The sequence below is a fragment of the Trachurus trachurus genome (genome assembly GCF_905171665.1).
Source record: "Trachurus trachurus genome assembly, chromosome: 11".
Taxonomy (NCBI): Eukaryota; Metazoa; Chordata; class Actinopteri; order Carangiformes; family Carangidae; genus Trachurus; species Trachurus trachurus.
In genome coordinates this window covers 21,794,900-21,866,988 of record NC_139904.1, presented here as the reverse complement: position 1 = coordinate 21,866,988, position 72,089 = coordinate 21,794,900, and the positions used below count along the sequence as shown (strand labels likewise).

General features: G+C 41.0%; 4 protein-coding genes across 4 annotated transcripts; 2 read left to right on the top strand and 2 right to left on the bottom strand.

Moving 5' to 3' along the window:
• Positions 1-1,803: 1,803 nt before the first annotated feature.
• LOC310993293 (neurensin-1-like) lies at positions 1,804-4,280 on the top strand (the record flags this gene model as incomplete). Its single annotated transcript, XM_083981610.1, has 3 exons — positions 1,804-1,881; positions 2,693-2,845; positions 3,867-4,280. The coding sequence occupies exons 1-3, from the start codon at positions 1,822-1,824 to the stop codon at positions 4,278-4,280; spliced, it is 627 nt and encodes a 208-aa protein (XP_083837736.1). The 5' UTR covers positions 1,804-1,821.
• Positions 4,281-22,501: 18,221 nt separating this feature from the next.
• lpcat1 (lysophosphatidylcholine acyltransferase 1) lies at positions 22,502-43,682 on the bottom strand (the record flags this gene model as incomplete). Its single annotated transcript, XM_083982541.1, has 14 exons — positions 22,502-22,635; positions 23,402-23,543; positions 23,620-23,718; positions 25,004-25,154; positions 25,879-26,004; positions 26,096-26,178; positions 26,330-26,384; positions 26,671-26,705; positions 28,577-28,635; positions 34,373-34,433; positions 34,608-34,741; positions 35,590-35,804; positions 35,886-36,025; positions 43,596-43,682. The coding sequence occupies 14 exons, from the start codon at positions 43,680-43,682 to the stop codon at positions 22,502-22,504; spliced, it is 1,521 nt and encodes a 506-aa protein (XP_083838667.1).
• Positions 43,683-49,473: 5,791 nt separating this feature from the next.
• Positions 49,474-51,782, top strand: ndufs6 (NADH:ubiquinone oxidoreductase subunit S6). Its single transcript, XM_083981474.1, has 4 exons — positions 49,474-49,643; positions 50,004-50,057; positions 50,300-50,422; positions 51,644-51,782. Exons 1-4 carry the CDS (start codon positions 49,500-49,502, stop codon positions 51,710-51,712), a joined length of 390 nt encoding a protein of 129 aa, XP_083837600.1. The 5' UTR covers positions 49,474-49,499; the 3' UTR covers positions 51,713-51,782.
• A 6,302-nt stretch (positions 51,783-58,084) lies between these two features.
• On the bottom strand, positions 58,085-60,658 carry irx4b (iroquois homeobox 4b; the record flags this gene model as incomplete). The annotated part of the gene is made up of 6 exons (XM_083981802.1): positions 58,085-58,668; positions 58,764-58,917; positions 59,162-59,318; positions 59,697-59,809; positions 60,119-60,307; positions 60,614-60,658. The coding sequence occupies 6 exons, from the start codon at positions 60,656-60,658 to the stop codon at positions 58,085-58,087; spliced, it is 1,242 nt and encodes a 413-aa protein (XP_083837928.1).
• Between the last annotated feature and the right edge of the window lie 11,431 nt (positions 60,659-72,089).

Below are 72,089 nucleotides of genomic sequence, written 5' to 3'. Positions count from 1 at the left end.
TTATCAGCTGAACCAGGATCCAAAGTAAAAGTAGATGGTGTACTGAGTGCTGCCAGTTTATTATTGTCAATGACTGATGCATCATATAAACACTCATAAATTATCATAAGGCTTTATAACAATAAGCATACCACATTATAGAGCATTACAACTCTATTACTTGACCTTATAAGCCATTATAAAATGCTCTATGATGTGTTGTGCTTATTGTTATAAAGTCTTATAATAATTTATGAGTGTTTATCATGATAGTTATACAGTGCTATAACTGCATTATAACTCATTATAAGTATGGTTATAATGTGTTATAGATTATTTAATGTTTATAATTCATAATAACCAATACTCTGGCACATTAATGTGTTTGCAGCACTTTAATTAAATTACAGAGACTATTTAGATTTAACCTCTCACCTGCAGTTTAAAATAGCATGGAATGGAAATAATGTACAAATGCTTTAAAGCTTCATTACAACATTTCATTAATTGTGTCTGGAGACTCTAATCAATGCTCCACATGTTTACTTTAAAGCAATATGAAGTTTTCCATTGCAATTATGTCAGTTATGGACGACGGCCATACCTCATTTTCTTGTGAAGTCAAACTTCTAATGGGCTTTATGCACAGCTCCAGTACTTCCTGAAATAAACCAGCTTGTTTATTTCCTGTTTTACATTATTGGACCAACTGATTAATCCAGGTGTGTCTGACCTCACAACAATGGTCAGACACACCTGGATTAATCAGTTGGTCCAATAATGTAAGACAGGAAATAAAGGAGCTGGCTTATTTCAGGAAGTACTGGAGCTGTGCATAAAGCCCATTGTGTTACATTCATCATGAATGAAACTACTAAAGGTCAGATCATTTCCCTTGCAAGGAAAAAAAACGAACAGAGAGGAAAGTAAATGGGATGTCAATACTATATAAAAAGAAATCTGATGCTTTTAGTTAATGAAGTCTGGCTTTATTCAGTTTTCTATCTCCAGGATTGTGTGATTTGTGCAGTTTCTGAGAGACTTATGCAAGAAGGTAAAAGTACAAACTGCAGAAGGTAATTCATGTCTAATTTGTAGCACAAAGAGTTCTGTTAATCTACTTTACTTGTATACTGTAATCTTTCTTCAACTTCCTTTCATTTCATTGGCATTAAAAGTTTACAAATTTTTTAGTTCATCCTCAATGTTCAACACAAAAAGGCTGTTTGTTGAACAGTTCAGTGAGAACTCAGTCTGTCAGGTTCAAGCTTCCAGCACTGGAGGAGAGTAAATACCTAACATCATCTGAGCTGGATGTTCTCCTCCAGTGATTGCTGATCTAGTTTTCAGGATTATGTTTGAAACCCGCAGTCGGGTTGATCTCACTGTACGGTGGAGATGGAGACCAGGCGTGTGTGGCCGCTTAGAGAAACTGTTTGAAGGCGAAGAATGAAAGAAATCAATCAAACCGCCTCGGGAGGATAACAGCGGAGGGACATGTGTGCATATGAGGAAGAATACAGTGTGCACACACTTGCATATGTGTGATTCATCCGTGGGTGGTGATGGAGCTACCTCAGGGCCACGGCAGCCGCCAATTGTTCACATGCAGCAACAATAACTGGGGCGACCTGACGACACTGGCCAAGATTTATGAGGGATCTCTGGAGGGAGGGAGGCTTTTATTGAGGGAAATCCATATTCAGCAGATGAACAGTGTTTGTGTTACAGCAGCCGGCCGGCCGACACGTATACATATCAATGTCTTTAGGAGTCTCAACATGCTCCAGTTAACTATGTATGTGGATGTTTACCGCAGGTGTACAAGGTGTGTACGGTGTGATGGCGCTGTGCTCCGAGCCCTGTGTCTCTGGCTCAGGAGGAGAATCCTCTGGGAGCGAGGTGAGCTTGGCTTTTATTTGATTTTCTTTCAGCTACAAGAGTCTTATGATCAGCACTGACTTGTGTAGAGAGGATATTTGATATAGTTTGATCATATTTGAGGTAAGAGCCCAGACATTACAGGGTATACATTCTACACACGGGGTATCAGAGCTGGCTGCTTTATTTTACAGCCCACATTCTCCAAACTTACTCTATAATAAGGGTGCTTTCTCCTACATAGTGCTTTATCCTCGTGGTAATGTATCCTCTCAGAATCATCCATTATCTCAGACAGGACATAAAAGCTGTTATAGGTTTTTTCTACAACGTGAGTTTTTTCATTGGAAGTAAGCCCCCAAAAATATCTCTCCTGATCAATTGGAAGAAAACAGTCAGCCAATCAAAGGAGAGTCTCTGAGCTTCTCTTCTGATAGGCTGACAGTTTTCTGGGTGAGGAAATAAATAGAAATATGCCAGATTTCAGGTAAAAACTCAGTGAAACCAAGTCCTGCAAGATTAAACAGTAGGTCTCAGTGGGCGGGGCTTAGTGAGAGCAAATACTGCTTTGTTGTGACATCACAATGTTACAGAAGTCATAACTGCTTGTTTTAAGGCTCTGTTTCTGAATTACAGGCAGTGTGTATTTCTCTGTGGACTGAGGTTTTCATACCAAAAAATGTGAAACATGAACATGAAAAATCACCATGAAAATCTCACTTTATTCAACATGGGACCTTCAACTACTCTCCAAATGAGACAGAGCTACAGTGCAGGTCAAAGGTCATCATGGAGGACTGGATGTAATTTCTTTGGCCTCTCTGTCCTCCAGGCAGGTTCTAGCTGTCTGCATTTTGGGGTTCGTTCCTATCTGCACCACTTCTACGAGGAGTGCTCATCCTCCATGTGGGAGAGAGACCCAGAGGATCATGGGTTCGTCCAGAGCCAGAGGTCAGCCCTGTGGTGGAACTCAGCAGTCTGGAAGGTGAAGCTTTGTTTTGTTTTTTTGTTTTTTAGATTGATTAATTGCCCATAAATTAGATTTCCTTTTTGCCCCCCTGTTGAATGTTTAATAAAAAATTATCAGGAAAGTCACATAAAATAGCTATGTTTTGGTTGAGCTTTGGACCAACTGAGTTAATCTTACTTTCCAAAACAGTTCTGGCAGTTTGAAAACAGTGAAGAGTTTTTTGTCAGAGCAGATTCAATCATGGTCTTAGCTACAGTGAGCTCAGCATGTAAACAACCCTCTATGAAACATATTCCAGGCATATTGAGACGTTTTAGACACATTGAGAAGTTTTTCAAATGAATGTTTTCCTGTTGTACATGACAACCTTGTAAAACGGCCTCTCTTGAACTTTTAAGTATCATAATGTTTCTCTGACACTAACTCCATTATCAGCACTTCTTCAGTGGCTACAGGTTAATTCAGTGAAGAGCTCTCCTCAGGCTTACTGTGAATTCAAAAACCTTGAGTGTCGCTGCTCTTCAACAATACCTGAAGAATCAATTGTTGGAAATTTCTTCTGTTGTGCCTACTTTTAAAAAAATCCAGAATATGAAGCATTTTGCCATGTTTTCTCTAAATTTGGACTCTCACTTCCATGCATCACTGTCCTTGTCACAGTCGACCCCATTGTTGCTCCGGGGAGGGGGTCAGGCAGAGATGTGCCAACTCTGTGACACATGTTATTGCTTGTTTTCTCTGCCACTGATGAGCTTCACCACTGAAATTTAAAAAAAGAATCTCTTTCTGGTGTGCTGATGTGCTTACAGTGCATTTCAAACCATTGTCTCTGTATGATGAACTGCAGGCAGTGGTGTAGTGGTATTTGTAAAGGTGAAGCATTACATGTGAGGCCCCTGCTCATTTGGCAATTTGGATTTTTCTGCATCACAAACAACAAACTGACCTTTCCTAACAAGAAGGGAAGAGCACTGAGCACACAGTGCCACGGGACTGAACAAATTACCACCTCAGGTTTGTCTCTCCCTCCCTGCAGGTGTCCTTGGCCCTGGGTCTCCTGATCCTGACTGCAGGCATCGCCAGCCTCTCTGTCGGTTACTCCACTCCGCCTAAAATCGAGTCGTTCGGAGAGGGAGACCTGTTCTTCGTGGACACCCACGCGGTCAGCTTCAACAGGGGCCTGCACCTCAGCGCCGCGGCCGGGATCTGGCTCTCCTGCCTGGGCTCGGCCCTGGCGGCGATGGGGGTCGTTGTTTGGATCCTCCCCAGGACCAACTTGAAAGAGAGGCTGTTCCACGGTGCGGAGGAAAGGGAGCGAAAAGGAGAGATGCAGTCCAAGTGGAGGGGATCCAGGGATCCGGGGGATGTGGTCACTAATCCACCAGGTGTTGAGGAAGAGAAGATACCTGTCACGCTGTCCAAAGTGGAAAATGTGCAGCCCACTTCTTAAAAAGATCCAGACTAAGCTACTTGGTGTACAGGCTTGTGTCATAGTCCAGGGGCCTCATTTACAAGGTTTAACGATTTTTTGTTCATGCAACAGGAGGTTGTGCCACAATCTTGAATATTACAGGGAGACATAAATGAACTTTAAACACCTGTCAGGTTTGTAAAGTACATAATAATATAATTTTTTTTTAGATATAAATCTATATTAAAACCTACAAATGCGGCCCCAAGACTTCAACATCTCGCACTACATGTAAGGAATATAGCTGTTGACCATAGACTGTGTTTGTGCAGTGCACTAGTCTTATATTTTAAAGATATAGTGAGTAAAACCCAACCCGACACTGAGAGAGCATGAATCTTAATGACCGATAGAAAATTATATTTTTACTCCATACTTGACAGCATTTGTTGTATTTTTTAGTATTTAATGTTTTCAGTCATTATTTTTTTAAATGGTAATTATGTCAGCTTTCCACATTGTTGAACATATTGCATGAGTATACACACACACTCACAGGACATCCAGAAAGGTGCTCACATGAAAAGAATCATTAACAATTCTGTATCTACATTTTCACATATTCACACTAATGTTCAGCCTGCTGTGTTCAACACATGTACAGTCACATGCACTCGCAGTCACCCGCTCACCCAGACTCCCACACACTCACACAAATTCGTGCTTCATTGACAATATCACCTATTTTCTCCCCACTGTAATCTGGCTCTGTAATTGCCTGCAATCTGTGTCTCCAGGCAACAGTTGGGCTTCAAGTGCTCTATTTTCAACTCCGAACAAAGACCTTTTCCTGATTGGTCCCTCACACCCCCTCTCTTTAATTTGACACCAATCAGATTTTTTGTTTATAGGCATACATGGTAGTAGTGAGTAAGTGGTGAAGAGCTGAGGTGAGGGCATTTGCACTGGCACCTTAGAGGCCATCTGTTTTGATTGGGTCCTCCTGTTTAGTCAAATTAGTTATAATAACAGAGCGTACACATTAGAATAAAATGTAAAAAAAAAAAAAAAAAAAAAAAAAAAAAAGTCAACAACAACAACAAAAAAACACACAAAGAAAGAAAAAAGAATAGAAAAAAAATAATTTCCTGTTTTTACTGCACAAATTCCCTGTTATTGTTGTTTCATTTTTGAATTGTGTTATTGGCTGTGATGAGGATTATGGAGTAAAATAAAGGTGAAGTGTCTCTGGGGCAAATCAAAAATAAACTTGTGATCTGCATACATAACTTCCATAAGTCTGTAGTTCCATTTCATCGAATTGTCACAGTGTGAAAATGGCCTGCAGTCAGTAATATTTAGTGTTGCATGCAGCTCTGACACCACAGAGGAAAAACACACAAAGTCTACACAGCAGCATTCAGCATGAATCGAGTTGAAGCACTTTAGGAGAGAAGTTTGTGTAAAATCTTCAACCGCTAATTGCTTCGATACTTTTCTCAGTAGTTGCTAGATAAAAAAACATTAAACAACATAAGAGAGGAGACAAGTTAGCCATTTACAAACAGTAGGGGAGAGCCGGGTCGATTGATACACTTTTCATTTAAACGTCTTTTTCAAAGATGACGTTATGTACACAAACATTTTTATCATGTGATCAACAACTCACATGTGTATTCTCTTAGTTACAAGTGTAATTTAACACATATGTTGGATGATCGCGCTGTTTTATAACTTTGAACGTAAGTTGACATTTGTCTCAAACGCCCCACCTATGCGGGTCGTTTGAGACACAGAGGAGGGACGGTTGAAACAGCATGTTTTAAACAGAAACTACTGAACTTACTCTCGTTTTTATGCAGCATATCAGACAACATACTAGTGTACTAGTTATTGCCAAAATGTCACATCATTTCTCACAATATAAATAGGTCAAATAAATATTTTTGTCCCGTGCGTAATTGTCAAGATCCGCATTTCGATTAAACTCGCCTTTCTTCTTTTGTATGAGTTACTGCATTTTCATTTCATTTACTTATTTCCCTGTCCTAAGTCATGTTTATGGATACACAGTTGAACATATTGTCATTTTACCCTCGGCATTTTCCCCTCACTTTGCTGAATATCTGTTGATTCATGTCATAAACACGAACATTAAAAATGTGTGGTGTTTATTAAAAATACATGTTGTTCATTCAAATCGGTTGTTGTTCATTGCAAAACAGTTAGGCTATTAATTTGGTGATTTATATACAGATATTGATCGCGCAGTGTGACCACAATCACTACGCACGGTGGCATGAGGGACATTTGAAACAGCTGTATCAATCGTCCCTCCAGCGACTACTGACAATAAAACCTGTTTTGCCTCTAAACTTCAAAACTATGACATTTCATAATTTAGGACCTGTTAATGTACGAATTCATCTGTTGTTAGGTCATATTATTATTGCATGAAACACACAATACAACTTTTGATCACAAAAAAACTACCGCACCTAACATTTTACTTTCCGTAGTAAAAAACAGGTTCGCGCTAATAACTTTTGAATGGCGTGACGTAATTTCACAAGCTTTCCCAGGATTGGTCGGTGTTGAGTGCTGAACATAGTGACAAAATCTGACGGCTCAAGCTTGTGTGGTTTTCGAGGAAATCGCTGTGTATCAATCGTCCCGTGTATCAATCGACCCGGCTCTCCCCTATCATATTATAATGAGCCCTGGTTCCTATGACAACTAAGCAAGTCCATCCACTTAGGAAGACTTTAAACCAATTCAAAGTTTCCGAAAAAGCTGAAAAGTTTACCTATATCACATGTTACCATCATCTGCTCACTTTTACTAACAGGTAGTTATTTCTTCACTGCACAAAGTAACCACTGAGTGCAGTATGGTCACTTTAGAAATGAATATTGAATGATGCAGAGCCTTTACATCACTCTTTGGTGTTGCCACCCAAGTTTGAGTCTTTAGTTTTCAGATCTGGACATACTACAGCTGTTACGTTAGCAGTAGGTGACACTTAACTGTAGAACAAAGCAAAAAATAAAACCTATTACTATGATGTGCCTCATTAGATGTTTCTCAACTCCTAAAAGATGATCATCTAGAGCCATAAGCTTTTTTTTTTAATCATGGAAAGATATTAAACTCCATTGTGTGTGTGCAGAACAATCAGTAACACACAGTAAATCAAACAATAATGAACAATGATTGCTTGGGGAAAAAAATAACTACAAGTACAAGTCATATATATAGTCAGGGGAGTATGTTTGCAAAACTGAATACAACATGCAAACTTCAAAATGTATTCGTATAATTTGACTGTGTAATGTGGAGTGTAGCTGAGGGCAGGCACACGAGTGTGTGTACGTGAGAGAGAACGAGTGAGTGAGTGAGTGAGTGAGTGAGAGAGAGGAAGAGAGGTGTATTTATGTCTGAATGAGTACATCATGTTTCTTTGGTGAGATGAGTCACAGCTTTGAGTGTGACTCATCTCATCTTGTCTCCCAACTCGCCAACCAACAGGAGGGACACCTAACACTGGCTAATCGAAACACTGTGTCTGCACACACACAAACACACACACTATTCTAGGTCACAACACAGAATCGTATTTGTTTTGCAGCACATTTGACTTTGCTTTCACCCTCTGTAATGTCCGTTTCACTGGTTTCAAAGCACGTTATCACTGGAGTGACACAATGACGTCATCCTACTGTATATCAATCTGATTATTATGACCTTTTATGAAACATCACATTCTGGTTATGTTATTGTGTTATATAAAAGATACTCTCTGACCACTTTTGAAAAAAAAAAAAACATTTTTATCATAAATTATAAAAAAAATACTATTATTATGTATGGTTGCCCTTATGTTTTGTATATCATGTTTGACCCCTTTTCTTAATTTTTCCAGTGGTAAAATAATCAACACATTAGTCCTGCATATGAACTAGTGTCAGTACCATCACAGGAACTATTCTCCTCATTGTCAACATGCCCCTCGCAAACTCTGAGCGGCGTGTTTGCATGGATGATTTGAGCATGCTCGGTTTATTAGCAAGTGTATGTAAGTGCATAATGAGATAGAAAAGTGGAAGCGGTGGCAGCGTTTCCTGTGAAGATGGAGGCTGATACGCTCCACTGACTGCAAAGCTCCGAGTGTGAGTCACACTGTTGTGGGAGAGAACCACACAGCCGAGGATTGGGCTGCAGTCTGCTCGGCTGATTGGCAGACCCATCCATCCCAGTGTGTGTGTGTGTGGGGGTGTTGTATTGCTGGGTGCCTGAGAGTCTGCTGCACTGATATGATACTGTAACATCTCATCTGCTGTGGAAAGCAGATAGAAAGCTGGAATGTGTCTCAGTTCGTGTGTGGGGTTGGGTACAAAAACATGTCTTTGACAGTCTGAAGAAAAAAAAATAAGACAGTTGCATGGTACATGTTTTCATTATTGTGTGGAGTCAATAATTATTTTAACAGGAAAGCTGCTCTTATGGAGAGACCTGGATAGAACACAAAAACAAAAAGTAAACATGTGCATAATGGTTATACACCAAGGTCATGGGGTACAGTTTATAAAGAAAAATAAGCTTAAACCTCTATAATTAACATCTGTATTGGTTGATTTGTCCTGTTTCAACATGCAGATGTGACATCAGGCTGATGACAGCTTCGATGCTAGCTGTGACAGTGGAGGCACTCTGGACACTGAATTTGAACTGGAAGAATTGAATTTCAGACAAAACACATTTTGATCATTATGGTTTGTTGGTTCATTAGTTTCTTCATTAAGAACATTATTATCTATGTTGTGGAAATTTGTTCTTGGTTTCACATTAGGATCTCTCTCTGTTTCCTCCGCTGCCGACAACGGTTTCTCGCTGGGAGCAGGTGGTGGTGATTGTCGCTACTTCAACCATCGCTGTCTGTATAATATTAGAGATTATAATAGACCATCTTATAGCAGCACTACATCTTCAGGGAAGATTGGTGCCCACAGTGAGTGGCTATCAGAAAGTGACAAGACAGGCCAAGACTAGCTGCTTGGGAGAAAAGGATGCAGTGGAGTGCTTTTAACTATGACTCAAGGAAGTTGATATTATAATTACACAGCTGTGTATGCTAATGCTAATGTTAGTTGGTAATGTAGCAGTAGCAAAACTTACAGCTGCTGCTATATATATCATGGCAGTATCTCTGATAGTAAGTGAGGTATTATTAGTTTGGTTATCATCATAAACCTGTCCAGATATTTCTAACTAAAATCAGTTAATTGTTCACCTTCTGTTTGCAGAGCCTTCGTAGGGTAAACATGATGTCATCGACTGATGAAACACAATTTCCTATTCTCACTTTCTCCTGCACTGTTTTTCATTGAGGTGACAGTGGCTACAGAAGTCACACATTATATTTTTGGAGTTCCCTGTTGCTGTGCTACACAAACGGAGCATAAAGTCAGTCCCAGCAGATTCCTCCAATCACCAATCACGTTCTCACAAGTCAGTGAGGTAATGTTTATCATCTGACAGTCATTCATACAGCTGCTGCTGTCTCTGTTTCTACCTGCCCCTCACTCCTGCTCCCCTCTCCTCTACTGAATTCTCACTCCATCACCCACCCTCCTCCTCCTCCTCTTCCTCCTCCTCCTCTCCAATTTCTTATTACCATACTTAGAATGGCATCTGTTGCCTTGTGCATTTATGTGCTTCCACAGTATTGCAGTGATCTGTATCTGCTCATGTGTGTTCAGTGCACCTCTTGGGGGGATTTAATGTGCTTTCTTCAGAATTTTGCACAGCTTGGATTCATTTGGGGAGCAGCCAAGGAGTTATTATCTACATTTGGTCCAATAAATGATTTTAAACCCTTTAACTTATAGTGTGACAGCACAAAAACACAACAGCAATATAAAAAAAATACAAAAATTTCACTGGATTTTATATAGACGTATGATTTTTTTTTTTTTAATGAATGCCACTGTCAGAGAGATATGACCATTGTGAGGATCATAAAAGTTAGAGAAAGAGAGGGGAAGCGAGGAGAGTCACACACTATCACTATTAGTCATTACATGCCTTCATGCTGAAATTAACATTTCCCTCCATACACACTAAACATGCACATGGCTCCATTACAAGTGAAAGCAACAGCAGGCGTTCGCATCGCCAATGAGCTCATCAAAATTCTAGAAATGGTTCTGGTTGACCACGCTGATGTTTCACACATCTCAACATGAAGAGATGTTATTTCCCTCCACAACCGCAACTCAATCTAAGCATTTGCAATGGCCAAATTCTTATCTGAGCACGCAGCACAATGTACTGTACAGTCCATCGCCATGAAATGCTCAGCTGCAGGCCACACAGTGTACAGTTAAGAGCATGTGGTGCAATTTGGAGGAAGACCAGTTGCTAAATATTTCTATCAACTATCATTTTACTGTAAAAGTTACTGTAATTTACTGTACAATTCACCAGCATTTCAGTTCATTCTAGAAAGTATTCTCTGTACATCCAATATGAAGTTCTCTACATCCTACAACCAATCAACCTTTGCTTACCTGATGTTAAAAGCACAAAAGATCACGCACAATCCGGTGCACACCAAACACCTTGCCAAAAGGAGCGCATCCTCCCTAAATCTTCCAATCAGACACTTTACAAATGTAGAGTAAAAAGCCTGTTTTACAGGAACAGAGCAGAGGATGAACAACCATGAAATTACTATTATTGAACTTGTTGGTAGAGTAAATTAACATTAAGCTGCCCCTGATTAAGAAATCAGATCAGATCAAAGAAAAAACATTAACTTAATTTAAAGTAAATTAATCCTGATTACTTCTCAGCCTGTGCCCTGTTACGCTGAGCAGTGTTGTGTTAACCCACATCATTACTCTGGTTATTTTAAGTGACGTTGCTGCAAATGTAAGGCAATTATGAATGTGAATGCTCTGTGCCCATGGTAGCAGTATGCTAACAAACTGAGTAGCAGTGCACATGAGCATTTTTTCTCATTTTGCTGAAGACCAAAGTAAAATAAGCCTTTAGCATCACTGGTTTCTGTCTTTAACAGGCAATCAATCAATTGGTCAACCATATTCCACTCAATCTACCTGGTGTTTAGGCTTTTAAAACCATTCCCTTAAAAACATATTCTTAATAGAAACAATGGAACAATAAAGAAGCAGCCAATGCACACTTATAATCTAATATTCAGAGCTAATGGTTTTACAACTTTTCTCATGTAGATTAATTTGTTACTGAACTCAAACAAGGTGACAGGGAAAAGTGGATCTATTGCAGGACCCAATCCTGCAATGGACACATTTTGCCGCTGTGTTCCAAGGCCAGCAGCCCACCCGGTCTAAGTTCACTACAGTACTCCCCATCCACAGGTCTAGTGGGGAATTTGAGGTGGCTTGGTTGGAAGTCTAGATGTAATGCCTGGAAAGCTCGACGCCATCAAAGGTCGACAAGGAAGCACAGCTGGCAAGCCTCCCGTCCTCAGTAATGCCATTAGAACAAGAACAGCCACAGTCTAAATGGTCATCAGGCATATGATGTTAAATTGAGCTATCAGTCAACATATCCATAATGGTTGTAGCAGCTCTCTCAGGGTCTCCAGTGGTGTTGTGGCGTAACAAGCATATGAACCAACATGGACAGAATCACCAGTCAGATGATGCTTTTTAGAGGACAGATGTATTGGGCTCCCTATACAGGGTGGTGATGGTATGTACAGTATAGTCATGGCTGAACCAGGACGGAAGCTGGTAATGATAATGTTAAATTGCTTGTCCACAGCTGCCCTGGTTGTGCTGTTGCCTTGTCAATGTGCATCCATGTGGTTGGTGGATGGGCTTACTGCAGAAGCTCTGACAACAACAACAGTGTCTTTTTTAAATATCCTGCTTCAGAATCATTCACTCTATCTTTAAGAAACACCCCCTGCAGTGGCTCGTCTTTCCACCCACTCTCTGCTTAACCTGACACGGCAGATGGTTTGTTACACACCACCATCTGGGAAGGCTTTGTTCAGAACCGGTTGGAAAAGGCCAAGTGCTTTCAAAAAGACTTGGCAGGTGATTGGATTAATCATCTATCTATCTATCTATCTATCTATCTATCTATCTATCTATCTATCTATCTATCTATCTATCTATCTATCTATCTATCTATCTATCTATCTATCTATCTATCTATCTATCTATCTATCTATCTATCTATCTATCTATCTATCTATCTATCTATCTATCTATCTATCTATTGCTGTCTATCATGAGCATGTGTCAACCATCCAGAGTCTGTATCCTTCTTGTTTTTTTTTCTCTACATGAAGAGTCATCATATTCATGCCAAAGTCAACCAGGAGAAGAGCGAATATCTCAAAAAACCTTCATAGCACATATTCCCTCTTTACTTCTGATATAACTGATTCTATAGCAGCATCCATGCTACCTTCTTTACAGTAAGAGTTACCTTAGACACACCCATTCCTACCAAGACCTCCTCCCTCATACTTTAGGACCCTGACACACTGGGGTTCAGCTACAGGTGAATAGTTTAGACTTTGGTAAGATCCATCCGAGTTCTGTAGCTCTGCAGACTGAGCCCTGAGGAGAATAGTTGTTTAGCAGCATCTTTACCCTGAACAGGATAGTTAAAAACTTAATATCCATGACAAAACAAGGAAAGCAACAACACATTGGGGACTGTTTCCCCACAGTGCTGAAATCCACTGAGATGCTTTTGCCATACAGGTGAAAAACACTGGTGGTGCTCTGAGACCACTTTTCCTTTCTGATACCAATTCCCATACCTGAACTTGTTTATTGGCATTATTATTATCATCAGTGATGCTGAGTAGCTAGTGATCCAATACCATTGCATGATTGGGATGACTGGGACTTTACATGTGATGTATCCTCCATTGCTGCACTGTAACAGTCTCGTTGCTGCATAGCACAACTCACCATGCTGTTTTATCTGGGTGTGAATTATTTTACATGATGTAACGTATAAATTATCTGGCAGAATATCAGTGTGTTGACATGTAAACTCACCAATGCCTGACGAGAAAATGTTCATCACAATCAGGGCCATTTTGGTATCAGAGCAATGGGCTCTATGCCCAGCTCCACTACTTCCTGAACTTAGGGCTGCTCTTTTATTTCCCATCTAACTGATTAATCCAGGTGTGTCTGACCATTGTGACAACTCGGACACACCTGGATTAATCAGTTTGTCCAATAATGTAAGACAGGAAATAAAAGAGCAGCCTTAAGTTCAGGAAGTAGTGGAGCTGTGCATAGAGCCCATTCTGGTCTTGACCACATGAAGGAGGAGTGAGCTGGGTCCACAGAGACCAGACTGCTCAGCTGAAGCTCATTTGTTTCTGGACCCAAACATAAACAACAAGGTGGTTGGTTGTAGAGAGGTTTTGGGGCAGACAAATAGACACAGCGGGGCGCAGAGCAGAGGTAAATATGAATATCAGAGAACACAGTTAGTACCAGACACATAGAAACATATGGAATGAGTCAAGTATAGCAGATAGAGGAGCAGCTGAGTGATGTACTACCGTGGAGGCTGGCAGAACAAGCTGGTGATGAGTGGGAGAAGAACCAGGGGTTGGTTGTTCTGCTGGGTTGATGAGCTGATGATTGAAGACACGTGTGGAGGTGAAGCAGGAGCCACACCCACACACACACACACACACACACACACTTCTGGTGTCGTGGCTGGAGCCAGAAGTAAGATGAAACTCTAAATTTCTTGTGTCGTGATATTAATATGCCCCTGCGCCCACTGTGATTGAAGCAACAACTCACTGCTTCTCCACTGGTTGTCAAAAGTCATTCATGCAAAAGCAGGAAATAAGTGTGAAGTACTGTAGATGAGACAAGTGGAGGGGAAGTGAGTATGAGCCAAAAAAAAGAAAGAAAAGTAAATTAAAACACTTAATCACAAAATAACTTCAGGAATACATTAAACATGAGATATTGATGATATATAACAATGAAGACGATCTGAGGTGGATTTTAATTCCAATTTTAATAACTTAATTTTAATAACTAGCAAAAGTCTGCCTTTTTTTCTCTAACGATTTTATCTACTGTGTTGATCTATCTTTGTTAAGTATTTATGAGAGGAAGGTGATAATAAGGTAGCTAAATTCAAGGCTGCAGGTATGTAAAGACAGATTTTAATAAAGCGGTGAGTAGTATTTTGGGTTATTATTGTGTTTTAAGAAAAATGTGATGTGTAATAAGTTGAGACGTGCCATAAATGTCGACTTCTGTTCCTTTAAACTCTGGTTTTCCTTTTTATTTAGACAAGTCATAAAAGTGTATCTGGATCAGTAACGTTTGCGTAGCACTAATTTGCAGGCTGTGAATGTAAATGTATGTGATATTAAAGTGGGTAGTATGTAAGATTAGCCCACTTAGTGTGACAACAGCAGGCATCTCTGTCATCCCCGATAAGAGTGATGAATGTAAAATAAGGATTTCTGTGTTTATATGGAGTATTAGCAGTTTGACAGTGTTTCCTCTCCTGCAATATATTTAAAGATTATCCCTCTCTTTTTTCCCCCCTACAATGTCAATTTAAAGTCAACTGACAGGAGAGCCCAAACACAGCACTCACCTAATCAAAAGTTTGCATTGTGCAAGTTATTTTTCCCTTCTCCTTTGTCTGAAACCCATCAGGAGATTTGGCACAGTCAAACACCTCTGCATATTTGCAGTCACCATTGGTTTGTTGAGCATTAAAAATGTTAATTGGAATTTTTAAAAAGGAAAGAAAATATCGCATTACCATCCCACCTCCTCCAGTCACAGGCTGTCAAAATGCAATATTCCAAATTAGATTGTATTTGGATAATCTTTTGAACTGTAATAGGTTTCCAGCCAGCAGGCATATTACTATTGGCACATCATTATTAAACAAAAGTGACACCGAACCATCACTTTGCAGGCAGCGCCAGATAAACGTTCGACACCGTGCAAATAATATTAGTTCTGCTTCCAGAGTCACTGGCTTATCTCTGGGATGCTATATTGGGTTCATATCCCTGTCGGCTGGCGAGGGCCTTCTGACGGAAGTGTCTAAATTTATGAGTAGCCCATATGTGTGAGGTGCATGTATGAATAGGCTGCTGTGTGTGTGTGTACTATATGTAATGTGTGTGTCGCACATTAACGCTTTTATATGTAAATGCTGTGTTTGTGTGTGTCTGTGTGTGTCTGTGTGTGTGTGAATGTCGGTGGGTGGATAGATGAGTGTGTGCCTGCTTGTGGGTGTGTGTGCAAAACTGGATACATTCATATGTAAATAAGCAGTGTATGTGTGCCTGTATATGCAGACGCGACCCATATCATGGCATAATGAGATCCGCCACTGTTGGTTACCCTCAGACAGTGGTAATTATGGCTGCAGTGAAAAGGACTGATGATGAAGGCAGGATGGACGCTCACACACTAACATATTCAACCACACACAGGCCTCCGTCCCACTGACAGCCTGCTGCAGGCAAAATGACGTCCTGTCCATTCGGAAATGGGATGGGAATATGAATCTGTTAACTGGATATGATAAATTAGACCTGCATCCGCTTTCTAATCAGCTTTTACAAAAACCTGCATACTTGTTATAAAATTCAATACCAGAAAGATACACGACATTCACAGTGATGTCATTAAATGCATAAAGAAGCTTCGTATAAGACAGCATGATGCAAAGAGCAGCCAATAAAAACATGAAATGTGAAAAAAAGAAAAGCTTTTTGTTTCCTCAGTGAGTCACTGCTTCCAGGAATTGAACAGATAGAACGGCTGGGAAAATCATCTATAGGTGTGTTAAGCGGATCACGAAGCCTGTCCTCTATTGAAACGTATGAAACCCTTGTATGTAAAACAATGATTTATTCTGTAAACTCGTAAATGAATTCATCATCATAATATCTGTGGCTGAATAGACATTATAAACCATATAAAAATAAAGAGTCAGCAAATGTAACCTAAAGGATTGGGCTGTTTTTTTCTATTACTTATCTTTAATAAATCCCAGATATGAACTGATGTTGTGGGATGTGTTAACAATAATAGAAACATTAAAGGAGCATATCAGTGTTTTTGTGAGATTGTGATCTTTAAAGCTGCCAAATACTTTTAGATTTTATACTATAAATTGTACATAAAGATGGATGTAGACCATATGTTTCTGAGGAGTACCGATGAAGGGCAGATTGAGCTGCTCTACTGTTGCCATCTTAGCTGTACCTGAGTTTACCTGACTCAAGCAAGCCTATTCTGAATTTGGGAAAAGGGGAGGGGCCATAGCAGTTGTCACTGAAAGCAACCATGCTTTAAATTATGCAGCATTTCAAGCCTTAATAAAATTTAAACGGGTGAATTATCTACTGTAGAAATTAACTACTGTTGCCACAAACCCCCCTTTTTTATACCAGGCTGTAAATGTGTTTATTTCTGCTGTAAAGTTGGATATTTTGACAGGGAACTCTGAGAGGATTGATGAGTGTTTTTCTTGGTTTACACCATTGTTTAAAAATCTATGACAGCATTAGATGAAAAAATTAGACAATGCAGGGATAATAAATATCTAAACACGCAGGAGCCTGGTTTTCAATATAGTCAGCACTACATAAAGGATTCATGATTTGTAGTAAATGGGCTGAAACAACAAGAATCGCAGGTATGATCTTTTAACAGTGTTTGTATACAGGCCTGTGGCGCCTCGTCCATTTGTGACATTTGTCATCAGTGTAATTGTCCTTGTCTTACTGTTTGCTGACAGGCTCTTCTACCTGGTATACAGTACACTCTTCATCCTCTTTGCACACTGACAATCGCATCAGCCAAGTTCTGATTTATTTCCTTGGTACTCGCCTTGAACCTTTCAGCCACAATCTCACTCTCTTTACATCTCTCCATCTCTGAATGCAAGTGTTGCCTCCCTGCTTGTCTCTGTGGCTAATGGACTCCATTCAGCACAGTGTGTCTTTTATGGTGAGGGTCCCTTGATCAAGTGTGCGTTTTCTGTGCCGCATATATGCAACATAGAGGAAAACATAAAGGATGAATTATACTTGTATGGCAATATTCTATGCATTCAGCCCATTGACCATCAATATTCTGCACTCAGAGAGCAGGCATGTGCACATATCCATTTCCAACAGCTTTTTCCTTGGACTTGAAGGGGTTTACAGCTGCTCGTCAACATGGGTCTTCTTTTATAATTCCACTCACTCATGTCAGTACTTGTGCTGCTCCCTTTGTGTGCTCTGAATCAAACTCATGAAGTCTCAGAAAGGCTTCTTGGTGTGATTTTGTTATAAAGTATTCACTGTGGCTCAACAGCAGAGTGTCTATTGCTTTTTTGTAATAAATTATTATTTAGCGTCTTGCTCATTGTTAAAAACCTGTGGAGGAGAGACGTTCAAGAGCGAGCAGGTTGGACCATAAAAACATAGAAAGTGACTCAGAAGGATCACAACACGTTTCCCTCCTCCGACACCTACATCACTCTGCTTTTGGAGGAGGAAATGCTCGAAAAACCCTTGTGAGGTAAAAAAGTGGAGTTTAGTCTGTGGTGTGAGGCTGACGGCCCCAACAATAGGGTAAGAGCACTAAACCTCAGCAGGCAGCCCACAGACGTCGTGCTGCTCTTCACACCCAATCAGTGAGAACCGTTTTCCTGAATAGCATCTCTATATGAAGGGCTCAGTGGAAATTGAGGATTTGCAACCGACTTTCGGGTAACACTTTATTTGACGCCTATTTGACGCCCATACTTATAATGAGTTATAATGCAGTTATAGCACTGTATAACTATTGGTCATTCTGTTTTATAACAATAATCATAACACACTATAAAGCATTTCATCATGACTTATAAGGTCAGGTATTATAAAACGTTATAATCGTTAGTAACCTGCTGACAATGCCCACACCGATAATGCATTATAAATATAGTTATAATGTGTTACAATTGGCTTATAGACATGTATAACTGTCATTATCGATGTGGGCATTGTCAGTGAGTTACTAAGAATCATAACTTATTATAATACCTGACCTTATAAGTCATGATAAAATGCTTTATAGTGTGTTATGATTATTGTTATAAAGCATTATGATCATTTTTGAGTGTTTATAACTATAGTTATAAACACTCATACACTCATTACACCATTATAACTCATTACAAGTATGGTTATAATGTGTTATAGAGATAGGCGTCAAATAAAGTGTTACTGAGTTTTATAAGTGTATCATAGAAAATATAAACTCCGAGTCGTCATAGCTGCGACATATGTTTCTCTCCTAATGACTGACTTACCTTGGCTGTAAACTGTAGGCACTGTCATAGTAGAAAGAGAATCTCACTGGTGATGATTTGGTGTACTATTTTTGTCAATGAAACTCAGAGGGTTGATGAGCATGATGAAACCAAAACACTGAGGCTGAGTGGCAGCAGACGATGACATGTTTCCTCAGATGTGTCATCAATCACTCCCCCGGAAATATATTTCACACTTGCAGGGAATAACTAAGCATAATCAGGTCACAACCAAAAAACCCCACTGAAAGGAAGTATAATTAAATAATACCAGCTCAACATGAACTCAACAGCGAAATCAAAGCCAAAACATTTCTGCAATTACAGGGTTAAGAGTGGAGAAGATGGATTCCTGGCAGCTGAGGGGGAGATGATCCTAAATCTAATTGGACATAAAGACAATAATATAGATAAGACTTTGTTTCAAGGGTTCTCAGATACGGTAGATTTTTTTTCCTCCCACAGTCCTGTCAGGTGAACTCAAGGACTCATTGATCCATTTCTTTTATGTAACTAGTTGATTTGTTTATCTATTACTTTTTCCAACTATTTGAGCTCTATTTATATGTTTATTATAATACAATACACAATTTTAAGTGCCACACGAATCTGACATTATCAAAGGCTGAGATGAGGAAATGTGTTTTCAGAAGAGATTTAAAAGTTGTTAACTGTCTGATTTGGGGTGTGGAGAGTCCCCAAGTACTGGGGCTCTGACAGTAAACACCTGGACACCCTCAAGTCTGGACCTTGGAGTGTCTAGTAGGCCTCCATCCACAGACCTCATACAGTATGTGGATGAGAAATAGTTCCAACCAAGGCCAGAAGCAAAAAAAAAGAAGTAAGAATTACATTTTAAAATCAATGCGAAATCTAACAGTGAGCCAATGTAGTGCGAAAAATATGGAGAAAAAAACAAAAGCTTGTAAAACTGTGTGAGTTTGGAAGTGACTCTGAGCTGATAAAAGCTTTTTGGTTGTGTGTTTGGGTGCTGAAACTCAGATGGCATCAAACATTACACCAACCAGTCCAAGCAGCCAGCTTCATGTAGTTGGAGAGATCACTTGGAGCTGAGCTACTCCACAATCTGAAACTGGGAATTGCATCAGTAACCCTGGGCGATGTGGACCTCGATTGGAAATAATCACGTTTCGAATATAGGTCCCGTTTGATAAAACTTCACCATCACGTCACATTAGTGTGTGCTGTACACGTATAAACCTGATTCACGGTATTGCAACCAGCAGTGCAGTCGCCCACAACCTGGTCAGAGAAAGCAAACAAACAGGCCAATTTCCAGCCACGCGGTGTCGAGAGGCTCATCCACTTGGCCTGTACAACACAAATAAATAACTGTTGAGCTGGATCTTTGACCCCGCAAAGAACAGTTACCACCAGGGATCTCCAGTGGATGTGCTGTTATGTTTCCCCAGCCACTGTCACTGGGATTAGATCCAGGTTTTGTGTTTACTGTAGGGGGGATTTTGCTCGGCCAGGAAGGCAGCTGGAGATGGATCCCCAAACGCTATGAACAGATTCCAGCTGTCCTGTGTGGTGGGCTGCTGCTGCTGCTGTTTGTCTTTCATGGTAGATTCCTTTGAGGCAGAAGTATCTGAGAGAGACTGCAGAGAGGCACTGCTCAATGAGCAATTTATATGTTCTCAACAAAGCTTCTTCTTTAGACCCCGAAGGCAGGTCTTAATTGTTAGACGTGATATCTCCACTCGCCCCTCTCCCTCTCCTCTTTCTTTGACTGTTTTCTTCTCCCTCCTCCCACCCACCCTCCCTCCAGCTATTAGGAATTGGATTTGGAGCAGAACGATCCATTTAGTCTCTCTCCTCCATCTCTATCCCTCTCTCCCTGCTTCCACACCTCCTCTGTAGGTTTCTCTCATCAAAGCCCAGGCTTAATCTGTCTATTTTTACCTGAAGGAATGAAAGGAAGAGATGAGGTAATGCTTTTCCTGTCCATCAGGTGGGCAGTGGTGCATGGGGTCTCTGGTGTGTAAAGCTTAGGGAGCTAGCACCACCATGTGGACTCAGAAGGGATGAACCATTATGAAAGCAGCAGCAGGAAGAAGCTGTCTGAAGAAATGTGATCAAAGGAAAATGAGAGAGAGAAGAACTTGGGTGTCAAAAACATGGACACAATGCCCTGCCGAGTGAGTAAATAAAGAGCTAAATTTCAACAATGACGGTTTTATACAAATGTGTGAATTTGTGAATGGGCTGTTTGGTTCATAGTGTCAGTGCTATGAGTTAGTCTGAGGGAGTCAGAGGAGTCAAAGCCCCTGGAGGTGAACGTGTGAGAGCAGAGCTCCACCTAGTGGGACAAAGGCAGCAGGTGACGACAGCACATAAGTGAAAGCACTTTATTTGTAAAATAAAATCAAAGAGCTTTGATTTCTGCATTTAAGAGTCTTGCAATAAACATTATAGCAATGTTGCAGTCATTAGGTATAAAAATATGTCAGTCCAGGAATGAGGAATGCACAAAAGTTTCGGAATAATTAAGATGTATGTTGGTCCACTTGTCTGAGACTGATCCAGAAAAAATGTTTTTACATTATTTCTTAAACTACCTGTAAAAAAAATGCAGCTGAATAAAAGCCACCAATCCAAATATGCAGTCACTATAGAGGGCAGTGACTGCCATCTGTGCTCTGCCTGAATTCAACAAGCTCTTCAAGGTAGGAAATAAATAAATAAATAAATAAATGGCCAAAAGTCTTTGATTTTACTATTAGAACGTGTGAGGAAAAGCATTTCATTAACTGTCTTCACTTTAGAAATGATGTTTCAGGCGACATTCAGGAGCTGCGGGGCGGTGTGAACCTGCTGGAAGCTGCCACCTGCTCTTCGACCTGGCTGACATTTTTCCTAAAACCTCTCTGCAACGTTTTGGGACAAACAATACTTGAAGCCGCCTAATGCAAACACATCATTGGCAAATATTGTGAGATTTAAGCCTTTCATTTATTTTGACATCATAATTTCGCACTCATAACCTACATAGCTTACTCATCTATATTATTTGTCCATATACATCAACATTTTTTACTATTGTCTAACAGCTAGAGCTGAGAATGTGGTTAATCAACCATGTAACACTCGGTTTGTTTGTCCTCTCCTAGTTGAATGTCAGCATGGAAAGCTTCATAAATAACTCTCAGCTCCTGTTCTGACATAGGAGTGGTTTTACTTGTAGGTTAACTTCCTGGGGTAGTATCCTGAGAGGGATTCTGGGATGCTTGATAAACGGAGGCCATGATCCTCATTAATTATCCTTGTCAAAACTTTTTTTTTCTCCTCTCAAGATTGATTGCGCTGTGTTTCTATGGCAGTGTAACAGCTGTGTAACGTAAGGAACTGTCCGTCTACCTCCCAGGGTCATCACTGAATGGCAGCGTTATGTTCTGTATGTCCTGATCATTTCTATATGATATTTCTGTATATGCATCTAATGAGGAGCAGCAGAAAAGGGAAATTCACACCTTGTGATTGTGTCCATTTGCCTGAGAACAACAGTGCTAACTTTCAACACAAAGTCAACAACGGGGCTAAAAAAGTACCCGTCCTTTTATCAACTAATGTCTTAAATATCTGTACTTCATGCATAAGAAAATACATTTAAAATAAATAATATATTCACAGAACATAAAAAAATGTCTCTTTATCTGATAATAGACTAAAAACAAATGCCCCCCCTATCCAAAAAAAAAAAAAAAGTTCAGAAGAAAAATGAAATAAAACTGAGTCCATCGTCTGTGCTACACTGATTTACACTGAACACCTGTGTTATTCTCCTTCTTTTCTTCCACTACCTGCACATGAAGGCACAGAGGTGGTAGGCAAGCCTGCAGCTCCTGGAGATGCTCTGAGTCCATCATTCAGTCATCTTTGTCGTGGCTCTGGCCGTTGCTGCGCTTTGGTCGGCCGATGCAGAATTTGCGTGGATGGTCTTTAAAGTCCAGGCAGTTCTGGACAAAGTATGGATTTTTGTCGATATAGTCCCGAAGTTCATCTAGAAAACAGAAAAAAAACAGAAATAAGTTTGTGACTGCTGTCAGGGAATTAAAGAGGTGACTGTAATCACATTTATTTGATATTAAAGGGATAGTTCAACATTTTGGCAAATTGGCCCATTGCCATAATCCCTATAGTTTTAGGAGTAGGTTTGTTACCTTTAATTGTTTTTAGAACGGCAGAGCAGAGCCGCGAGCTGCTCAGAGCTATGCTACGGAGGCTAATGGGATTTCTTGGTTTCCGTCATCAAACTCATCAAATACACAATCCAACAACTCCAAAACGCTCTGGTGGACAAGTTGTGACCTGCACATTCACCACGCTATGAGATAATAATGGAACATTACGAGACAGAGTTGTTTTCAAGGTAAATTCTCAACTGTTGGATTGTGTATTTGATGAGTTTGATGAGGGAAACCAAGAAATCCCATGAGCCTCTGTAGCATGTTTTATGGAAAAAGTAGAAAATCGCATTAAAAGTACAAGAACAGAGAACATAGACGAGCTTCAACAGTGTCTAGAAAAGACAGATGGTAGATGTAACAGAGTCTAGAAAATCAACAACAGACGGTGCTTATCCTCTCCAGTAAAGCCAAGGAGAAATCAAATGTGATAGTGACAGCACAGAGGAAACAGGAACGCAGACAGATGCCGTCAGTCATCTGCACAGTGGTCTCATACTGAACGTCCCACAGTGCCGCAATTAATCTGATGATTCTGTACTGATGCTGGAAATGTCTGTACAACCAGACTGTGGGTCTTACCATATGTGATCGTGTCCTTGTCAACTTTGTCAATCACAAGAAACAAGCACGAAAGATCCACTTCTTCCACCCCGAGCATTATCTCCAGGATAGTGGCAAGGTCTTCCTCCTGGACCTCCCCGGTCTTCTCCTTTTCATAAATCTGCACAACAAAATACATTGTCAGAGTGATGATTTAAAACCTGTATTATATCAGCCTCAGCGACTAACGCGCTCACCTTGAAGGCCAGTCTGAGGGTCTCCAGTGATTTTGCTGGTCGATGAACTGTAGACAGGGCGATGACAAAGTGTCTGACGTCTATTTGTCCATCTCCTCTCTGGGAATAAAACGATCTCAGTGAACAAATCTGATCCCAAATGAAAATGTCATTTGCTGTAAAAGTGTAATCATCTCTGGCTTTGAATTATGCAAACACAACTGGCCATATAACCTGTTACCCTTTGAAAATATCACCACTTAAAAGTGTAATTCACATTCAAGAATTTAATTTTCTCAACAGGGTTTACTGCTGATGACCTGATTTTAGAGTTGCTGAATGTATTTTGAATTTATTGTGCTGTAAATTCTGCAGTCAATGTCAGCCCAGTTCTACACATCAAACTTTCTTTATATGACCTGAAAGACAGGAAAGTAATAGCTGTGGGTGTGTGGAATCAGGGACAGTGCCCTTGTTAAACACTAAAATTCAAAGGCTCTAAAAAACCCTGCTGCATTTAAATGATCACAGAGACACCTGAAAACAGACAGTGGGCCAAAAAGTGACGCAACATTAAAAACAAAGACCCTGAGCGTGGTAAATGAAAACAAGTCATAGTATGAGGAACCTGTCAAACATCAAACAGCAAGAAAATGTCTAGGATCAAACTCGGCTTCTTAATAACCAAAGTACGAGCAGGTCAGTGATACCATCAGCTTGAATACTTTGGACCGGCTTCCTGCTACATTCTTCTCATATCATGACCTCATGAAAGGAAAACACAGCAGAATGAACTTTTCCTGCCTCCTTGCTGCTATGACAACTATTCTATTGAGTTGAGATTTCGGCTCAGGCTCAGAAATCATTAACCTTTATATTAAGTTTGGTTTTATCGTATTTTCACAACTGGCATGGAATTTAGGACCAAATTTCTTGACATCAGACCATGTTTTTTCTTTAAAATATTCAAGATTTTATTTCTTTAAACATAGTATAAAATAACTGTTTATAGGAATGTTACGTTTCTTGATTTTTTCTAAAGAGAGGAAACTGATACAGTTATTAAAGTAGCGAAATAGTTAAATGGAGCTATTCTATGTATAAGACGAGTTATGAGGTGGTTTTGGTTGTTGTTGTGTGGCATAGTGGTTGCACTGTGCATTATGCTCGTTGTGTGCAAGAATGATATGTAGATGTATCCGTTTATAAATACAGACATTTAGAAACCAAAGGTACACTACATTGGCTGAAGGAAATACAACTCAATTAAATTAACTATGTAAATGCATTTTTTATTAAGCTACATAACTTTTATTACTGTTTAGTACATCTAAATCTAAACTTTGGATTGTACCACCATGCTTATTACACTAACCTAAAATTTAAAAAAAAATTGAGCATTTACCTGGTCAAAGAGGCTGTGGACTTGTGTGAGTGTGTCTGTAACTGGCAGGTTGAGGAACTGGGCAAAGTCCTCCAAACTCAGCCTGTCTCCCTGCAGCTTCCTGGCTCTCTTGGCCTGCTCCTCAACCTCGTCTCTGGTTCCTGCTCTCAGCCTGTTATGACAAAGTAGAGCAGAAAACAGCACTGTTAACAACATGTGACACATTAATGGAATCTTCCAATGTGGTAAGCCTGTTTAATTCCCACAAAAACACATAAAAGCCTAGAATAAAAAGTGGGTGTAATAGTGTTTATGATCACAGATATGTTATCATTAGTTGTACACAGTACACATCCAGTCCCAATGCTGATTAATGAGATAACTGCTCTCATAATGGAGCTAATTAGAAAAGAAGGGTAATAAATATTCCTTTGCGGTTGGGGGTGGAGGGGTGCTTCCATACTTATGAGCTCAAATGAGAAAAACACATGTTGACGAATGATTTCATGACTAAAAAAAAACTGTGGGATTACCTATTTATAACAATTATCTTCTCTAATTAACCACATAATCACATGATATGCTCAAAGTTATCTAATATTTTAATGTGCTCCCTTGGTATAAAATCTGACTGGAGCAGTGGTTTTAACAAATACTCAGTCTTGGCAGAACATTTCTGTGACATAACACCAAACATTACCTCAGCTAATTTGAACCGACTGATTTATTAATCTTGAAAAGAACACACCTCCCTGAGTGTGTGTGTGTGTGTGTATGTGTGTGTTTCTTCCCTCTCACCACTGGGTGTCAGTGTTTCACCTTCAATTCCCCAATGTCTCGAAACGTCGACTGACCCCGTACCCAGTCCAACCAGTCAATCCAGTCTCCCAACTCACCCTAAGCGGCACACCAGCTGGTTGAACTCCAGCAGGCTGCTGCAGTCGTGAATGCTCAGTGGGCCCTTGGACAGGCCGATCTCCCGGTCCTCGAAGGACATGTTAGTGAGTGGCAGCTCCAGCGCCCTATCAGGAAGGAGGAAGAGTTCATGAGGGGCTGAATATGTGTGTGTGTTTGTGCTGATCACACACTGTAAACACACTAATACACACTTACTTTGCCATGAGCTTTCTGACATTTTTGGCGAACAGGGCGGGGTTTTCCTTCTCTTCATTTGATGGAGTATAAATAGGCAAATACTATGGAGAGAGAATAGAAACATGAATTGTATAACTGTACAATATACAACTATATATGATATATGATTATATATATCAAATTCATAACAGCAACAACATACTGTAGCAGTATTTTTGAATATCACGATGTTCACCTTTCTGATCCACTCACCTCTATTTCCAGAGGGTTATGAGGTTGGCAGAGAGTGAGCCATAGGATCTTGAACCTGGAAGATACGGAGAGCTGAGTTTTTCTACGTTCGAGAGCTTCATGGAGAGACAGATAATATGATGGATGGACACAAGACTGAACAGATGGTACTCGAGATAATGGAAGTTCCCCTACAGCATCATAACATACTCCTTTCTAATGGAAAACAGGTCACCGGTATTTTAACCATATACTGTACATAGCAGGAGGCAGTAGGAGCTGCATGTGCGTGTGCATGTGTTGTGTACTGTATGGTGTATATAAAGTGTGTAGGTGTGTGATAGAAAAGCAGAAACACTCACGCGCCAGGACCGTGCCACGTCCATGTAACAGTATCCTGTGGAGAGGAAGGAGAAGGAGGAAATGGCTCAGGACAGACACACAAACACCTCTGATGTCACTTTTATACAGATCCATTGACTCCCTGACCTCCCTGAAGTCCTTCTCAGTGGTTTGTATTTGTGTACTGGGTGTCACTTTATACATTACTTAGAATTTCTGCTGCTAAAAGCCTTAAAGGGATAGTTCAACATTTTGGCAAATTGCCATAATCCCTATAGTCTTGTTAGTAGGTGTGTTACCTTTAATTGTCTGTGTTTCTTGGTTTCCCTCATCAAACTCATTAAATACACACTCCAACAACACCAAAACGCTCTCATGGACAAGTTGTGACCTGCACATTCACCACGCTATGAGATAATAACGGAACGTTAAGAGACAGAGTTGTTTTCGAGGTAAATTCATGCAAAACCGCTGATGCACGTTCCTGTCGGGGGGCAGTTTTTCGGCAAGTAGTCTCTGCATTTGCCTCGAAAACAACTCTTGTCTCGGGATTATGGCAATGGGCCAATTTGCCAAAATGTTTAACTATCCCTTTAATAATGTGAATCTGATACTTTTTAGTTTTTAGCCCAGGACTGTAATTCCTGAATGAAGTGAAACAAGATGGAAATTTATAACTGAACATCACTGCAATTAAAACTGCACTACAAGATAAAAAGCGCAGACTTTAAAAAAAAAAAAAAAGGATTACATCTCTGCAAACTGAATAAATTACAGTGTAACGAACCAAACCACTGGAAGATGATAAATTTAACTGTGAACTTGTGATAAACTCTAAAAAGAGGATAAATACACAAACATCCATGACCATTTAGGTGGAAAATGATGGGCTGTGAATTTTCTGAATTGCCTCTGACAAAGGAGAATCAAACTGTCAGTCCATGTGTCTGTTTGTTTACCTTCTCACCTATTTATTAAAATATTATAACGCAAAGCAGTCGGCACTTTCCGCTTTGATCTGGACTCAAGGAGCCAAACAGGTGTAAACGCAGCTCAAGCGTGATAAAGTGGCACCCACAATGCGAGACTGTTCAGATAACATCACTTTTACAACAGGCCCAAACAAGACATGTGGGCTTTTTCAAGCTGATGCTATCTGCTTCTTTTCACGTAGCTGGTGCTGCTGATGCGCAGTAATAGGCTCTGACAGTAAACTCAGTCATACTGTGCTGTATATGTTTTGATTCAGCTCAGTAACAATCAGGATTTGGTGTAATTTATTTACACATCCCGTGGCTGGGTGTTGATGTAGTTTGTTTACTATCGTTTCCTGTTGCAGGTTGCGGGTTTATGAGCATATGATAAAAGATGGAGCGGATATATAATGAAAAACACAATCTGAGGACAAGTCACCCAGTTTGTGCAGTTTATCTAAGTTTTCTCACGTAAACTGCCTTTTAGTGCCACGTTGTCACTAAAGTCATAACAGTGACTACACGCAGCACAAAGGGAAAGAGACAAAAGCTTTCTAGGGAAACAAAGAAAAAGTAGGTAACAGGAACTGCATAATTCATGAGAAAGCGAGGAGAGGTGCGGAGAGAGACATGACACCCTTTCTCTGTGTGTGTGTGTGTGTGTGTGCGTGCGTGCGTGCGTGCGTGTGTGAGAAAGAGACCAAGAAAGAAGGGGAATGAAATATCATCCTACTAGAACATGAAGTCATTCAACACAAGAGAAACACATACTAACGTGACGGGAAGAAACCATTACATCACAGGTGTGTGTGTATGTCTGTGTACACAGTGTGTGTGTATGTATAGTAGTATGTATGTGGACTAAACTTGAATATGTCCAAAAGGTCAGAGGTGTCACAAGGCTGAAAAGTGAGTGGAAGTGGGCGGGCAGCACTGGATAAAGGGTTCTTACCAGTTTGTTTGGGTAGCGCAGCACCACTGGTTGTACTGGGAGCCCTGGGATGAAAGCACCTTTGAAAGACAAGAGAGGAAGGAGGTGGTGAGAAAAGAAAATGTCAACTGTATCACAACAATAAGTAAAGGAGACTGTGAAATTCCACAGTATTTGATCTCTTTACAACCACATGCACATTGACATAAAAAAAAAACTTTTGACAGACTTAAAGGGATAGTTCAACATTTTGGCAAATTGGCCCATTGCCATAATCCCTGTAGTCTTAGCAGTAGGTTCGTTACCTTTAATTGTTGCTGCAAGCTATTTTTAGAACGGCGGAGCAGAGCCGCGAGCTGCTCAGAGCTACGCTACGGAGGATAATGGGATTTCTTGGTTTCCCTCATCAAACTAATCAAATACACAATCCAACAACTCCAAAACGCTCTGGTGGACAAGTTGTGACCTGCACATTCACCACGCTATGAGATAATAACGGAACATTATGAGACAGAGTTGTTGATGATTTTTGATGAGGGAAACCAAGAAATCCCATGAGCCTCTGTAGTGTAGCTCTGAACAGCTCGCGGCTCTGCTCCACCGTTCTAAAAATAGCTTGCAGCAACAATTAAAAGTAACAAACCTACTCCTAAAACTATAGGGATTATGGCAATGGGCCAATTTGCCAAAACGTTGAACTATCCCTTTAAACTGACTTGAGGGAAAAGCATAGAAGAGGCTGAGTTGCTGCATGAGCGACAGGCTCACAACCTCTGGGTAACCTCCAGTGGCTGCAGACAGCGTCTCTATTCAAGGTCTATAATGTCCTGCTGACGACAGACGGGCTAATAGAAGTTACATACACTATTTATCACAGGACAAAGCCCTATTCAATCTACTGTGCCAGCACTGAACAGATGAGAAAGCATGTGTTAATATTATTAATGAGAATATGGCTGAAACCTTAAAGGCTCGGTTTGTTTTGGTGAATCATTTTCATAACTAATGAGCAGAACTTTGCTTATAGATTCAGGGGCATTCATTTATGGGGGATGATAATTATCTGCTAAATAATGATCAATTCAGTCAGAGCATCTTTATGATGTTTGTTGACTCATTCATTGTTATGTGCATTATTATGTGTTACAGTGTTGGGTATGGCATTTTGTGTTATGTGTACTACTGCGATGTGATGAGTACTATGAATATGTATGCTTGTCCTGAGGAGAAATAGCTGATGCAATTCAAAACCTACTGGGGATGTAACAAACAAACTTGGCACAGTGAGAGAAGCTTTAAACACAATGCTGCTAATGTGTTGGTAAAAGGCCCATTTACTTAAGTTTTTATCCTCCTACAAAATGTTTAGGTCTGGTCTGGTGAGGTATCTTCTGTCCAGGCAAAATAATACTCATGTCTAGAAATTAATTTGTAATTCTATCGATTTTTGTCCTTGTTGTTGTTGTTGTCTTCTTTTTTTCTCTGTTTCTTTGTTTCTTGTTTTTTCCTTGTCTCCCTTTTCTGCTTCTTTTCCTCTTTTATTTTTCTATTGGTTGCTCTGTTTTAGTGATTTTGTATTGGAGGGGAGGATCTTATATAAGCCCTTTGGCTTTTCCTCTCCTGAATAATTATTTGCCTTCGTATCATTAAATATAATTTTAGTTTTTATCATTGTGCATATGAATAAAAAAAAAAAAATAATAATAATTTACACATCCGGCAGACACAGAGCAACCTCAGCTTTAATTTGAAGTCTAGCTTGTGTCCACCTGAACTGGCTGTGATTGCTCTCATTCAAGCTTTGTTTTGTCGGCCCTCTCGTGCTGGGCGACGAGCACAATGGGTTTATGAAAGCTTATTCATGGAGGACGGCTACGGCTGCTGGAGACAGGGTTGATGAGAGCAGCGGACAAAAGTGAAATTGTGGAGCGTGGAACCAAAACAAGGAGCTGAGAGATGCTAAATTCTGATGCTGGTAATATCTGTAGTTTTGTTGTTACAAGCCACTCCTCCGACTTATACATTAGCAAAGAATTACTGACTGGTGCAGCTTCAACTCATTTTCTTTTTAGATTGTGTGATTATTTTAGTATTCCCAATATTTTTAAAGGAATCTAGATGACGTTTATCCGAGATGTGATCTGTTTGGTATCATTGACTGACTGAAATAAAATGACAAGTACCATTTTTAAACTGTGATTTTGAAATAAAACTGTAGAAATCTGTTGATAGATTGGTCGGGGGTGGTTGTTGCCAGACAAGAGCTTCAGCTGTCACTGCTGTCACACTAAAATTAAACATAAATATTACATCTCAGCCGGGAATTAAATAATATTGGCCTGATATCTTGGTTTTAAAAAAAGGAACATGAGAAGCATTAGTGTGATGATCACCTGTGGTAATAATATGGGACAGCAGACAGGGAGAGGGGGGTGAGGATGAAAGTGAAAGCTCCATAAAAAAGTCTTTTGAAATGAGAGACAGACTGGAGGTATCTGTAGAGCACATCATGCATAGGTGGCACCATGGACGTTAATACACACACACACACACACACACACACACTGTTGTGCTGGCAGCCAGTGAAAGGACAAAACTAGAGGAGACACGTCCAGAGAGCACTGGCTCACACGACACACAACAGACAGATCAAGCTAGACAAACACACACACACACATACGAGTGCAGAGTGTGACCAACAGGGCTTACTGGTAATGACAGAATTACAGACTGGAAGAAAGGGGATTACACAGGACAGGCAGGGAACAATGCCAGGCAACACACACACATACACACACAGAGGAGGTGAGCAGAAAAACAAGCCCAAAAAGATGGGTGACACAGTTAGGTGCCCTGTTGGGATGTCCTGTAGCATGGCCATGGACCTCCAAACCTGTTGGGTCAAGTATGAAAGTAATCTGCTCAGACATCTACACCTGGAGTTGGCAGTTATGCAGCTAACTTCATGCATTAATAATCATTACAGGCCCAGGCACACAAAATGAAACGGGCTCTGCTGAACAAAGTGATCACACAGAACTGTCTCTCTATGAATTTGCAGACACACCCCTGGCTGCCTGCAAATTACCAAAAACCACAGCCACAGACTGGTCTGGACTGTGGTTTCCACACTGCATCTGCAACTCCGCAGGATAATAACCCTCATCTGGTTTTGAGGCAGCTGACAAATTTTTGAGATCGACTAATAACTGTAACGACTGAGCTTATTATTCTGGTTTAGTTTACCTCATTGTACAATAGAAATCACACATAAATACAGCAGCTAGACAAGGTCTTTAAAAACAAAACAAAAAACAAGTAACAAAACAGAAAGTACACAAATCAAAGTAAACAATAAGCAAATAAAGAAAGTATACAATAGACTTTTAGACCGAAAAGGTGTAGGCTGAAGCTTAGCTCAGGGTTCCTACACATTTGAAATTTCCAGATTCCATACTTTTTCCAGACCCTAATTTCCAGACTTCTCGGTAAAAAAAAATCAAATTATTTGTGATATTTGAGTAAATAGATGTGGATAATATAAAAAAAAACATGCAATCATTTGTTTTCATTATTCTGAACGTGTATGCCATTATGTAACCAAGTAATTTCCTGGAGATTGTAGCTAGGTATAATAGCACATACAAAATAATTAACCCAAATAACTTCAGATAAGACCAAACCCAGATAAGTGTTAAGATAAATATATTTCCATACATAGTTTCCATTTTCCATACTTTTCCAGACCTGGAAATGTATAAAATCAAATTCCAAACTTTTTCATACTTTTTCATACTTTCCATACATGCGTAGGAACCCTGTTAGCTTATTTTGCCTACCAAATTATAAATCAAGTTATATAAAAAAAATGCAATCTGCTTGTTTCTTTTATCAACAAATAACAGAGTCAAAAAAAGAAAAGAAAAAAAATTAGAGGAAAAAAAAAACAAAAAAAGCAAGATTATGGTACTGCATGTTTTTAATTCATTCTTCAGATTATTCCATGGATTGACAGCTGTTACCGTAGCACATTTTAGTCTAGTGTTGGTTGTGATTTTTGACTTATACACATATACACACTCCTCTGAAGTGGTAATACAGTCAGGCAGCACGTTGTTGTTCATTTTGAACATAAGCTGTGCAGTTTTGAGGTCTATCCTGTTCTTTGAATTTGTGTTTTGTGAGCTAAACAGACATTTAAAAAAATACGACTATAAACAGAACTGAACACAATAGTGTCACGAGCTGTGTCTACACTGGATGCGTTCAAGCATAACGCCACATTTTCACAGCCCCCTGATCTCAGCACACAATCACTGGAGTTATGAGGCCGACGACAGATGAGTGAAGCCTATCTGTTCCATCACACGCACGTGAGACAGATGACACACAGCTGAAACACTTCCTGTGTTGACATGTAAGAATCTACTGCCATGCACGGTGCTCTGCTAGGCTGTGCACATGTGCAGCCATGCTTTGGGCTAAGCAAGTTGACCTACTGACAGTGACAGTTTAGGCATGCAGATGTTTAGCAGGTATAGTGTTTACCATCAATGTAGGAGCCGCATTTAAGTTTCCTTAAAGGGATAGTTCAACATTTTGGCAAATTGGTCCATTACCATAATCTCTAAAAGGAGCACAGTAGGTTCGTTACCTTTAATTGTCGGTGCAAGCTATTTTTAGAATGGCGGAGCAGAGCCGCGAGCTGCTCAGAGCTACGCTACAGAGGCTAGTGGGATTTCTTGGTTTCCCTCATCAAACTCATCAAATACACAATCCAACAACTCCAAAACGCTCTTGTGGACAAGTTGTGACCTGCACATTCACCACGCTATGAGATAATAACGGAACGTTACGAGACAGAGTTGTTTTCGAGGCACTCAAGAGACTGCTCGCCATTCTAAAAAAACTGCAAAACCGTCATTGACCGCAGTCAGGCACAGCACAGTTTTTGTATTGTCGCTTTCCTATCATTTAATTGTTTTGCAATAAACAAAGTTATCATCCCACATTACTCTCCCAACCTTCCTTTTGTTTTACATATGCGCTTCTGCACATCAAGCACTTTGTCCTTTTAATAGTGGCAAAAAGTGGCAATAGGAGCAGACTACAATATTCATTACCTAAGTTTAACATGTTAGAATGCTAACCTTTGCTAACAAGCACCAATCACAAAGTTTGAAAGGCTGGCTGACTGGCTGGCTGGCTGGCTGGCTGGATGGATGGATGGATACTGTATAATTTATGAATCCACATAGAGATAAATTGTTGGCATAAAAAAAAGAATGTGGCTGAAACTTAAGCTCCACTGAAAGAACGAAAAAGCGAGACTGGCTTCCCTTCAACAACAACAACAGTGTAATTATAGCAGATAGAAGATTTAGTGCGGCTAGAATCAATATTGTTATAATAACAACCCATCACATGAAGAACATGAAAGGTGATGCTCATGGTGATTTATCCAACACCCTGAGTCTTGACTAAAAAAACTCAAATAAACACACTTTTTTGTAGGTTGCAGCTCCCAACTGCAGATATAAGTCAATGCTACCTCCCAACAGCTGGATTTATAAATAAACAATTCGCCTTAGTGATAATAATGTATGTCATTGTTATGTTCACAGCTTGTTTCCACTGTCCCCGAGTGGCCCAGGGTTTAAGGTCGCTGCAATTTTCGCTCCATTCGTGTAATGATAAGTGACAGTGACACTGCACTTTAATGCAATCTGACATAAGGTGAGGACACACGCACAAGCAAACACACCTTCCATCTGGTTTCAAGATCAGCCTAAAGCATGAAGGGGTCTGAACACATACCAGCCTTGAATAAGATGAGACCCGACCTGTTGGTGCACGTCCCCTCTGGAAATATCATTATCTGGAACAAACAAATACACATTAAAGTACACACACACACACAACTGAATGCATATGGCCTTGAACCGTGTGAACTGTGACTCTCTGTATTTATGTTATCACCTTTCAATTCTCAGGTGGTGTGAGCCAAGCTGAGGTCCTGCGTGTGTTTGTGTGTGTATTCTCATTCACATACCTGGGGCCACTCCCCTCCAGATTGTGCTCTGCGCTTTATTTCCTCTACAGTTTTCCTCCTGGAGTCCTGGTCCGACCGAAACACAAACACCGGCCGGATGTAGCTGATCAGAGCTGAGAGGACGGTGATGAAGAGTCAGTGTTGGATGTTTGCCAGGACAAAAACAAACCACCCCAAATAATACATTTATCTTCAGACGTTTTCAACTAAAAGCGAAAACAGTTCTTGCATTAACTAAACATCCACTTAATTGACAAGGCTACTGTAATCACCCACTGAAATAGTTTAAAGTCAAAAGAAAAAAAGAAAGGATTACGTGAAATTAAGGATCACAATTTTTTTCATATACATCTTTATATTTGTATTAAAATTATATATTCATGTGCCACCCACCAAATGTAAACAGTTAATGCTGCAAGGAGACACTGCTCAACACAGTTTACAGTAAAAAGCTCAAATATCGGCTTCAGTACAACTAGAGATCTTTTTAAAAATCTGATTCTGAATACATTTTCAGATATTGCAAATAATAGATTTTCAACATTTTAAATATGCAACTGCATTATTTTAATTGACACAGGACTTATCCTCCTCAACACAGGTAGTTAATTACTCATCAACAGAACTGCCACATTTAAACGTAGTGAAATATTCCTTTAAAATGCATCAGAAACTGTGACTGTGCAGTCCATCAGTCTACATACCGTAGCCACTGTTTGACCATATGTGTGCATTTCTCAGTGTGCTTGAAACCTGAATTTAAAGTTCAATATGAACATTTCATTTAATTCTGATACAGCCTAACAACTCTTACATATATTTTCATATTACAGTCTGTTCTCCTTCTCCTCAGCATTTTGCATTAAATGGAGAGTATGCTACATCCTGTTACTGCCCTGTACTGCAACTCTATTGTTTGTTTTATTTCTTTCAGTAAACTTTCGGGTTGTAGTTATAGTTGTAGGAAATGTGCTTTACTCACTCCCCCAGACAGGAATGCTCCTGCTCTCCAGTTTCGTGACGATGGAGCACATGGTCATGGTGACTGGGATGGCATCAAAGTAGGTGGAGTGCGGCGCCACGGTGAGGATGGGAACTTCAGAGGGCGGAGCTCGTTCCCCTTTCACCTTGATCCAGTGGAAACCTCCGCAAAACCACATGGTCCGCATGATCACTCGCAGACTCACATCTACAAACCTGGGACAAAGAGGTACGTGATGTTTGGATGCTGCAACATTTCACATTTCTGTGTAATCCCAGACACACACACACACACACCTTCTCCACCATGACTGTGGCTCGATGACAAACTCAGAACGTCCCAGAGAGGCTGTGAAGGCAAAGGGCCAGGCCAGCAGCATGAAGAAAGACACCAGCAGCAGCCGCACGGGAAACACCGTGAGCGACATCAGTCCTATCTGATAGAGAGAGTGACAGAAAGAGAGAGATAGGGAGAGAGATAATATGCGAGAATGTACGTGAGAAAGATTAAAAAAAGGACACATGAATGAACAGTCACCGGTGCATCTCCACAAACCAGCTGTCAAACAACAGTAACTCCGGGTCTTCAACATACTGTACATTCCTATACAGTACAGTGAGAAGACGCCTCCAAATCCTACAGGGTCAAGAGGACACGACGCACATTCCAGCTGTGCCTACAGGAAGGAACAAACATCGGCTACATCACCCACACCCACACATGCATGCACACACACGCTCTGAACACACTTTCCCAGTTAGGAATCTCTGGAGCTGACCGGCTTGTATGTCTAATATTGACTTGTTTACATATCAGTACTAGAGTTCTCTACCAATAGAGGATGTTGATGTTAATAGAGGTGAGACTGTGTTTGAATCTGAATAGTGAAAAGAAAGAAGAATGAAATCTCGGCTTCACTTGAGCATCATTTTGACCCTGTGGGAATCTATTATCACAATATCTGTGTCTCTATACAATATTATTGCAGTATGATGCTATATATTGCGCTTTATTCGCTTTTTTCAACTGCAAATGTCTCACAATGAAAACTTTGTTAACATTTGTTTTTTTCTAAGATAAACTTCTTAGTCTGTTCAGATTGTATATGTATTTACTTAGTGGACAGTGCACGTCAATGGACATTTCTGTAAATGCGCCAGTGTCAGCCGGAGGCTAATTTACAACTGCAGTCCTCCGGCATTATGTTAAAAGGACCTCAAGCCATTAAAGTACACAAAGGTCATAATACATAAGGACACATGGGGACACAAAAATTTGGGACATCCACAGAAATACAACATATCCATGTGGGAAACAGAAACCATACCAACCGACAGATACCTGGCATGCCTATATCGATACAATATCGCCATGCAAAAATATCGCTATACTATTTTTTCCGGATCCCTACTGTACAGACATTTTTTCAAAATCCAAACACAAAAATTCCCAATGAAAGTGACATATTTTGAATTATGTTGTGATTGCATCACAACCATTATCTTCAAATATCTTATGTAGATTCATTATTGACAAAGAAAAACTTGTAAAGCCGATTTCAGAGCTCACAACACAGTGGGACACCATCAGTCCATCCAGTGGCTGTTGAGATCCAACTTTAATGCAAAGTGAGACGTGCTGGTGGAGCTGTATGAGGGCGGGGTGGGGGGGCAGATTAACATCTCCACCTCTCGAGTCATGGCTTTAACACAGCTAGGGGTTAGAAGGCTCCTTTGATTTCAATCATTTATGCATTTTTAACAGCTTTTGTGTCAAAACAGCTTTTTCTTACTTGAAAGTCAGTTATTCATTTATAACGTTCTCTCTTATAATGATGGACTCAAGTAAGTTACATCTGTCATTTTATCAGTTTTATCTCCTGGTATTTTTTGTTGTTGTTGTTTGTGTAAGTGCTTTTGTATTTACAAAAAAAAAAAAAAAAAGCAAGCACCAGTCAGGAACCTCTTGAACAAGATGATACAATTTGAGGACCAATACCTTTGTTTGGCGAGAAAAAAATCTTTTGCGAAACACCACAGAGATTTTTACTGTATAAACAGTCAGTTAGGAAATAAGTGAAGGCAACTCTACAAACACCGTTAGACTGAGTTCACCCTTTGACCGTGCAGTTTGAGTCCGGTCACTGAAACACAGTTTATTAAAGCCAGAGTGAAAAATGAGACGTCAGCTGACTGGAGCCGTCATGCCTTTTCTCTTACTGTGTAATGAGAGAGATGTGGTGCGTGTGCACGTGTGTGTACTAACAGGGTCAAGATGTCACGGCCTACAATGTAAATTCAGACTGTGTGACATTTTAAGCTTCCTCCTCCTCCTCCTCCTCCTCCTCCTCCTCGTCACCCACCCTCCGACCCCCGGCCCATCTCTCCATCCCGCACTTTGATCGCGCTCCTCCCCGCCCACTTTACAGTACTCTCCTGTCCCAGAGGGATTCCTCTCCTCATCCATCCATCCATCAATCTCTCACTCCCTCTGTCTGTTTGCTCAGCAGCACCTTCATTCATCATGCTGCCCTCCCATCAACTGTTTTCCTCCTCCTATATGCATCAATGTGCTCCTTGTCATCACTCTGGGGAATCATCTCCAACCTCCCTCCCTTCCTGTCCTGTCTTTCCTTTCTTCCTTGTGCATTTCTCTCCCTGGATGAGCCCAGGTGCACACTGCAGGGCTGTATTAATAAATAAACAGTAATGGGGGTGATTTATGATGCTCGTACGCCTCTCCCGCCCTCCCCACCCCCACGCCTGACGCATGGCACACTCATCATCAGAGCTTAACGAATCCATCTGGGAGGATCTGCTGACATTTTCTCAGGAGGAGGCATGAGAATAAGTTGGGGGCGGGGCAGGGGGGGGGGGGGGGGGGGGGTTTATAGTGTCTTTATGTACCTGCATAAAACACAACCAGAGCATCCACTGCTGTGCTGAGGGTTTGAGATTTACTATAAAAATACACTTCAGAATGTTTTGACACTAAAAATATACAAAAGTGTATTTTGGGCTCACACGTCCTCAACTCTAATATAAAAGAAACTTTGAAGTTTTATTGTCTGTGTGCAATAAACTGTTCCTGTTACATATCCAAACAGAAAAGTGAGTCCTCTCTAAAAAGCTCCGTCTCCTGTGGAGAAGTATTGTTAAAGGGGCAGTTAACACACAAAGACCAGTTTACTAGTGACCAGGAGCATCGGTGCTGTGAATAGATACTAGTTTTATATGGTTTTCTGGGACTGAGGAATGATCTCAACAACACAATAGTGTACCAATTAAAAAAAAGAAAAACATCTTTTTTGAAACAGCCAAAACATGTCTATCACTTCAGATATGAGAAGCGCCCCACTGCCACAGGATGTTGCAGCTCTACTAGATGTCACAGATATTTTATCAGCTCGCAGCTATTTGACCGTGATCTCACTGTTCAGATAAAATACCATCTCACAATACCATACTATGTTTTCACACAGAATTCAATAGTATTTAAAAAACATATCTTATGCGTCCTGAATGACTTGAAAATGTTGTGATTATTTTCGCAGATATTGTGACATTTCATAAAAAGCATAAATGTATAAACATGATTGTCATGTCATATCGGGTCTTATTCTAAAGAAGCATGTTCCTTTGTGTCTGGAGAATGAGATTTGTAGGCTTAATCTAGAATTGCTCTAAGCCATAGGGGATTTCAATTAATAATTCAGCTTTTAAACTTTTTCTGTATTCATTTGTTTTCTGAATGTCTTTTACATCTGTTTATAACAAACTGGATCTCCAAAGAGGAAGTGACAAAACTATTGAGATAACTCCACTTTGATCTGATTTATAGAAGTAAAGATTAATTACTTCTGTAAGTAGGATGTTACACTGTATGAGTGAAACCATAAAAAGCTACAAAGGCCAAAAGCGATTGTGCTAATGTCTACTGCTAATGGTTGTGCAGACAAAAGAGCCGCAAATGTGTTTTGACCTGAGGGGAGGCTTTAGAGCCATTCTGTTGTATGTTAAATATTCACAAGTCTCCGGGAAAGCATGATGGCCCTATTGTCTCCCACCACACAAACACAAACACCTTCTGTTTGGGACGTACGGCACCATTAAAGCTGTCAGGGGCCATTAAGTCACGGAGCCATTCAGCTCGTCCTGCAGCACGTCCGTTCTCTAAACACACACTCGATGTCGTTCAGCTGCGCTGCAACGCAAACACAGACATACAAGCGTGCATAACATGAAAAGACAAACATCTGACATACCATCACCTATAAAATACACACAATGGTGGTGGCTGCCTCACCCAGCGGGGCAGACAATAACAGGATGTTCCAGAGAGATGCAGCTCCATCACAGCGCTTGTTTTCTATCATATCATCATTCCTTAAAGCTTATTTGAAATATTTGACTCTAATTTATTATCCGCTAAGTTTTAACATGATGCCATTTATTTGCAGTGTGGGAATCGTATCCAGTTTTTTTTTTTAACAATCAATGTCACCTGCCATTGGCTGGAGCTATGCTAACCATGTTCTGTATTGACCATGGAGCTTTGGCGATTTGTCAAGTAATCAATAAAATGATTGGGAGAAGACTAATCAGCAACTGTTTCTATAATCAATTCCAAGAGAAAATGTCAAATGATTTCAATTTACTGCTTTTTTTTTAGTGTTACATCAAAGTTAATGCGTATGTTAAGGTTTTAAAATGTTGTAATGTTATAATGTGGAGGGAAATCTTCTTCACAGTTTCAAACTATCAATTCAAATTATTTTCAGATCAGGGCTGGTGCAGTGTTACCTACTTTTCCACAGCCATGCCAGATAACATCCACCTCCCCTGAGCAGCGTGGCCCAGCTCACTTTTAACTGCTCTATACCCTGTAGTGAGGTCTAATTGCTCCTGGCTAATTGTTTCCAATGAGCTGAGGGAAGGCTGCTCTGATTTCCACCTGGAGGCTCAAGAGGCTCTCAACCTGTCCCTCTGTTTGTCATGTTTCCAGTGTACAGATAAAGGTCAAAGCCAAAGGTGGCAGAACCTGTTATTCTCACCCCGGCCATTCAATATTAGTCTTTCTTTACAACTAAAATGCCTGCTGGTCACTTTTTCACTTTTAGCTTTTAGAAAGGAGCTGTAGCAGACACTACGCTCAAGACTAATTTTTTTTTTAAGTCAATTATTGTATACAGTTGCTGATATTTGAGGGGGGGTTCCCAATGCGGGCTGGTGATAGTGCAGCTCTGTTGGATTTCACAGGAATTTGGTCGGTGAGCTGAAGAGCTGGCAGCCACATCTGTCTGATGTTCACTGTTCAGCAATGTGTGACTCAGCTGGAATGAGCGCTACTGTCTGTCCGTCTGTTTCACTTGCTGACCTAGTTGGTCAACGGTGCTGCTGATCATGTTTGCTGGAAGTTAGAAAACCTGTTTCCAGCAGGAGCGCGTCCACATGCCAGGAGGAGTAATGTGTCTCCTCTCCCTACAACAAACACACACAAGAAGGCACACAGTTTTGCATGTCATATAGATCTAGGGTGTAACACTTTTGTTCAGGTGTGTGTTGTGTTTGTTTACATGTATTGTGTGTTGCGACCAAGTCTTCATGGACTGGTGAAGTGGAAAAAAACAAAAAAACACACCTCACTGCTACATTAGGAGGCAGTGGGAGGTCTGTGTGAACCAGATAGTGAAACACACATGGTCCAGTTTACATCAACTGGACGCTACCGTTTACAATCTACTAACCTACAACGGAAAAACTGACAAAGACCTGTACTAATAAAGTCATTCTTGCAGCAGGAACAATGGTTGCCACATCCAGCAGGCCAGGCTGAAGTGGTTAGAAACTTCTCACAAAAGCCAAGATTTTAAAAGTATGGTCACAGGAAAAGGCAGCAGGCCTGGCTTTACCACTTGTCTCAGCGCAGCGTAATTGTTAGGAGCCGACTGCCAGGGACCTCTGGGCCCCGGAGCTACGGGGAAACGGATAAAACTGATAGTGGCAGAGCAGAGGGAGTGCACTCCTCCTTTTGTCTAACTGTACGATTGCACAAAATATGAGGTGTTTCTACACAAAAGTACTCTGTTAAAGGGATAGTTCAACATTTTGGCAAATTGGCCCATTGCCATAATCCTTATAGTTTTAGGAGTAGGTTTGTTACCTTTATTTATTTTTACAACGGCAGAGCAAAGCCGCAAGCTGCTCAGAGCTACGCTATGGAGGCTAATGGGATTTCTTGGTTTCCCTCATCAAACTCATCAAATACACAATCCAACAACTCCAAAACGTTCTGGTGGACAAGTTGTGACCTGCACATTCACCACGCTATGAGATAATAACGGAACGTTACGAGACAGAGTTGTTTTCAAGGCAAATGCAGAGATTGCTTGCCAAGAAACGGCCCCCAACAGGAACATACATCAGCGGTTTTGCATGAATTTAACTCTAAAACAACTCGGTCTCGAGACTATAGGGATTATGGCAATGGGCCAATTTGTCAAAAATGTTGAACTGTCCCTTTAATTGTTTCCTATGGATTTGAGCTACAGTTTCATCTCTGGAGTGCTTTCAAGTTAATCTACACTGTTTAGAAAAAAAAAAAAACTAACCCAGCTGGGTGATGCTATCCCATCACCCTGTCAATCACACTACATTAGCAATATGTGTCCAGGACAGTCAAGTTGTCCGCAGACCTCACCAATCACTACGCACCAAACTCCATTGATCCATCAGGGGTTGATTGATGAAGAGGTAGCTCAGCCTGACCGCCTGTCCTCCAGCAGAGAGATCCCATCGATCCTGATGGTTGATTTAGGACGTAGCCACAGCTCTCCATGCGTAGAAGCTCAACCAGCGCCTCGCCATCCACCTGCATGTTTCATGTTTAGCCTACAGCAGAGGCCCCTTCTACTATCATAAACACTGTAACCTTAACCCAAACATTTCCTAAAACAATAAGCCACTCTCACTGGGAGCTGGTGGAGTCTAATGAGGACTATAATAAGTTTATGTGAAACTTGGCCAGATGTCAGCTTGCCCCCCCCACACCCTGTGCTAACAACCATGTAAAAACACTGTGAGCTGCACATTGCAGCTGGACGAGTCAAAAAGAAACAGCCACAAACAAGAGAGCATGCAGGAAGAAGTCAGGTGCATGTGACCCTGATTATCATGAGTGAGTGTGACAGTTTGAACGGTGCAATAAAAATAACTGTGGGGCTACAGTTCCCATTGTTAGCAGCTGTGCAGGTCCAAAATCTGATGCAAATATCTGACTTGCAAATTTGGTCAATCAAGGTTCAACCCTGGCTTTTTTTGCAGAGCCATCCAGGAACATCTGGGCTAGCAGCTGCTCTTATAAAATGACACCACACATTTCACACAACACTTACAATGGAGAAAAATGGTCCACATGGCTGCTACGTATGATAGGTGACCCAGAAATGGTTTATTCTGTAGATTCAAAACTATAAAATGAAGTGAATGATGGTCCTGGTAGTTTTATCTACCTATTCAAGGTTAAAAAAGAAGAATAAACTTCTGTTAGCCTAAGACTTGTAATCTGTATTGTATTAGCTTATCAAATAGTAAACAACCTAAGAAAATAATAATAAGAGGTGAGTGAGTGAATGATTTGCTGAACACGTGGTTTTGATGTCAGCCTGTGTGGACCTGTGTGTGTTGAGTCTTGCACTCACCTCATCATCACACAGAGGAACCATATGTCACAGATAGTCCCAACCCTGGGGCTCTCCTCTGAAGTCTGAAGAACTTTTTTTTTCCAAGTTAAGTGGCATAACATTAACACATTAGCCTACATCAGAGTGTAAACTGACCCACGGGGAGGTGTGTGTATGTGTGTGTCAGCCCTAACAAGGTGGGCATTGGTTAGGTGTAGTAGACAGACAACGACACAGAGGAGGAAGTTCGGGGTAGTTTCAGACGACGCAGGACTGTGAAACTATAGAAAACTCATTTATCAACCGTCATATTTTCTTGTCTTACCTTTATCTTCTCCGTCATAGTGAATGTCAGCTCGTGGACGAAGGGGTTTCGACCCATCCTGGCGGGACAGCTGTCTGACCTCTTCATTGCTGACAACTTGACACCCGCAGAGAAAGGAAAGAGAGGAGAAGTCGAGTCCAAAATGTCCCGTTGTAAATAGTTGTTTTTACTGCGTTGGACAGACTGTTCCTCAGTAGGCTGCTCACTCCACCTTCCTACAACTGGCGGAGAGAGACTGATGCTGGAGGGAGGAGTGGCTCACCGCTCACTTACGTCAAGCTAGCAGCAAGAAACAGCGCCACTTCCGGTTGGGAGATTCAAAATAAGATTCGTGTCTGGCATCAACCTGGTGCAGCTTAGTATTTAACGTCACCGTGAAGAAAAAAATGTGTTTAAACCTTTTGTATGCACAATTAACTGTTACTGTAAGTGTTAGAATAAGAAAGTAAAACAAATTCGTCAAAAAAAATTGCTCGAATTGACGATTAAGCAACAAAGTGTGTTTACAAACCCTCATTCAGCCAGTATTCATCATTTTAAAATCGATTCCCCCAAAATTTCTTAAGGCATCGTTTTGTTAAAATATGCATTAACGTTGTATGCTAAAATACTGGAATATGGTAGAGAAACATGGATTTATAAAGAATGTCCTATTTCTCAGCTTTTATTTTGAAGGAACGAATCTGGAAACCTGGTGGCACACCTACAAACACGTGCATGTGAGTGGCCACTTTCTTAGATACACCTAGCTAAAACTAATACACTGATGGGTGCTTGTGGTGTTCTCTTATGTGTATTTCTTGGACTCGGCTAAATAACAGGAGAAGTTTTCTGTGCAATGCAAGAACCACAAAGAACGCACGCACACACACAAACACACACACACACACACACACACACACACACACACACACACACACACACACACACACACACACACACACACACACACACACACAGGATGAAAGATGAATTCACACTTATCTTAAATAGTTTGAACAAAACAGATTGTAGCCTAATCATGGAGGATTTAATGCAGGACTGTTTGATAATACTGTATTAGCCTAGACTTATAACGTAATAAACTGACAACTGAGCTTTCCTATCCAGTAAATGTAATAACATCAACAAATTCAACTTAACAACTCAGCCTCTGTAGGGGACATTTGAGCAGAGACATGACCATCACAGACACACACACAAACAGGCAGCTATTAAGATGATAAATACTGTGTGACTGTGGAATGTGAGTTTGAGATGTTTGGGGTGATTGACCTTGAGTTGGTCCAGTATGCATTTGAAGTTGCATTTCCTCCTCTATTTGATCCACCCCTTAGTTTCTGCCAAGAGTTTTTTTTTTTTCAAGCTGGCAGTAACTGCCACTTGACTTTGATGTATCTAAAAACCACAGCTAATTTACATTAGACACTGAGGCCGACTGGTTTATCAACTACACACCAGAAAATGCATGCGTTCATTTTGTGATTGCAAAACTCTTTAGACACCAAGTTGCTCACTATTACTTTCAAGTGGATAATCGACCCACTGATGCACCTCATTACAGCAGTTCACAGGCTCATGGGGTTTGTAATGGGACGTTGCATGTAGAATAAAATATTTGGAGCAGCACAGGAGGCTTCTGCCATGGGAAACATTGAAATGATAGTAAATGTGAGAACTTTGCCATTCTGGAAATTAATGTGTGCGCAGTGCACGTTTTGCTGTTCCTTGTACCTCCATCAGTAAATATTAACTAAAACAATTAAAAGAAGGTGGCACTTGCAGGCTCATTATTTGTTGCCAAACACCTTTCAAACCAGACAGGTTTATATGATTGCTCACTTTGCATGCAGCTCATGACTTCTCTGTAGCTCAGTGTAATGCATTGATAAAAGTGGCAACCATAGACTTTTCAGATTCTCTGAAAAGAGACAACTTTCACAACCACATCCACTCTGCTTTTTGAGAAGACAGATACTGATATGTATGAATCCAGAGGGTGACAACGAAAAGGCCACTCAAGTGACGAAAATGCATTTCATAGCCAGCTGAAGCCTGTGATCATGTAGCAAACACTTTAGCTCCCTCGTGTGGACACATGCTGGAACTGACTCTGACATGCACAGGCTAATGTTTATGATATTTGATCTTTAACTGCTTTTATTCAGTGGCTGAGTTACATACAATGACTGCTCTAATAGCATTAAGGTAACTGGGGACCTAGTTTGTTTTCGTCTATAAATGGATGCCTTCTTAACCCTTTGATGCACAACATGGGTCTAAAGTGACCCGAGTGAGTTTTTTTGTGCTATATCTTTGCGAAAAATGTATTTCATCATATAGAATTCCAGGTATTCCTCAATTAACTTGTTTTTGATCATAATACATCCTTATTTTATTTTTTACTTTTTCACTTTTTTAATAAAAACACATTTTGTATCACTACCCCTCTAATGCGCAACATGGGTCTAAAATGACCCACATTCATTTCCAATGTGATTTCATGCTGAGTGATAGTTTCTTTGCTGTAACTTTGGAAATCTATCTATTTTATGATTGAATGTTCCAAGTATTATTTAATATATTGTTTTTTATTAGTGGGGTCATTATTTCCATTTTTCATTTCTTACTTGTGAACAAAAATGAACAAAAATGTCTCAGTGAGTGGACCAGTTGAAAAAACAAGTATAGCAAGAATACTTTAATTTTAGCATTCCCTCACTATCTATACCAACAACAGACCATTGTTTCCTTGATTACAATAATGACTAGTCATTACTTGTCCTTTTTCCCCATTAATAGCTCTGTTGACATATTCTACTGTGGTCAACAGCTAGCCATAGTTTATTCTATCTGAGTAGGCTATTTCAATGTTATATCTTTGAAATCACTGCACAGTATTTATCATTTTCTTCAGTAAATATTCTTTTTTAAGCACATATAATCATATTTACTTGTTTTACAATTATTCCAATTTACCTAAAGAAACATTTGATGACTCATTAAAGATAACTGTGCATAATTGATAAGGTTTTAGTTACCTTGAATAAGTAGCTACATTACTTGTCATAAAGGGAAATACCTTAATATTAGCAAGTTAGCTAACTGTTAACATGATGACTTGTTCTAGCTGGTGACAACAATAGAATAATATTCTATTGTAGACACCAGCTAGAACATGTCAACAGCTACCTAGCTAGCTAGCTGGTGACATGTTCTACTGTAGTTAAATACAGTAGAATGTAGAAATGTCAACTGCTAGCTAGCTAAATGGTCCACTCTCTGAGACTTTTTGTCTATTTGTTCATAAAATAAGAAAGTAAAAATGGAAATAACACCCTGTACTAATTAAAAACAAGATATTCAAATGATACTTGGAGGATTCAATCATAAAATATATTGATTTTAAAAGATACCACAAAGAAACACTCACCCAGCATGAATTCACATGGAAAATGAATGCGGGTCATTTTAGACCCATGTTGCGCATTAGAGGGGGTGTGCATATGTTGTGCATCAAAGGGTTAAAGGGATAGTTCAACATTTTGGCAAATTGGCCCATTGCCATAATCCCTATAGTCATAGCAGTAGGTTCGTTACCTTTATTTGTCGGTGTAAGCTTTTTTTAGAACGGAGGAGCGGAGCGGCAGGCTGTTCAGAGCTACACTATGGAGGCTAATGGAATTTCTTGGTTTCCCTCATCAAACTCATCAAATACAAAATCCCAAAACGCTTTTGTGGACAAGTTGTGAGCTGCACAATCACCACGCTATGAGATAATAATGGAACGTTACAAGACAGAGTTGTTTTAGAGGTAAATTCATGCAAAACCGCTGATGCGCGTTGCGTTCAGGGACAGTTTTTCAGCAAGCAGACTCTGTATTTACCTCGAAAACGGCTCCGTTTCGTAACGTTCCATTATTATCTCATAGCGTGGTGATTGTGCAGGTCACAACTTGTCCACGAAAGCGTTTTGGAGTTTTGGGATTTTGTATTTGATGAGTTTGATGAGGGAAACCAAGAAATTCCATTAGCCTCCATAGTGTAGCTCTGAACAGCCTGCCGCTCCGCTCCTCCGTTCTAAAAATAGCTTACACCGACAAATAAAGGTAACGAACCTACTGCTATGACTATAGCGATTATGGCAATGGGCCAATTTGCCAAAATGTTGAACTATCCCTTTAATGTGTTGATGTACATATAAAAAAAACTCCCTTTACAAGTCGAAAAGATCATTTTCAGCACATTTATAAATTAGCATTGTTTTCTTACTAAGGGAAAACTATTATTCTAATTTTGGTAGTTTAATATCATATAATCAGAGTTTAGTTTCTTCACTGTGATAAATTTCTGCATTTTTGTCCATGGGAAAACAGAAGGAGTGAAAAGGGCTATGAAAGTTCTTTAGTCAAACAATTTATTATTGTAGCACAGTTCTTGTAAATATTCACTATCTCAAAGCTATTTTCTCAATCCTCAACAAACATTTTAGCCCTGCCTCTGCTTGTGTCTTGGATTTGTCTTGCAGTAGACAAACAAACGTCCCCTCCGCCGCACAAAGAAACAGTCTTTGCAGCGCCTCTTCAGGGCGCTCTTGGTTTTCATCCCTGCAGAGGGCTGGGTGCAGGGAAGATGTTGACACTGTCCCAACAGAGATGGTCCACACTGAGCAGAGGAGCCGGGTGAGGCGGGCTGGATAGGTCTGACTCTGGTCGATGACAGGAGCAGTGTGCGGGGAGCTGAGGTCAGCGTGTATAGACATCTGTAAGCACTAGCTGCCGGTGAGGAGAAGGTCAGGTGTAGCCGGCTCATCTGGGCCACTTGGCGAGTCAAGGAGGCAGCCAGGTGCTTTAACAGGAGGGGGGCCATGTTGTCAGAGGCTGCAGACAGAAAGAATAGAGGCTTGATTCCTATGCAGTTGGTGTTGCAAAAGGTACATGTGCAGGTAGTATGACATAAGACCATATTTTTAGGCTGTCACACAAATAATTTATTAAAATCCAAAAAATGAACTATGTTCAGATGATTAGATGAGATGATTTCCTGTCATAAATCACGATAAACTGAACATCTATTAACATTTGGTCAAACAAGTTTTTTGGTTCATCTTTGGTTGTATGCTTTTTTGCTTCTTTTTTCTACTAGCATCTTTTGCACCCAAATCAACATACATGCAACAATATCCTTGGCGTCAATAGAGCCAATGCCCCTGAGCTACACTGAGTCATTACTAAATACAGTAAATCATATCCCTATAACCTATTACAACGGTACATGAAGCCTACCGTACACCGTTAATAAGTACCGTTAGTAATACAAGGTATCTCGGTAGAGTCAAATACTGCAGCTCCAGGAGAGCTATGCAACACGCCAAGGAGACGAGCGTGTCAGAGTTGACCTGCTAACACCACAACCAGACCAACGACCAACACACTGGTCTTTAACGTGATTCAGTCGTACCACAAACTCAAGAAAATGTAAACAAACCTGTCAGAGATCCGTTGAAGGTTTTAAATCAGGGCTTCTGCCCCTGAATGTTGCTTTTTATCACCTCAACGCGACAGCGGTGCTGCGCCTGACTGAAGTGAGGCTGCAACTGCTTCCGGTTTACCTCAGTAATGGGTACTGTGCCCTGAGTTTAGTCTGCAGACAGTCCCCTTCTCTGATTTTCCCCAAATCTCGTCTCTCTCTCACAACCAATGCGCTCTAACTCCAACACGGCCGGGGTTTTAACCGTCATATTTTATAATAAATAACTGAATTCAAAGACTTACGCGCACGGCTGTTGCAACTGAAGTACACAGCATGTAAGTACTTTAAACCTGGCAGGCAAATCTCGGGATTCACGTTTTATAACTCAAGTGTCTCTGCAAAGCATCCTGGGAAGTACAGGCTGTTGTAAACATGGCGGCCGCAGTGGGAAGACTTCTGTCCTTCAGTAAAAATGCTAAGGTGCTTGCCTCACCTTTGAGGCTGTCCGCTGTACCTGCTCACCGCTACAGCGTGGAGGTCTCCAACACCGGGGAGGCCATCACTCACACCGGCCAGGTGAGCTCCGAGGCGCTGGTCTCCACTTCTCATTGCCCGGTGCTGCGTAGTTGTCCGGTGTTATAGCCATAGCTGTAGCTAAGGTTAGCCTGTAGCGGTCCAGCTAGTAATCCCATTATCGGACATCCCTGTGTTTTTATTTAGCATTTCAATGTCTGAAATTGATTACAGCACCACTGATATCCAACATATATTTTTGTTTGAAAGGACGGCTAATGTATTAACTCTGTGTCTCAGCTAGACGACCAATGACCGAGAAGGTCCCCGAAGTCAGTAGCAAAATAGGTTCATGCACTCCTGTAGCCTTCTGTTCCAGTTCATGGCGAAAGTGTTTGTGTTTTTCCTTCTTTCTTTGTGCAGGTGTATGACGAGAAGGATCCCAGGAGAACCAGATTTGTTGGCAGACAGAAAGAGGTATGAAGTATCAACCAAACAAGACACACAATAATCACATAGGAATAACAGCTAATTTCAATGGAACTGTTTAACAGTACATCTGGATGGAAAGTTGATGTTGACCAACACAAAGGATAGGCAGCACTAGGCTTCATCACAACACCACTAATGCATCACAACAGTCTCACTGTATCTGCTGTTGTGCTGCTCACTCCCGTTTGACTAAGCTGGTGATGACAAATCATATTGTTTGTGCCAAGGTGAATAAGAACTTCGCCATCAACTTGGTGGCTGAGGAGCCAGTGACTGACATCGAAGCCAGAATTGTGTCCTGTGATGGAGGTGGAGGAGCTCTGGGCCACCCCAAAGTCTACATCAACCTGGTAAGAGGCTGCACACACTAACATCTATCATCAAGTCTATAATTAAAATTGGTCTGTCAGTCCACATTAACAATTTCAGACCATACACTTCATCTTAGTGATGGGGCCAGCAGGCAACCTGGCACTATGCCGTAGTGTAGTGAGAATGAGCAATGAATGCATTGTTCAATTTAACTACACTATAGTGTGTGTTGGGAGTGGGTGAGCTGATATTCTTACACCACGGACCATCCTACTTGTACATATCCTGTCATCAAAGAGTGCTGCATTTAGCTTGGACACCCTTGTCCTGCAGTCCATCCGCAGGACAAGAAACCTGCTTGTAGCCAGAGAAACACATGGCGATACAAGCCGGGTGTAGCTGTTTAACAGTAAATGGAGTTTGGAATTAAAGTTGTGATGAAGCACCACCACCTAAATAAGTAATGGTGCCGTCCAACTCCAAACCAATGCTCCAAATATACTGAACAAGAAGTCCGAATCAGAAGACAGACAGCATTGTGAGTGAAGAATAGCGACGAGTGGACAAACATCACAAAGACGCATCAAAGCAGCGGAAAGGTATGAATCACAACTTCTGGTCAGGATTTTTAAAAGCAGTACCGTGACACAGAGAGTTGTGAGTTGGGCCTTTGAATTTAAGTTTTAGTGATGTGTCCACTAGACATACATTCAGCTAGTCATATCATTATGGGTTCAACTTAGGGAGACTTGCATTTTCATATTGTGGGGTATTTGTTCTGCGCAAGAAGTTGCAACATGATCGTTTGACTAATCACCTCCCCTATTGTGTTTAGTTAACGTGTGTGTGTGTGTGTGTGTGTGTGTGTGTGTGTGTGTGTGTGTGTGTGTGTGTGTGTGTGTGTGTGTGTGTGTGTGTGTGTGTGTGTGTGTGTGTGTGTGTGTGTGTGGCTTGAAATCACATATGAACCAAGTTGTACATTTAATTATTTGCTATATATAGGATTTGGTCATTTGGCAGATGAAACAACAACAAGATTGATAATGGGAACCCCATTGTTCAACAATTTGTATTTTCATACTTTGCCACTGCAGAGAGTGAATGGATGAAATAATATGAGGTTTTGAAATGAACGTAGAAATGTTTTAAATATGGATTATCATGACTGACGTGATATCCTCTGGGAAATGCATGTATGTGACTTTGGGTCCAGAACTGTATACGGTATGCTGATTCTGCTTTTTTGTTTTTTATTCCAGGATAAAGACACAAAAGTGGGCACATGTGGCTACTGTGGACTGCAGTTCAAGCAGAAGCATCATCACTGAAACGTTTCCTCTGTCTTTGCTTCTCTGTATAAATTGCCATATTGGTTAATAAATTATGTCTTATCTGTCAGTCTGAGTGCACGCTTCTTAATAACTGTTTGTTGAAAGCCCTGAAATAAGAGACTTGCAATATTATCATTCACAATAACATGCAACATGCTCCATAATGAAAAAAAAAAAGTTTTTGTAAAAAAGAAAAAGCTTTATTTGTGGAAAAATTGCGAAGATGAGAATTTCTGCAGTCACGGAGCTGCTGCTCTGTCGACTGCTGGGTTGCAGTTTCCGCGGTGACAGCCAGAGGTCAGCAGTGTCCAACAGATGTGTTATGTCGGTACAAAGAAAGAGTGAAAGGCTCCTTGTTACAGACATGAAAGCCAAGTTCCAGACTTTGTTTCCCGTTGAACAGAACAAAGGTGGTTGTTTTAAACCTCACACTAAAGGGTCTGTTTGTAGTAAAAAAACTTGAAACTGGTTTGAACCTTTAAAAAGCGTCCGGATCAACGTCACAGTGCACATCTGCTGCATTGTGTGCATGGATTTATATCGTCCCTGCCCGAATAACTGATTGCTTGTTATTGCGATGCTCTCATCAATAAGTAGGCGAGATAAGTCTTGTCTTGGTTGTTTACTATAAGGAGAGAACCTTAGCATTCCTTGCGCATCACCCCCCCACTCCCCCCTCCCTTCACAACCACCACACACACACAGTCTGCGCTGTAGAGTCTCGCTCTGCCAAGCCGAGAAGACATCAGGAGGGAGTCGGCCTGATAAGACACAGCAGCGCGGAACAATACATGTTTGAAGAAGATCATATATATATTTCATCAGGCTTATTCTCCATAGACCTCTGCATGCCAAATTGGCCTGCGCTTGGCTCCGGCTCCAGACAGCACTAGCCTGTTCTGTCCCCAGTGATGCAGCCAGTGGAACTGCATTTTCCACACCATGGAGCTCAGGTTGGGAAGAGTAGTCAGGCTCATATAATTGGCCCTGGTGACTCCTGGAAGTGAGGCTTATGCTGTATTTAACCTCATCTATAGTCAGCCCACTTTGGATGATTGAAGGGGAGAGAGGTGCATTGTTAAAATGAGGCAGGCGAGCCGGGTCAGTGTCAGGGAGCTGACTGGTTGGTCTTGCGGTTGGTAAGTCTGAGTGGTTCAGAGGTGGTGGTTGATTGAGTTGGAGGCATTGCCAGGGGCAAAAATCTTCAGATGAAACTGAGCATATGAATTGTGCTGAATTAAACAGCACAGTGTTTTTGTGCTGGATTTAACTGCACTCTTTAATTATTCACTGCTCTTAAACGCAACACCCGGCATAATACGGTATTCCTTAATATCGTATATGACAAAGGTGTTTGAGATTATAAAGGTGGACTGAACCAATTTGCAGATGGACTCACACTTCACAGGTTCAACCTTAAACTGTCAAATCACCGGAGGAGACTATGGCTACATCCAGTTAGCCACTTCCTTCTGCATAATATTAAATAATAATTGCAAATACGTCTCCTCAGTATAATGTGACCTGCACTGTTGGGTCAGACCATCCAGACAAAAATAAGCCCAAATGAGACTGTAATCATATTGGAAACCTCCCCACCGTCGAGCCGCACAATAGATAATGGAGTTAAATGCCATTGAATTCCTTAACACAGCGCCGCTCCACAACAATCACTCAGTCTACACAAAACATCCGCCTCATCGCCGTAATTGCCCTATTAAAATATTTCTCCTTTAAGATGTGTCACAGTACAGACCCCGAGGCTCATTATGGAGCTCCCTGCAGCCAATTATCTGAACCTCCCTGCGCAGGAGCCACTGTGACCAAAAGGGGCTCACAGGCAGATCTGGGAGCAGCCTGTCCTCCTCAAATCCATACTTACTGTATTAGAGGCAAAATAGAAAACTGACCTTTGGTCATTGTCTTGGGGTGACTCCACTCTGCTCCACTTTTGAATCAGGTGACAGAGCTTTTGACCTTTACCATGGAAATAATGACTTGTTCTTGTGCCAGGAGCTCAGAGGGTTACCACGGGGAGCGAGACACCTCTGGCGACATGTGACAGTTTTTGGAGGAGAGAGTTTGCACTCAGCACTTTGATAGCCCCGGAAAACCAAAGTGTGTGTGACAAGACGCAAGAGACTTGGAGCTGTGTGTATAAGTATGCCAGTGTGTGTGTGTGGCTGTGTGTTTGAGTATGCGACAGAGTCACAGACAGTGTTGAAAGGAAATAGGTGTCAGACGGAAGGTGTAGAGGGGAACATTTTGAAGTTGTCAGTACTTCCTGTGTAGACATTCCAGCTGAATATTTTTTTTAAAGTGGAAGTGATTGCAGAAAAAGCGTCACGCAGAATTGAATTAATGATATCAACAATTCATTTCAGCTAAACATTTATAGGTAAAAAAAATAAAATAATCCTGTGTGTCAATTCATGTGGCCAAAGAACCCCTGGTGGTGTGAGCCAGACAAGTAAACAGTGGGTCTAACATTCCCCGACCTGTACAGCAACACACTGCGGCTTAATCACATTATATGGCCCAGGGAGCAGGCCTTCGTGTCAGACTGGCTGTTGAGTGGCTCGCTTGCATATCGAGAGCAGACAGAGGTGAGGTGAGACAAGTGGAGGGAAAGGGAGAGGAGGGGGGGGGCGGGGGTTGGGATTGGAGGATGGGGAGTGAGAGAGGGATGTGGGATAGAGACAAGAAGGGAAGAGGAGTGATGGCTGCCGGACTAAAGGGAGAGAGGTGTGAGAAGCCAGTGGAGCAGATTGAGAGTGTGAGAAAGGGAAGTGAGAGAGATGATTGAAGGTAAATCTCAGAGGGAGAAATCACAATAAAAAGAAAAAACTCACCTGTTAAAACTGGTTTTAAGTCCATACTTTAAACACCTTTTTGAGATGAGCCATTGGAAAACCTTGCTGTGATACTTAATTATTAGTCGGTTTTTGAAATTTAAGTTGACTAAACTTGGACTTTTAACAGATGTTAGTCTGTGCGGAAAGATCCACAAAGTTCAGGGTTCTCTTAAAGCAGCTGTAATCAATATTTTAATGGCAGCAATGAATCAAATTACAATGTGTAATGTGACAGGTTTCCCTCATGTTGATGAATCCTACAGTGAATTGTCATCGGACCGTCACAGCATCTTTCAGCTCTTTGATTTCGGTTTCTGGTCGGCGGCTTTAGACTGTACTGTTCAATCTTACAGCTCTGATAGTTATTGCAGCTGTAGCAGCAGACAGACAGTGAATATAGCCACCACTAACTGATCATAATGGAGTGTTTAGTCAGATATTGAGTTAAATACTTTTTTCAGGAGTTGAAATCAAAACAGAGCAAAAAAACTGGATTCAGGTGGACAGAAACATGGCAACGCTAAGGTTGTGTGTCTGTCTGTCTCGTGGCAGTGTAAATCTGCAGCTGTTACCTGACAAGTTAGCCACATCATCTTTAAAGGTGTGTGTGTATTTATGTTTATAACTTGTCTCTAATGTCCCCGTGTTGTTGGGTTAAAGTCAAGCCTGCTGTCAGTCAAATATGTAAATCTGAACTTTTTTTTTTTTTGATTATTGAAAATTAATGATTGTGCGATACATGTTATCAGGTTTGTGGGTTTCCTTTGACAAAAATATCATTATTTTTGATAGAACCGACTTAAGAAAAAATTTAATACACACTGAAAACAAAATCAACATGGACTTTTTTTTCTTTCTTTTTTTTTTTACAAATATAAAGTTAAAATGGACTAATGTTGAACACTAAATTGGAGTGTATGTGCTGTTGCAGTTTTCCCAACACCCCAAGAGACAAGTTATGTCTCAGACAGCTAAGAGTGAGAACAAGTATAAGCCCACATGTCTTAACCCCATTCAGCACTTAACCAACTCTTATCTGGCTGCCATTCTCACAACACCACAACATCCTCACCACCTCAAGATTTTCAAAAAGGAAACAAAATTGTATCAATTCTGGACCATTAAATCTAGACAGAAAAAAAGAAGAAGTGAAAAATGAGTAAAAATATAAAAAATATATATCTGCAGCCTGCCTCAATGAGAAAGAAAACTTTTCAGAAATAAGAAGTCAGATGTCATTATTTATCATCTTAAATCTTACTTATTTATGAGGCAGAAACAGAATGAAATTCTCGGTTGAATTCATCCTGAATTATTTAATCTGAAATGGTTAATTCCATACAAAGCCCAGGCAGATCCCTCCTCTGTTCTGATAAATACTTTATCACTGTTCCTAAATCGAAAACAGCAGGAAGAGAAAGACGGGAGGTGAAAAAAAAAACTTTTCATTGTTTCCTGTTGTGCTTTGTTTTAGATCGTGCTGCTTTAGATGTTTTGTCGAGTGTTACTTAATAAAATTCTCTTTTTCAAAATGTATTTTTCCTTATAAAACAATGAGGCTTCATGATGCCATCCTTATTTTTTCAGTTTATTTGTGTTATGATGTGTGTTATTGTTTCGTGTGTGGAAAAATCACAGAAGTGGATGCAGATGAGACACTTTCTTAAAATTACTTAAGAGGTTTTATGAGGCATTTTTCACGCAGTGGATTTTCTTGCAGTCTCAGGTTGACAAAGTCAAAAGCCGCCTAATGAAAAGGGACGCATCGCTGATTGCAGCTATATCTGGAGCCGAGGTGGAAGTGGCATCGATTTAACAATTTAGCAGCACCCTCCTCTGTGTGTTTCCATTAGTCACGGCTGAATACCACCCACTTCCCCCCTTTCACTCCCTCAAAACACGTATGCACACAAACACTCACTCTCTCTCTCCCTATCCATCTCTCTCTCTCTCACACACACACACACGCACGCACATATCCAGACTTCAAAGGTAGGCTATATTCCACTATTCCTGAAGATGATTTACACCAAGAAACAGATAACACTCGTGGTTCCAGCACAGTGGATGGTTAATGTAAGGGCACACTCAGAAAACTTTGCCATGCTACAGAATACACCTTTTATTTTTTGTGACTCAGTGCATGTGCAGGCTATAGTGCAAGTGTACAATATTGTATTTTTTTGTGTGTTTGTGAACCGCACAACCTCACTGTGGGGAAGTGTGTGGTGACATTAGTTTGCTCACATTTGACCAATGACGGGGCCCATAAGAGTCTGAAGCCGTAACAGAGTGACAGCCTATGAAAATGTCCAATTCATCATAGATTGCTAATTGATCGTTCGCTAAACCCCATCACCAACCAACAGTTTCCCAATCGTAGCATAGCAACCTTAACTTGGCACGTCACGGGGCGGCATTTAGCTCACTTGGTCGAGCTGCCGCCCCATGTTGAGGCTATAGTCCTCACTGCAGGCGGCCCCGGTTCGAATCCTGCATCGGGCAGCCCTTTCCTGCATGTCATTCCCGCTCTCTGCCTCCCCATTTCCTGTCTCTCTCTCCACTGTGCTATCAATTAAAGGCATTAAAAGCCCAAAAAATATACTTACAAAAAAAAACTTGGCACGACAGCTCTTTCAGCTTGTGGATTTCTCTACATGTCGAAGCAGTGTGCACAAGAACAATACTAGCCGTTTGACACATTCAAAGGAAGTTGCCATTTTTATAGGCAAAAAAACCTTTTGAAAAAAAATTAACATGAACAAAAGTGTAAGTAAGGAATGGATTCAACATAAAATGCAGTTGCTAGCAGACCTAGCTAACCAAATTTGGCTACTATCATGCTAACTGAGGTTTAAGTCCAAAGCTGAGAGACACATCAGTAACTAGCATCCATGACATTAACCCCCTGGTGTTACAATGAAAAAAACAACAACAACAATTCATGACATTTTCCAATGAGGGTAAGAAAGTCAAGGATGTAATTTGAGTTTATGCTAATGTTTGCTCTGCTACCCTGATCTTTATTGTATTTAGATTTAGTTTATACTTCAGCAACCATAACAAACATCACCTGAGATAGCGTTTGCAAAATGTATTGGTTTGTTCTCACTGAAAAAGATGATTATCAGCTATTGAGGGTGCTGATTTGATTTGTAGCCTCAGTCTGCCCCATTGATATAGGCTAGCACATGTGGTCATCAAGTGCATATTTATCTTTTACAAGATTTTTGTTTCGGAGTTACGTAATTGGAGCTACAGATGAATGAGAAGCCTGCTTTTTGCTACCTCTGCTTTACAACCAGTTGTTTCAAAAATGACTGAAAGTTCAGAATCAGCCTGTAACTGTCAACTGTATACTTGCTGTGCAGGATTAGACAGACTGACGGGTGTATGAATAGCGATGCTTGGGGTGGAGCTTAGCGAACGATCACCTGGTCACAACGACAAAATAAACACTTTCTGTTTCAAGTCCAGCAATCTTTGTAATTCCATTGACGATGTGTTGGTTGGACTACAAAGATGATGTAGATCTAACAAGTTCAAAGGATTGTCCAGGTATTCTGCTGTCTATCATGTCATCATTCAAGCCTTTCCACAGCTCAGTCGGTTTGGGCTGCTGGAAAGGGGGACCGTGGAAAACTCCGTCCACCCACTCTCTGAGCGTGGCGACTGGTGACTCCTGTTGCCTGTCCTCTTTGGTGAGCCCCATACTTGATGGATACACAGGAGAGGAGGACCCGGTGGAAGATAACATACAGGGAGGGTACTCTGGCTGCAAGCTGCCATCCAAAGACACAGCAGTGTGTGCGATGGACCAGATTTTGGGCTTGTTGTTTGTGTGTCGAAGGTCTGGGTCAGGATAGAAGGAGGTGTTTTGATGCTGGACTGGTGTGAGCTTTGGACAGTCCGGGGACAATCTCTCTTTTCCATGCAGTTGGTCTGCGTTGTGTGTGAGGTGCCCATGAGGGAGATCTGTGTTTGTGTTCGCTTCATTGTCCTCAGGTAAGTACTGTGGCTTCGGTTCACAGTCGGAGGCATCAGACTCCAGCAGGTCGAAGTCCTCAAGATCGCTCTGCAGATCTGCACACTGTTGATCTGTAATGTAGATGACATTAAGTCTGTGCATGCTGATCAAACATGAAACCATGAAAAAAGAAAAATGCACGTAGATGGATTTATTTCCTACTCACCAGGAAGGTCTTTGTCACTTTTTAGTGGCTTCTCGGCTTCGTCACTGTCATCGTCACAGCCTCGATCATCAGAGCTTTTACAAGCCCGCGGTGACCACGTCACCTTGTTCTCCTTCTTCAGCCTCCTGCGTGCATTGGCGAACCACGTAGACACCTGAGAGAGAGAGGGAGGAGATGGAGATCATCAAATAAGATTTAATACAATCACAGGGAGAGTGGGAGGAAGTTATGAAGCATTGAACGGCAGAAAGAAACAAGGAGACAGAAGAAGGAAAAATTAAGGAGATGTGAAGTAAACAAAAACAAAAATAATGAGAAGAGGGAGAAAAGAAAAAGGAGAGCTCACGCTTATTATTGAGCAGCTGAACTTAAATCCAATGTTATTCATGATAACTCACCTGTGTGAGAGTCATCCTGGTGATGATGGCCAGCATTATCTTCTCCCCCTTAGTGGGGTAGGGGTTCTTCTGGTGCTCCTGCAGCCAGGCTTTCAGGGTGCTGGTGGTTTCTCGGGTGGCATTTTTACGGCGTGAAGCACCGTCAGAGCAGGAATACCTGAACAAAATTGTGACATTCAGTATAATATTTTATTCCCCGTCAGTAAGTGAGAACAGTTTAGCGTGAAAAAAAAAAACTTCCCTCATTTGTTACTAAGTACAGGCTATAAAATAATATATTAACGAGAGAAGCCATATCATAAAGAATAGTAAAACCACTGCTGTAAAACCTGTGCCAATTAGAGACACAAAATCCCAGTGAGGATATTAGTTTAACACTTATATAATGATGCCAAGATATTGAAGAATATGATGTCACTGTAATAAAATGTGAGAAATACTTTTCATCCCGTCCCCAGTAGAGAATCTGATATAAAGATTTTAAAAAAATTTTTAGATGAGGGCAATACAAATAAAAAAGTGTATATTGGCTTACCCATATCTGTCATAAGGATATTGACCAAATGGATATTCATAAGGATAGTAGGCAGGAGTCTGAGATGTCCCAACATGCACAGATGCAGCTCCATCTTTGGGATCAAGTGGCCCCTGGAAGAATAGAAAATAAATGAGTATACACATATTTGTTTAATCAGAATCCTTCAAATATTTCAACACATTTTACAGGAAAGCTCTCTGCTGCTTTTGCCTGAAATTAGTTCATTTACTTTTTTTTCTCATGACATCTGAACATATTTCCATGCATCTTTTTTTTTTTTTTAAAGGAGTCTTCAAATATGACATGGTCCCTGCTTCTTTTCTCAGACTATTCTCGGTACTTGTGCGCAATATGTTTTAATAAGTGTCCTAATGTTGCAAATGATCGTGTTTGTGAACTAGATGAAAAGTAAAACTTACTCTGGAGTAGAGAGCGGTGGCATCGCTGCTGCAAGTGCTGTAGTAACCTTGGCTCTTTGGATAAGGGCCGCTGTAGACGCCGATGCCGGTGCCAGGGGTGAGCTGGTGGGCCGGGGAGCGCAGCACGGGGTGAGATGGAGGCGTTCCCGGCTCCAGACAACCGGCCAGAGAGCTGGAGGTCATCAGAAACTTTGGCAAGAAAAATGCAACGTTGAATGAAAATTTCCTTAAGGGCAAATGCAATATTTTATACAGTATTTTTTGACCACACAAGAAGTTCAAAATTATAGTTTCCATCAAAATAGCCTCTGTAAAGTTTGCTTTGTAGGACCTAGTGAGAACGCACGGAAAAAGAAGCGACTGTAAAAGTAGAGTTGGCATTTGTTAAGAAATAGAGGCGATTGAGTTGTTAGAAAGTATAAGTCTATAAACTATATTGTTCAAGTGTTAAGTTGTTACTTAAATGACAGCAAACATGCTTGAAATATATTGTACCTGCGGTGTGGTGGAGTAGGAGTATCCCAGCTGAGAGTAAGCCATGGCTCAAACAAGATCAAAGAGGCAGGAGCGCAGACCAACCGCATCCGTTACAACTATCGACTTTTCACCTCTGTCACTTGTTCCGAGGGAGTTTTTCCGCTTTGCAACTTTTCAGTTTTAAAATGTTGGATAATCATCTACCACGTTCTCCAAACCGGGGCGCCCAGACCTTTACGCGCCACTCTCATTTTACGCACCGCGATGAGGAGTCTATAAAAGTAACTTCCCTTCCTCCCGTGCAGTTCCGCCTCATTCACCTCGCTGCTGCAGCCGCTACAGTGTCCCCGCTATGTTACAATCCAAAGCGAGTGTGTGTTTGTGTGTGCATGTGCATGTGTGAGAGAGAGATCAAACCATTCATCTCTCTCTGTGATGCGCTCTTTGGTTTTTAAGGCGCGCCTCCCTGACGTCAGACCCGGACACGGAGTGTGTAGCCCGGTGTTCATATCAAGATGAAGAAACTCACCTAATTAATCCCCTCCCAGTTTTCCTCCAGCTCTGATCCTGGAGAACAGCTTCACGCGCAAACGCAAGTGCAACCCCCCCCCCCCCCCCCCCCCCTCCGAAAAAAAGTCCCTAGGCGTAATGAGAGTGTGATCAATTCTCCTTTCCAAATAAAAACACGCACAGCTGCATGTTGCACACACACACATACATACACACAAACAAACACACACACTGGCACTCGCGCACACGTACGCGCAGCGCCATGGCCAGAGGGGGGGATCAGGAACGTGATGCGTTGACACCACATTGACACAAGATGATTGATGACTACAACCTGATATTAGCATAATCGTTTTGCCCTGTAGTTTAGATAAGTTGTCACCACGGAGAAATCTCCCTGTCATCCACATATTCATGAGTGGGGAAATTTCAGGTCTCCTCCAAGCGAATTAATCAAAGAATAAACACCCTCCGCATTCCCTTGAGTAAGCACCTTTACCAGCTGAATAGCTTGTCATGTTTTTAATAACAAAGTCTTAAGCCGTCCTGGGGAAGTGAGAACATTTCTCACGTTTCAAGCCAACTTTAGGCTTTTTATTCCTCTTTTAAAGGTAAAGAAGGATGAAGGTGCACGGGCCGTGGGGAAATGGATGAAGAAGACGTTAGAGGGCGGCTTGTGGTGAATATGTGGCTATATTTGAGCAAAAAATGGCAGAGGTAGTGAAGGCAATTGGTAGACTGACAAGAGATAGAGAGATAAAGGAGTTAGGGACTGTTTGAAAATTATTAAGAGGGGGAGGAGGGTCACAGATGGAGGAATGTTTTTTTTTTTTTCTTTTTAGGGAGGGTAGTCTTGATGTTGGGGGGGGGGGGGGGCAAAGGTCTCCCCTTGGTGATGTATTCAAAATGCGTTATATTATATAATACTTACATATTAACTGTGGATCCTTCAGGGGATGTTTTGAGGAACTGTCTCCAACATGTTGAGCCATGTGACTCAAGTCAATGATTTCACTAACACATTATGGTATACGGCTATAATATCATCTGAACTAATGTATATTTTCCCCAATAGTGTATAAATTATGTACCTAAATTATTTTCCCAATTCCATTAAAATGTATATTTGGCAGATACTTTATCCAAAGCGACTTACAAGGGAGGAATATCACTAAGGCAGTAAGAGACCTTGGTGTAAGTAGCCTACTAATTCCATAAGGGCAAGGAGATCAAAATATAGAAGTACAGTGCAGTGACAGTGTGTGTTCAGTGTGACTGAAGCACTAGATTTAAACACATGACTGTGACACCAGAGTCTCAGGTTTGCAGTGTATACTACCTACGGCTACTGTATGTGGTTTGGTAAAACATTTTAGTTGACGTTAGGGAAACATTGTGGTTTCAGTTAAATATTTAATACACGGTGTCTCAAGTCTCTGTATGAAGAGAGCAGAGGAGGAAGTGAGTTGACGTAGCACAAAGAGAGATGAAGTTCACATTAAGAGAAGAATAAGGTGACCAAACAGGATTTTCACACGTTGATTCTTTTATCAATGACTTTCATTATTGTTACTATGGTGACAAATCTGGAATGTTTATCGCTGGTAGCCTACAGGTGGTATTATTAGGCCTGGTGGATGGCACCATAGATATATAAACGTAGATGCCGCGTTCTATATCTGGCGATACGTCAGCGGGGCCGCCATATTGTGCAGGACACAGAACGTCTAAAGCCTGTGAATATTCTCATTTGTCCAGGTCATTTGTCCAGGTCCAAGAGGCTTCATCAGTCTGATGCGTACATGAACTGATGAAGCCTCTTAGATGAGAGGTGAAACGTCTTCCTAGACAAAATAACCAAGTCCAGTTGCGTTTGATTTAAATTTATTTGGGAATATCTACAGGTCTACAGCTCTAGGTCACTGAATTGATAGACTACACTACAGTTTGGTCATTTCAATTTGCGTGTCTGTGTGTTTTCCTTTTTTATTTTTTATATAATATTAATTTATATGCGGATCAAGAGTGAGCGAGTGAGCAAGCGCGAGAGAAACAGCAGATGCGCACCAGATGCAGATGCAGGTTAGATGTTGATTTTGTATAGGGACTTTGTTGCACCCAAACATTAAGCATATCACCGTGGTGCGTCTTGAAATCCCTCTTTGTCCAAAGCGGGAGATGACAGAAAGAGTCTGAGAACTACTTAATTGAAGCTACATTGTTGCGAGTTGGCTCCGGCGTACAGGAAGCTCTGCGCCGTGCACACTGTTTCAGCTGCTTCTAGGATAATGTAGTTAACGTCCCCAGCGTAAATGACGCCTGTGAATAGATTTAATCAAAATCTGGGGTTACAACCATGGTTACAACGTTTAGAACGGCAGTCCTTTAGAACTTATGCCCTGCACAACATGGCGGCCAGCAGACGCATGGTGGCGCTGTTCGGCAGTATGGAACGCGGCATCTATGTTTATATATCTATGGATGGCACCATTTTAATTGGTCAACTTGATATAAACCTTATTTCTAGAGTTGAAGGTCAGGTGGAGTCAGTTCCTGGTCTAACTGTGGTTGTAATTATACATAATGTTAGCAACTCTTTGTCACAACTTTCTTAATCATGTTATTTTGAGATAATTGCGTGAAAAGCATTGTGACTTATTTTCAAGGTCAAGGGCAGGATCCAAAGGAAATATGGTTGTGAGGGTCTTTTTTATAAAAATGAAATATATATTTACCGCCACATCCCTTCCCACCCCAATCATTTTCACACAGTCCCTTAGATTTGGAAATGAAGGAGAGAATCAAAAAAGGGAAATCCATGAAAGGTTATGGCAAGAAAGAAGAAATAAGAGACAAAAGAAGAGTTGGATGAGAACCTTTATGTGCAAGATGAAAAAATGGAAGTGGAAAAGAGGGAAAACCTAAAGAGGCAAACTTGGGGAGAATCAGTAATAGTCAGGGGATCTGAAATGGAGCGAGGGGATGTGGAGGGGTAAAAGGACAAAATATTCCCAGTGCACCCAGAGTAAGGCTGGAACAACAGAGCTGCATCACCAGAAAGCATCTCGGGCCCCATCGGGGACACGACTTCTGTGTACGGGCGCTTGATTGACATTCCATTTGTCCCATGAAAGGTGCTCATATACTGAACACGGACTAACTGTCTCTCCCTCATCTGTGCTCAAAGCTTGGAAATGAAGTTATCTCCCCGTGCTTGCTTTGCACGTCTTCACACAAAACATACGTCAGTCAAAGAGAGTGGCAATTTGTTTAGCCAGTGACAACAAACATGACTGTGTTTAATCTCCGTTTCATATAGTTTACGGGAGAAAATAACTTGCGAGGTATAGATGAATGAGCCGACTACAGAGAGTCAGGATTGAACTTTCAAAGCGTTTGTTACCTTCTTCCTGGATAAAAAAGGAATGAGTATAAAAGCATACATTACACACGGAGGTGCACAGATTGTCTTATTTCCTCTCTTTTTGAATATTCAATGAACTACTTATATATTAATATATGGTGTGTTTATAAATTTATGGCATTCCTCCAGTATATATTTCTTAAAGCTCTGCGTTCATTAGACCGTGATTATATCGTTCTAATCTCAGTCCCCTCACATCAATCATTCATTCAAGATGCTTCGCAAGAAAAAAAAAGAGAAAGGAAACACATTCTCTCCTGCCTGCATTCAGCTTTTGCTATTATGCAGTAGGTGGGGCATGGGGGTTAATGATAGAAGCATGTTAATGTGAGAGGAGGAGGAGGGCTGAGAACCGCTGAGAGTGTTTGGAAGAGAGAGCCAAACAACTCCAATCACAAGTTCTTTCAATCACAGTGTGCCGCATTTGAATATATTCCACCCTAAAGTCTGAAATCTATGCAATTTTAATCACCGTTCAACGTGCTTTTCGAGCCTTCGTCTTGTTTTTCTTTTTTTTTTCCTATTTTATTCAGAGTATCTCAGTGGGTGGTGCTGATGGATCCAAATTTAAATGAGAATGCTTTTAACAACTTGCGTGAAAACACTACTTTATTATTTCTTGAATCTTCATTTTGAGCGAGGAGATAAAATAGTCCCATGGAGGAGAGCCGACGTCTTAGCTAGCACTTGCTAGCTAGCTTCTATAGATCACTGCAATTTCCCAATAAATTGGACTCTTTGAATTCACAAGTTTTATGATGGTGCCATTGAAATTTATCGGCCCAACACTACAATACTTGTCTTGTTGTAACATGGTTATAGCTAGGCTATTGGTCAACAACATCTAATTGTAATGTAAACTGATATCTAGCCTACATTGTTCAGTTTTTTCTGTGCTGCCAACAAACATGTCCGAGCTCGTCCCGGCCTCCTCCACAGTCCCATGAATTCACCTCTTTTGTCGAATCAAGACTTTTCACCCTCGTCTTAATACAGAAAGCCATGTGATGACAAACTGCTTTCACTTCAGCTCCATATTGTCCTTATCATTACCAATTCAATTCGATTTCTCAACATGTACATCATCTCAAAGCACTTCATGACCTAACAGTGGAGAGAAACCCGACAGTTCCTGAGCACCAGTGACAGTGAAGGCAGCAGGAAGAAATGTCCAATAAAACGAGCATCAGAGCTGAGAGGAGAGAGAAGATGTTGTTGTTTTGATTTGTTTTACATCGACACTCTTTTTGTAGTGAGATGGTTTGAGTGAAGGAGATATGAGCTTCAGAGACGTTTCTGCTGGCCGGTAGAATTCCTTCAAACGGAGCAAGGTTGACATGTTTTTAATTTTACAGTTTTTTTTTAGAATAGTATATAAATAATTGTTTTAAAAATTTTGACGGGTCCAGAACATATTTACATCTGGTTGGCAACGTCGGCATGAAATGATCTCTGCGCCAACAGCATTAGTACGTTGATGTCATGTGAGTCGGAGCTCAGGGGCCAGATTGTGAAAGCGCTGTGGAGAAAATGGCATCGCGGTAGTGCTAGTGCTAATTCTAACTAACGGTCAGTAGGCTACTGTACGTTTCTGGTGCAGGCGTGATGCTGCGGGTTTGTCGGGTTTGTCTGCAGGTGAGTTAGTGTGAAATGATTCAGATGTGGTTTTTTTTGTGCTCTGGGATCTTCCCTCTAAATCTTACAGAGTCTTTTCTTGGCAAATCTTAGTTTAGCTAAGAGACATGGGCTGCTCACTGTGCTCCTCTGTCAGACAAACACAGGGGTAACACGGGGCAACCTTCCCACCTTTATTTCCAGCGATGGCTCACTTGATACAAAGGGAGGGAGATTCCGGGGTAAAGAAGGGGACAGAAGAGGACAAGCAATAAATGGATCATGAGGAAAAGGAAAAACCCCGTTCTTTTCACCACAAGACACGGCCTACAACGGCTGCTTCTTGTTAAGAACACGAGCACCAACCAAGTGCAAGTGCAAACCAGGCCAGGTCTGATCCACAAACAAGGCTGCCAACACCAAGTATCTGTCTGACCATTGAGCAGCAGCCATGCTCTGGCTTTCTCTGCTCCTGTCTAATAAGAGCCTCCTGGAAGATCTGGAGCTGTTGAACTCTTGAGTGGGATACTATAAATGCCCTGGTCTTCCTCATCAATGATGTAAGACACAGGAACAGAGACAAGCTAACCCTCTTAGCCGCTGTGCAGTGTGTGTGTCTGTTTGTGTGTGTGTGAAGGAGGTGGACGAAGACAGGCTCAGGCAGAGAGGGAGACAGGTTCAGGCTACAGGCAGCTCTTAAGAGTGTGTACAGTTTGCGTTGAGCCCTGGGAGGCCAGCCGTATTCCTCCCTATCACTTCCACTTCATTACTCCGGGAGCGGACATACATTATTCAGCTCTTCAAGCCTCAGTCCACAGGGACCGATAGAGCCTTTAACAAACACTTTGACCCACCTTAACTCACCCACTGATCCTCCCTCTGTTATCTTATCTATTTATTTGTCAGTGTCTCTTTTTGTCTGTCTTGATTTCGGTGCCTTGCTCTTTTTCCTGGCCAACAATTTTAACAATGTAAAAATCAACATCAACCATTTTTTTCACTTGCTTGTTTTCTCTCTCTCTCTCTCTCTCTCTTCTGACTTTATTACATCCCAGTGTATAAATAGATCAAGGTGGTATCCCTTCCTTTTGCTGCAAGCTGAGCCTGAACTTTTGATGGTGATAAAATACAACAGTGTCCATAAAGCATTGTTAATAAACCAAATATTAAATATTTCATACAGTTTAATAGCCTCTTACATAATATACTCACAGACAGGGGGATTGCAGTATCTCATGTTACCTGTCTTTTGGATCAATTAAAATGTAGTAATGTGTATGTAATTTGCAAGCTACTTATTGAGTAATGTAATTACATGAAAAAAAGTAATTCTTACCTTTACCCGCTGCAACATAAATAATGTGCAATAATACAATATGGTACATTCTTAAATTGGCCATTAAGCACATTTTACCTTTATTGTTTATACTCTGAATGCATCCACGCTGTCAATGTTGCTACTTGTACTTAGGTTAGAGATCTAATTATTTTTTCCTCAATCATCAGCAATTCCCATAAATTAGGAACAGTTATGAAGAATCAAGGCGATGAAAAAGTTGTATAAGTATAAAGGTGGAGCATTTGCTGCATGTAATTCCTTTACTGTCTCTTTGAATTTCCTTCCTGTCTCTCCTGGTCCTATCAAACAAAGGCATTTAATGGGGGAAAAAACTGTTTATGTTTCGAGTTGTTATTAAAGGTATCTGCAGAACAGAAGCATTAAGTCATGATTAAGTCGTTGTTGAAAGAAAAATGTGAGAAAAGGCTCTGAGTGAACTTTAGATTCTTAACCTGGGAAACACCATGAAAAAGAAACAATCAGCTACATTTTCTCCTCAGTGCTTCACATGACTGCTGCAGCACCAGTGCTTAGACCTCAGGTGCCATCCTCTGGTGGTTTAAAGAACTACAACCTCACTGTGGCAGTGTGTGTGTGTGTGTGTGTGGTGGTGGTATTAGCCTCGGGGTGCAGTGGGCTCATCTTGCACTTATTATTGACCAGGGTGAAAAGGTCACCCACAATTTGGTGAGGGACCAAAGACAACACAGTAGGTCTGCTTGTCTGCATGTCTGCACTGGAGTGTGGCTGCAGATTTCATGTTACATCCCTGACCGGACCTCCCAGGACTCTCGGCCACCGGCAGCGTCCAGCTCAACATATCACTCTGCTTGAGTTGACACCTTCTGCTACATCTACAAAATATATCTGCATCTGGATCAAAGTTCAAATCAATCAGATGTTGGCTACAGAAGTTGATCCACTTATTGCGTCACAAAAGAAAAAGACTGAAGATCTCGACTCGCTCTTCATTTTTCACTGATAATTCATTTGTCACTTTCTCATTAAACACTGCTGAGTGTGTGATCTTGTGAATCCACATCTACGGAACCCTGCAGCTCCCGCCAGCCTCTTGCTGTTTGCCATGACTGATCACGTATCATCAAACACCATTCCGCAAAGTATTAATCCACACCAAATGCTCCAAAACTCATGCTATGCAAGTTGACAGAGAGTTGCATATGATAGCAGTCGATTAAGTGCTTCTTTCTGGAGCGATGGCATTCCCTGGAGAGGAGCGGGGCAATAATTTCCTCAGATTGCCCCTGTGGGAACGTGGCTGCTGGTTTTCTATGTCCACTCCAATCACATCACTAATGGAGAGGCGGGTAAGCATCTGTGACAGTGGGAAACCAGATCTCTGCTCCCCTAGCATGCGTGTGTGTGAGTGTGTATGTGTGTGTGCGGTGCAGATAAACAGTTGGCAGGTTTCCCCTTTCTGTGCACGTGCATGAACACACACACATTTGGGGGGAGGAGGGGGAGGGAGGGGGGTGTGCAAGCTGGACAGGGTTAATATACTCCATTAAGCTCTATTACCCTAAATGACTTGGGCAGATGAATAAGGACTCACATTACTCCACAGCCGTGTGTGTATGTGTGTGTGTGTGTGCACATGTGTAATTAAACTGTGAGGATATGTGACCCGCGAGTCATCTATCATTATGCACAAAGTGAAAGACAGCCGAGGGGGTTCAGCGCTCCGCTTCACTCTGCACCTCCAAAAATCCATATCTTGTCTTGTAATATTTGTCTCTCATTACCTGTCGGCCAAAAAAGAGTTACAAATTTGCCATTATGAGATCATTTCAAGCGGTTTTTAAAGCAAATCAATTCATTTCAATAATTTCCTGATTCATTTTAGCACACCTTTACTACAGCGTCCTGCTTTTTTAACACTTATGCCTAAAAATAATAATCTTCATACGACGATGTGTATGGAAAGCAGGTGGAGACAATTTTCCTGCATGTGCAGATTTGTTTTAGAAAAATCTAAACCTACATCTTAAATATGTTTTAGTTTTAAAATGTATCTCCTTTGCCACATGTGTACCTGGTTTCCATATTACGCCAGAATGTTTGAGCATCTCAAAACCAAGACTTGTAGAAATGCTGGCACTGTTTTATTTGAAAAATCCAGGGTTGTGTTGCTCACCTTGCTCCACTGACCTTGTTGTCTGGGCTAGCAGATGTTGGACAGTTGAATTCTGCATTTTAATGCTACAGCTGTGTTAGTATGTCCCAGCTGCGTATTATAGACAATCTGCCTGCGGTTTAGACTGGCGCACGCATGCCCTGCGTATGGTACACCTATTCAGTTGGGATACTGTGGACGGAGATTATCTGAGATGGAGCTAAAAGGCTTATCTGGATGGAGAACGCTTGTGAATGTGGGAGCACTGAAAAAAAAAAATGGGCCGGGATAGTGATGCTGTGGTTATAGCACTCTCATCTTTGAGTAAGTAGGGAATCTGGGTCCAATGGGACTGGGTTTCTTTCTGGGTTCTTCAGATTCCTCCCACGGTCCAAAGACATGCACACTAAATTGACTGGTGACTCTAAATTGCCTGTAGATGTGAATGTGAGTCTGTGTGAGTGTTGTTCATCTTTATACTGTATGTTGGTCCTGTCATAGTGTAGTGGCCTGTCCAGGGTGTACCCCACCTTCACCCTATGTCAGTTAGGATTGGCTCCAGCCCCCGACAACCCTGAACAGATGAGTAATACACAATGGATGGATGGATGGATGGATTATGAACAAATATTGGTGTGGATGTAGCAGCCAGAGCATCAACAACCACACAACTCTGTGATGAGGCACAGCGGAGCTTTGAACTTAACGCACAAACATCAGAATGCTAACATGTTCGCGATTAAAATGTTAAGACTACACTTTATTTTTCGCAGATAATGTGGAATGCGTTTGTAATTATATTTTTTAGCATGTTAGCATGTTAACAGCTATTAAAGGGACAAGGAGGAGTTTCGGAAAGCGAAGTGTTTTCACCCATGAGCCTCCGCACGCATGGTGAAATTCTTGGACCGGCGCAAGACTGACGAAAATTAAAGTATTTGCCAAGAGTGTTTTCATTAATCAAGAACGAATGTCGGAGGTTGGAAGATGATCAGATACCGTCGTAGTTCCGACCATAAAAAACAAACCAAAATTATAATATTTATCTGAATATTTATTTTAAGAACCAACAGACATGTTTCATAATTAGAGTGCAGTATTGTGCTTGATCTCTAAATGTATTGACACTGTTACCGACATTTCTACAAAGTTTTTGACACATGCTGATTTGCATTGGAAACTGGTATAGAGCTTTTTTTCTACCCGTGTTTCTATTCAAATGGATTTCTGGGTATAAACAAATTTGATAGGTAACATTTGACAGAGATTTTACAAACTGAGGTAGAAATGACAGAAATCGCTACAGTAGCACGTAGTATAAACTGCTTCTGTGCTGCCCCACTATAATACATCGGGGTGTCTCAATGGATGCTGAACAAAGACGCAGCGAGTCCTCAGGCCCCTCAGGACGCTCACAGCAGTTCACTAAGCTAAGTTGCTATGCTATAACAAACCAGTGGATAAACATTGTTTCAAAATGGCTGAAAGGAGCCAGCGATGCGAACACTCAGCCACGAACCCTCCCTCTGTCCTAATCTGCTTCTTCCTGCAGATTATTGCCATGAATGGGCAAACAAGAGAAAAGACTTATCACTCCCACCCTTTCATAGTATTTGTTGTGTATATTTTCCCTGTATATTAAATTTGTCTCCTTTTAAAGGCATTGACAATGTTTGCTATTTGTCTGTACGGTACTCGCAGCTGCAACACGACAATAAACACAGCACTCGGTAAACTCAGTATTGTGGCGCTTGTTGAATTACCCATGAGTTTTGATACTTTGCTTTTGTGTACACGCTTAATTCCACTAATCCCTATGGAGGAACAGTGAATGGCGTAAATTCCCTATGATATCTTGTCTAGGCTAAACATTTGCTCACTTACGTATACATTGGGTACAGAAAATTATTCTTTTGACGACATTACAACAGATTTAACCCAGTGCCCCGATTATCCTGCAATGACATGTATTAGCTTCATTGCGTTGGGAGGTACATTTCCATTTCAAATTACAGCTCAGCAGCTAGCATGCGCTCACACAAACACACACACACACACATGGATCAAACATGATTTTTTTTTTTTTTTTTTTTGCAGCTTTGGTCTTGAGCTTTAGTATAGAATTCATTATATAGAGGGTTGTTTTGCAGTTTGCTAAATCCTTAATTTCTATCTTTTAACTGCAGAAAAACATAAAAAATTCAAGAAATATTAACTTGCTCTGTTCATGTTCATTATTTCTTTAACTTTGTGTCAGGCTTTTTCATCTCCATGCCCCTGGAGGTCAAGCTCTGTAAAGCCTATTTGGCAATCAAACACTGTCCCTCCCTCACCCTCTTTTTCCTCCTTTCTCCACACACACCTCTGTTGCCCTCTTTCTCTTGCCTCGGCCCTTTCTCTGCCTCATCGCCCTCCCTTGTCTCTTTCTGTCCGGCTGGCCCTCTCAGCGGGGACCATACATCCCTAACTTGTC

Bases quoted from the DNA above. Each gene is read 5' to 3' on its own strand.
- ndufs6 (XM_083981474.1), top strand. From the start codon at position 49,500: ATGGCGGCCGCAGTGGGAAGACTTCTGTCCTTCAGTAAAAATGCTAAG. The intron at 50,058-50,299 runs GTATGAAGTATC...GTTTGTGCCAAG, and splicing joins TTGTTGGCAGACAGAAAGAG to GTGAATAAGAACTTCGCCAT. The intron at 50,423-51,643 runs GTAAGAGGCTGC...TTTTTATTCCAG, and splicing joins CCAAAGTCTACATCAACCTG to GATAAAGACACAAAAGTGGG.